This window comes from Thalassophryne amazonica, chromosome 10 (genome assembly GCF_902500255.1).
Source record: "Thalassophryne amazonica chromosome 10, fThaAma1.1, whole genome shotgun sequence".
Classification (NCBI taxonomy): Eukaryota; Metazoa; Chordata; class Actinopteri; order Batrachoidiformes; family Batrachoididae; genus Thalassophryne; species Thalassophryne amazonica.
Genome location: NC_047112.1, coordinates 71,448,357 through 71,520,445, shown reverse-complemented (window position 1 = coordinate 71,520,445; position 72,089 = coordinate 71,448,357). Strand labels below are relative to the sequence as shown.

General features: G+C 42.8%; 2 protein-coding genes and 1 pseudogene across 2 annotated transcripts; 2 read left to right on the top strand and 1 right to left on the bottom strand.

The window, feature by feature from the left end:
• Window positions 1-26,471: 26,471 nt before the first annotated feature.
• On the bottom strand, window positions 26,472-26,590 carry LOC117519589 (annotated as a pseudogene).
• A 673-nt stretch (window positions 26,591-27,263) lies between these two features.
• On the top strand, window positions 27,264-49,331 carry LOC117518964 (elongation factor 2-like). The gene is made up of 13 exons (XM_034180249.1): window positions 27,264-27,393; window positions 36,893-37,107; window positions 37,242-37,423; window positions 38,395-38,606; window positions 40,511-40,692; window positions 41,457-41,562; window positions 41,821-42,073; window positions 43,395-43,590; window positions 43,706-44,072; window positions 44,217-44,570; window positions 44,683-44,865; window positions 48,091-48,223; window positions 49,036-49,331. The coding sequence occupies exons 1-13, from the start codon at window positions 27,391-27,393 to the stop codon at window positions 49,227-49,229; spliced, it is 2,580 nt and encodes an 859-aa protein (XP_034036140.1). The 5' UTR covers window positions 27,264-27,390; the 3' UTR covers window positions 49,230-49,331.
• An 11,111-nt stretch (window positions 49,332-60,442) lies between these two features.
• Window positions 60,443-72,055, top strand: LOC117518963 (SWI/SNF-related matrix-associated actin-dependent regulator of chromatin subfamily E member 1-related-like). Its single transcript, XM_034180248.1, is given in 10 exon segments — window positions 60,443-60,487; window positions 60,810-60,895; window positions 64,994-65,194; window positions 65,629-65,655; window positions 65,657-65,750; window positions 65,913-65,968; window positions 66,086-66,155; window positions 70,005-70,220; window positions 70,395-70,527; window positions 71,048-72,055. Coding segments are annotated over 9 exon segments (891 nt in total). The 5' UTR covers window positions 60,443-60,487; window positions 60,810-60,814; the 3' UTR covers window positions 71,061-72,055.
• Window positions 72,056-72,089: the final 34 nt, after the last annotated feature.

Genomic DNA, 72,089 nt, shown 5'->3' with positions numbered 1-72,089 from the left:
GTAGTCAGGGAGCAGGCACCGTCTCTACGGGGATGGGGTAATGAGGGGATGGCAGGGGGAGAGAAGCTGCAGAGAGGTGTGTAAGACTACAACTCTGCTTCCTGGTCCCAACCCTGGATAGTCACGGTTTGGAGGATTTAAGAAAATTGGCCAGATTTCTAGAAATGAGAGCTGCTCCATCCAAAGTGGGATGGATGCCGTCTCTCCTAACAAGACCAGGTTTTCCCCAGAAGCTTTGCCAATTATCTATGAAGCCCACCTCATTTTTTGGACACCACTCAGACAGCCAGCAATTCAAGGAGAACATGCGGCTAAACATGTCACTCCCGGTCCGATTGGGGAGGGGCCCAGAGAAAACTACCGAGTCCGACATTGTTTTTGCAAAGTTACACACCGATTAAATGTTAATTTTAGTGACCTCCGATTGGCGTAACCGGGTGTCATTACTGCCGACGTGAATTACAATCTTACCAAATTTACGCTTAGCCTTAGCCAGCAGTTTCAAATTTCCTTCAATGTCGCCTGCTCTGGCCCCCGGAAGACAATTGACTATGGTTGCTGGTGTCGTTAACATCACATTTCTCAAAACAGAGTCGCCAATAACCAGAGTTTGATCCTCGGCGGGTGTGTCGCCGAGTGGGGAAAAACGGTTAGAAATGTGAACGGGTTGGCGGTGTGCACGGGGCTTCTGTTTAGGACTACGCTTCCTCCTCACAGTCACCCCGTCGGCCTGCTTTCCCGGCTGCTCAGGATCTGCCAGAGGGAAACTAACGGCGGCTAAGCTACCTTGGTCCGCACCAACTACAGGGGCCTGGCTAGCTGTAGAATTTTCCATGGTGCGGAGCCGAGTCTCCAATTCGCCCAGCCTGGCCTCCAAAGCTACGAATAAGCTACACTTATTACAAGTACCATTACTGCTAAAGGAGGCCGAGGAATAACTAAACATTTCACACCCAGAGCAGAAAAGTGCGGGAGAGACAGGAGAAGCCGCCATGCTAAACCGGCTAAGAGCTAGTAGCTGCGCTAAGCTAGCGGATTCCTAAAAACACGCAAAGTGAATAACGTGTAAATAATTTAGAGGTGATTCAGCAGAGGGAGTGCTTTAGTTAAGGCACGTGAAGATAACACTATGAAACAAATCGTTATCTAGGTAACTAGATCAATCTAACTGCGCAGATTAAACAGCTAACAGATACAGCAAAACACCGCTGTGCTCCGGAACAGGAAGTGATACAATACCGCAGTGAGAGCCAACCACCAGTAGAGGCAAGCAGGCAATCACATGTACATAAGTATTCACAACAGTTGCCATTCACAACAGGTGCCTCCTGTTTCCACAAATCATTCTTGAGATGTTTTTGCACTTAACTGGAGTCCACCTGGGGTAAATTCAGTTGATTGGACATGATTTGGAAAGACACACTCCTGTCTACATATAAGGTCCCACAGTTGACAGCAAATGTCAGATCACAACCAAACATGAAGTCAAAGGAATTGTCTGTAGACATCTGAGACAGGATTGTCTCGAGGTATAATCTGGGGAAGGGTACAGAAACATTTCTGCTGCTTTGAACGTGCCAGTGAGCACAGAAGTTCAGATCCACCAGGACTCTTCCTAGAGCTGGCCACCTGTCTAAACTGAGCAACTGGGGGAAAGGACCTTAGTCAGGGAGGTGACCAAGAACCCGATGGGTCACTCTGTCACAGCTCCAGCATTCCTCTGTGGAGAGAGGAGAACCTTCCAGAAGGACAGCCATATCTGCAGCAATCCACCAATCAGGCCTGTATGGTAGAGTGGCCAGAGAGAAGCCACTCCTTAGTAAAAGACACATGGCAACTCCAAGACTCAACTCCAGACCATTTATCTGCATAATTTGCCACGGAATAAAGCAGGAACAGGCCACACGTCATATAAGTGCAAAAAGTACTTGCCGGTCAATTAACCAAGTATCTGTAGCCTCTGACAATACATGGACTGTGTACAAATGAGGCTGTTATGCCCAAATGGGGAATCCAATATTTTCTCTGTGATTACCAGTGCAAGCACATGGCATTAATGGAGTCAGTCAGTGGGTCCACAAAATTTCCAAAGTAACTCCGGAAACACTACTACATGCTTTTTATGTAGACTGTAGGCTTAAGGGGTTGAACAAAAATATTGTATTCAGCATTTAAGAATTACAGCTAAGCCATTTGTATTTGTAGTGATTCCATTTCTTTAAAACAATACAAATGATGTTGGGAAAGTGTAATGACACGGACCCACAACACGGGGCGTAAATGAACGGACAATGGATTGAGCCAAAAGATAACAATTTTACTGTTGTGAATGTGCACAACAAAATACAGACAATCACAGAATTTGAAACAGTCAATGTACAAAGGTGACGTGTGGGCAGGCTCGAGGATAGAAGACATCTGTCCAGAAAAGCGCCGATTTCCACTGCCAACGGGTCTGAAGTACACCGGAGCCGCCAAGTCCTGAGTCTCCAGGTGGCCACCGTCTCCAACTGTCAGACCTGGTACTGCTGGCAGGAAGCAGAAACAGTTAGGCGTGGGTGTGTGCGCAGCCAGTAACACAGTCAGCAACAGTTCCTTTATGGTGGGCAAAACACCTCCACCTCCGAAACAGGAACACAGTCAAAGCAGAGCCTGAATCAACTACTTATCACAGCTTGTAGTGAGGAGTGAAGACCGTCACTCTTCCGTCACCCACAAAAACAGCCTCCAGCTGAAGTAGGGAAACAGGTACGCCTGCAAACAGTTCAGAAGCAATTACGTGTGTTCGGCACAACAACGGCTGAGAGAATTACCTTGTAGGTAGAAGATATCTCGGCAGCGGGGTGGAGATGCTGCCCAGCTTATATGGTGGTGGTGGTTGATGAGTGACAGCTGGCGTTGACGATGAGTGACAGCTGCCACTCCCAGTTGCTCCTGTGGGGCGGATGTGCCCTCTCGTGCCCGAAGCCCGCACTTCAGGCAGGAAGTCAAAACGCCCGAAGAACAGTGACCAGCGGGCTTGCCTGGGGTCCAGACGCTTGGCGGTCCGGATGTACTCCAGGTTCCGATGGTCCGTGAAAACTGTAAATGGTACCGCGGCTCCCTCCAACAGGTGTCTCCACTACTCAAGAGCCTCTTTCACCGCAAGGGTTCCCGATTGCCCACGTCGTAGTTCCACTCTGCCGGGGTCAACCTGCATGAAAAATAGGCACATGGGTGGAGAACCTTGTCAGACTCCCTGCTCTGGGACAGCACGGCTCCCATCCCTGAGTCTGAGGCATCCACTTCAACCACGAACTGGCGGCTAGGATCGAGCTGCACCAGAACTGGTGCAGTCGAAAACCGACGATTCAACTCCCTAAACGTGGCTTCGCACTGATCCGACCAGGGGAAGGGGACTTTAGAGGAGGTCAGGGCTATTAGAGGACTAACTACCTGACTGTAGCCCTTAATGAACCTCCTATAGAAATTTGCAAAGCCGAGGAACTGTTGCCTTTTCCTACGGCTTGTCGGTTGGGGCCAGTCTCTCACCACCGCAACCTTGGCCGGATCAGGGGCGACGGAGTTGGAGGAGATTATGAACCCCAGGAAAGACAAAGAGGTGCGGTGGAACTCGCGCTTCTCGCCCTTCACAAACAGTCGGGTCTCCAACAACCGCTGCAGGACCTGACGTACATGCTGGACATGGGTCTCAGGATCCGGGGAAAAGATGAGTATATCGTGTAGATATACGAAGACGAATCGGTGCAGGAAGTCCCGCAAGACGTCATTAAACAAAGCTTGGAACGTCGCGGGGGCGTTAGTGAGGCCGAACTGCATGACCAGGTACTCAAAGTGACCTAATGGGGTGTTAAATGCCGTCTTCCATTCGTCTCCCTTCCGGATCTGAACCAGGTGATACGCATTCCTCAGATCCAGTTTAGTGAAAATTTTGGCTCCATGCAGGGGCGTGAACACTGAATCTAACAGGGGCAACGGGTATCGATTGCGAACCGTAATCTCGTTCAGCCCTCTGTAATCAATGCATGGACGGAGCCCGCCGTCTTTCTTGCCCACAAAAAAAAACCAGCACCCATCGGGGAGGTGGAGTTCCGGATCAACCTGGCAGCTAACGAGTCCTGGATGTAGGTCTCCATTGATTCGCGCTCTGGACGTGAGAGATTGTACAGTCTACTGGACGGGACCAGATCAATGGCACAATCGTACGGCCGGTGGGGGGGAAGAGTGAGTGCCAGATCTTTGCTGAAGATGTCAGCAAGATCGTGGTACTCCTCAGGCACCGCCGTCAGATTGGGGGGAACTTTAACCTCCTCGTTAGCAGTCAAACCGGGGGGAACCGAGGATCCTAAACACTCTCGGTGGCAGGTTTCGCTCCACTGAGCCACAACCGCAGACGGCCAATCAATCCAGGGATTGTGTTTTATCATCCACTGGAAGCCCAAAATTATGCGGGAGGTAGAAGGAGTTACAAAGAACTCAATCTCCTCCCGATGATTCCCAGACACAACCAGAGTTACTGGCTGTGTCTAGTGTGTGATTAAGGGGAGAAGGGTGCCATCTAGTGCTCGCACCTTCAATGGTGAAGGGAGCGCCACCAGGGGGAGCCCTACTTCCCTAGCCCATCTGCTGTCCAGCAGATTCCCTTCTGACGCCGTGTCCACCAGTGCTGGGGCTTGAAGGGTTAAATCCCCACTCATGATTGTAACTGGGAGACGTGCGGATATGCGTGTGTCCCCCACGTGAATTTCTTGGCCCACCCTTAGCTCAGTCTCTAAGGGCGGGCGTTGGTGTTTAACCGCTTGGGGCAGTTTTTCTGCATATGCTCGCTCGAGCCGCAGATAAAACACTCCCCGTGGGCCAGTCTCCTCTGTCTATTGGAAGCCCTCAATTTAGCCCTGCTCGTGTCCATAGCATCATCAGCAGGGGGAGCTGTAACCACACGGAGCGTTGAGGCTGTGGAGCGTGGGGAGGGCAGAACCCTTTCGGACCCGGGAGGGAGAGGGACGGCGCGTGCCCAGCCACGTCCTTCGTCTCGCTCCCAACGGCGTTCGTCTAACCGATTGTCTAATCGTATAACCAGGTCGATGAGCCCGTCTAAATCCCGCGGCTCGTCCTTAGCCACCAGGTGCTCCTTAAGGACCGACGACAGTCCGTTTACAAAGGCGGTGTGGAGTGCAGCAGCATTCCAGCCGGACCTCGCAGCCGCGATGCGGAAGTCGACTGCATACTCGGCTGCACTCCGGCGCCCCTGTCGCATAGACAGTAGCACTGTTGAAGCGGTCTCGCCTCTATTAGGATGGTCAAAAACTTGTCTGAACTCCCTCACAAACCCAGTATATGTTGTTAGGAGCCGTGCATTCTGCTCCCAGAGCGCCGTAGCCCAGGTGCGTGCCTCACCTCGAACCAAATTAATCACATAAGCCACCCAGCTTGAGTCCGACGCGTACATAACGGGACGCTGTGCGAAGACAAGCAAACACTGCATCAAGAAGTCTGCGCACGTCTCCACACAGCCTCCGTACGGTTCCGCGGGACTTATGTATGCTTCAGGGGACGGTGGGCGGGTTCGTTGAATGACCATTGGAATGTCTATATTTGGCACCAGGGCAGCAGGAGGAGGAGCTGCAGCCGCGCCCTGAGCACCTGCTTCCACCTGTGCGGTGAGAGCCTCCATCCTACGATTAAGTATAATGTTCTGCTCGGTCATTAAATCCAACCGAGCAGTGAAGGCGGTGAGGATCTTCTGCAACTCACCAACCATGTCTCCTGCTGGCGCCTGTGCACCCTGCTCTTCCATTGGTTGTTCAGCCGATGGTTGACGCCCCTCGGAATCCATGATGTTGGCCGAGTTATCCTGTTGGGAAAGAGTAATGACACGGACCCATAACAGGGGGCATAAATGAACGGACAATGGATTGAGCCAAAAGATAACAATTTTACTGTTGTGAATGTGCACAACGAAATACAGACAATCACAGAATTTGAAACAGTCAATGTACAAAGGTGACGTGTGGGCAGGCTCGAGGATAGAAGACATCTGTCCAGAGAAGCGTCGGGTCCCACACGATTTCCACTGCCAACGGGTCTGAAGTACACCGGAGCCGCCAAGTCCTGAGTCCCCAGGTGGCCACCGTCTCCAGCTGTCAGACCTGGTACTGCTGGCAGGAAGCAGAAACAGTTAGGCGTGGGTGTGTGCACACCCAGTAACACAGTCAGCAACAGTTCCTTTATGGTGGGCAAAACACCTCCACCTCCGAAACAGGAACACAGTCAAAGCAGAGCCTGAATCAACTACTTATCACAGCTTGTAGTGAGGAGTGAAGACCGTCACTCTTCCGTCACCCACAAACCCAGCCTCCAGCTGAAGTAGGGAAACAGGTACACCTGCAAACAGTTCAGAAGCAATTACATGCGTTCGGCACAACAACGGCTGAGAGAATTACCTTGTAGGTAGAAGATATCTCGGCAGCGAGGTGGAGATGCTGCCCAGCTTATATGGTGGTGGTGGTTGATGAGTGACAGCTGGCGTTGACGATGAGTGACAGCTGCCACTCCCAGTTGCTCCTGTGGGGCGGATGCGCCCTCTCGTGCCCGAAGCCAGCACTTCAGGCAGGGCGCCCTCTGGTGGTGGGCCAGCAGTACCTCCTCTTCAGCGGCCCACACAACAAATGACCCTATTTCATAAATGGTTAAATGTGACATTTCTGTGAAACCCTTTAAATTAAACTTGAAAGTTTACACCTGTGATGTACTGGCGGCCTGGCCAGTGTTTACCGCGTCTCTCACCCAGTGACTGCTGGGATAGCTTGTGAGCCTTATCTGGAATAAGCAGGTTTACAAAATAAATGAATGAAAGTCTACAATACAAGGTAGGACTGTGCGATATGACCTAAAATTCATATTACGGTATACAACCCCAATTCCAAGGAAGTTGGGATGTTGTGTAAAATGTAAATAAAAAACAGAATACAATGATTTGAAAATCCTCTTCAACCTATATTCAGTTGAATACACCACAAAGACAAGATATTTAATGTTCAAACTGTTAGACTTTGTTGTTTTTGTATAAATATTCACTCATTTTGAAATGGATGCCTGAAACACATTGCAAAAAAGTTGGGACGGGGCAACAAAAGACTGGGAAAGTTGATGAATGCTCAAAAAACACCTAATTGGAAACAGTTGAGTGTCATGATTGGGTATAAAAGGAGCATCCCCCAAAGTTTCAAGTGTTCACAAGCAAAGATGGGGCAAGGATCACCACTTTGTGAACTACTGCATGAAAAAATAGTCTAACAGTTTAAGAACAATGTTTCTCAATGTTCAATTGCAGGGAATTTAGGGATTTTACCATCTACAGCAGGGGTGGGCAACGAGGGCCGAGACACTGCAGGTTTTCCTTGCAACCAATCACCTCAGCAGGTGGGTTACTGATGAGCTTCTCCCTTGAACATAACCACCTCGTTGTCAATGAAATCACCTGCTGAAACACCTGAACATTAATGAAATCACCTGCTGAGGTGATTGGTAGCAAGGAAAACCTGCAGTGCTTCGGCCCTTTATGGCACATGATTGCCCACCCCTGATCTACAGTCCATTGTATAATCAGAAGATTTTGAGAATCTGGAGAACTTTACAGCAAGGCCAAAAGCCAACATTGAATGGCCGTGACCTTCGATCCCTCAGGCGGCACTGCATTAAAATCCAACATCACTGTGTAAAGCAGGGGTGGGCAACCTGTTCCAGAAAGAGCCATGAGGGTGCAGGTTTTCTTTGCAGCCACTGACTCCACCAGGTGATTTCACTGATTAACTGATTCCATCTGCTCAAAGTGATATTAATCAGTAAAATCACCTGGTGGAGTCAGTGGCTGCAAAGAAAACCTGCACCCTCATGGCTCTTTCTGGAACAGGTTGCCCACCCCTGGTGTAAAGGATCTTACCGTGTGGGCTCAGTAACAATTCAGAAAACCGTTGTCAGTTAACACAGTTTGTTGCTACATCTACAAGTGCAAGTTAAAACTCTGCCATGCAAAGCGAAAGCCATACATCAACAACATCCAGAAACGCCACTACCTTCTCTGGGCCTGAGCTAATTTGAAATAGACAGACGCAAAGTAGAAAAGTGTGCTGTGATCTGATGAGTCCACATTTCAAATTGCTTTTGGAAATCATGGACGTCTTGTCCTCCAGACAAAAGAGAAAAAAGACCATCAAGACTGTTACCAGCGCAAAGTTCAAAAGCCAGCATCTGTGATGGTATGGGGGTGTGTTAGTGCCCATGGCATGGGCAACTTACACATTTGTGATGGTACCATCAATGCTGAAAGGTACATCCAGGTTTTGGAGCAACACATGCTGCCATCCAAGCAACGTCTTTTTCAGGGACATCCCTGCTTATTTCAGCAAGACAATGCCAAGCCACATTCTGCACGTGTTACAACAGCGTGGCTTCGTAGTAAAAGAGTGCGGGTACTAGACCGGCCTGCCCGCAGTCCAGACCTGTCACCCACTGAAAATCTGTGGCGCATTATGAAGCGCAAAATACGACAACTGAGGCCCCGGACTATGGAACAACTGAAGTCAAGCAAGAATGGGAAAGAATTCCACCTACAAAGCTACACCTACAATTAGTGTCCTCAGTTCCCAAACGCTCACTGAGCGTTGTTAGAAGGAAAGGTGATGTAACACAGTGGTAAACATACCACTGTCCCAGCTTTTTTGAAATGTGTTGCAGGCATCCATTTCAAAATGAGCAAATATTTGCACAAAAGCAATAAAGGATTCAAAGGATTCAAAGGAATTTTATTGTCATATGCACAGAAGAACATGTTTGTTGTGTGGGCTGCTGAAGAGGAGGTACTGCTGGCCCACAACCACCAGAGGGCACCCTGCCTGGAGTGCGGGCTCCAGGCACAAGAGGGCGCCGCCGCCTCACAGGAGCAGCCGGGGTGACAGCTGTCACTTATTACCTGTGACAGCTGTCACCAATCATCTGATCTTCAATCGTATATCAACAGGAGGACATCTCCACTTCTTTGCCGAGATATCGCTATGCTTAGGAGGTAACGAGCTCAGCCAATCAAGTTGTCTTTTCGACAGAAGAATATTGTTGCTTTGTGTTTTTTGACAGCAGACTTTTCGACGAGAGGTGGAGGTGGATTTCCCACCATACGTGTTGCTGGGTATAAACACACCTACATCTAACTGTTTTTGTTCCTCGCCAGCAGTACCAGATCCGACAAGCGGAGGCAGTGGCCACCTGGGAGTTCGGGACTTGGTGGCTCCAGTATTCCTGGGGTTCGGTGGCGGAGGAAATCGTGTGGTTCCGGTTCTGCTTTGGACAGACGTCTCTTATCTTCGAGCCTGCCCACATGACACGTTCTGTAAATTGACTTCATTGCATACTTTTGTGACCTGCCGTGTTTGTTGTGCTCATTCACAACAGTAAAGTGTTGTTATTTGACTTCCTCCATTGTCCGTTCATTTGCGCCCCCTGTTGTGGGTCCGTGTTCCTACACTTTCACAACAGGATATCTCGGCCAACGTCATGGACCCCGAGGGGCGTCAACCGGCTGTTGAACGGCCAATGGAAGAGCAGGGCGCACAGGCGTCTGCAGGAGGCATGATCGGTGAGTTGCAGCGAATCCTCACCGCTTTTACGGCTCGGTTGGATCTAATGACCGAGCAGAACGTTCTCCTTAACCGCAGGGTGGAGGCTCTCGCCGCGCAGGTGGAAGCGCGCCCTCAGGGCGCTGCTGCGGCTCCCCCTCCTGCTGATCCTGTGCGCAACAGTGACGTTCCACAGGTCGTTCAACGACCCCTCCCACCTTCCCCTGAAGCATACATAAGCCCTCCAGAGCCGTACAGGGGTTGTGTGGAGACGTGCGCGGACTTTCTTATGCAGTGTTCGCTCGTCTTCGCACAACGTCCCGTCATGTACGCGACTGATGCCAGTAAGATAGCTTATGTGATTGCTCTGCTTCGGGGTAAAGCACGCGCCTGGGCTACGGCGCTCTGGGAACAGAACTCACGGTTGTTATCAGCATACACTGGGTTTGTGGGGGAGTTCAGAACAGTGTTTGATCACCCTAACAGAGGAGAGACCGCTTCAACAGTGCTGCTGTCAATGAGACAGGGACGCGAGAGCGCAGCCGCTTATGCAGTCAACTTCCGCATCGCGGCTGTGAGGTCCGGCTGGAATAACGTTGCGCTCCGCGCCGCCTTTATAAATGGACTGTCGTTGGTTCTGAAGCAGCAGCTGGTAGCTAAGGAGGAAGCGCGGGATTTAGATGGGCTTATCGATCTCGTTATACGGTTAGACAATCGGTTGGAGGAACGCCGTCGGGAGCGAGGCGAAGGACGTGACCGGATACGCGCCGCCCCTCTCCCTTCCGGGTTCGAAAAGGGGCCGCCCTCCCCACGCTCCACAGCCGCAGCGCTTTGTGGGGCAACAGCTCCCCCTGCTGCCGTTGTTAGGGAAATGCACGGGGCCAAAATGGGGAGGCTGATCCGTGGAGAGTGTTTTCTCTGCAGCTCAACTGAGCACACACAGAGAAACTGCCCCAAATGGCCAAAACGACAACACTCGCCCTTAGAGACTGGGCTAAGGGGGGGTCAAAACATTCAAGTAAGACACACACAAATTGCCACACGACTCCCAGTCACAATCCTGAGCGGGGATTTAACCCTTCAAGCCCGAGCACTGGTGGACACGGGGTTAGAAGGGAATCTGCTAGACAGCAGATGGGCAAGGGAGGTAGGGCTCCCTCTGGTGGCGCTTCCTTCGCCATTGCAGGTGCGGGCACTAGATGGCACCCTCCTCCCTTTACTCACACACAAGACACAACCAGTAACTCTGGTGGTGTCTGGAAACCATCGGGAGGAGATTGAGTTTTTTGTAACTCCTTCTACCTCCCGCGTGATTTTGGGCATCCCATGGATGTTGAAGCACAATCCCCGGATTGATTGGCCGTCTGGGGTGGTGGTTCAGTGGAGCGAAACCTGCCATCGGGGGTGTTTAGGATCCTCGGTTCCTCCCGGTTCACAGGCTAAGGAGGAGGTCAAAGTCCCTCCCAATCTGACGGCAGTGCCGGTTGAGTACCACGATCTTGCTGACGTCTTCAGTAAGGATCTGGCACTCACCCTTCCCCCGCACCGTCCGTACGATTGTGCCATTGATTTGGTTCCAGGCGCTGAGTTCCCGTCCAACAGGCTGTACAACCTCTCACGACCTGAGCGCGAATCAATGGAGACCTACATCCGGGACTCATTAGCTGCCAGGCTGATCCGGAACTCCACCTCCCCGATGGGGGCAGGTTTCTTTTTTGTGGGCAAGAAAGATGGCGGACTCCGTCCATGCATTGATTACAGGGGGCTGAATGAGATTACGGTTCGCAACCGATACCCGTTGCCATTGTTAGATTCCGTGTTCACCCCCCTGCATGGAGCCAAAATCTTTACTAAGCTGGATATTAGAAATGCGTATCACCTGGTTCGGATCCGGAAGGGAGACGAATGGAAGACGACATTTAACACCCCGTTAGGTCACTTTGAGTACCTGGTCATGCCGTTCGGCCTCACCAACGCCCCCGCGACGTTCCAAGCCTTGGTTAACGACGTCTTGCGGGACTTCCTGCACCGATTCGTCTTCGTATATCTGGACGATATTCTCATCTTTTCTCCGGATCCTGAGACCCATGTCCTGCATGTACATCAGGTCCTGCAGCGGTTGTTAGAGAACCGACTGTTTGTGAAGGGCGAGAAGTGCGAGTTTCACCGCACGTCTTTGTCCTTCCTGGGGTTTATAATCTCCTCCAACTCCGTCGCCCCTGATCCGGCCAAGGTTGCGGCGGTGAGAAGGCCGTAGGAAGCTGCAACAGTTCCTCGGCTTCGCTAATTTCTATAGGAGGTTCATTAAGGGATACAGTCAGGTAGTTAGCCCCCTGACAGCCCTGACCTCTCCAAAAGTCCCCTTCACCTGGTCGGATCGGTGCGAAGCCGCGTTCAAGGAGTTGAAACGACGGTTCTCTACTGCGCCAGTTTTGGTGCAGCCCGACCCTAGCCGCCAGTTCATGGTTGAAGTGGACACCTCTGACTCAGGGATAGGAGCCGTGCTGTCCCAGAGCGGAGAGACCGATAAGGTCCTTCACCCGTGTGCCTATTTTTCCCGCAGGTTGACCCCGGCTGAACGGAACTATGACGTCGGCAATCGAGAACTCCTTGCGGTGAAAGAGGCTCTTGAAGAGTGGAGACATCTGTTGGAGGGAACGTCCGTGCCATTCACGGTTTTCACTGACCACCGGAACCTGGAGTATATCAGGACCGCCAAGCGGCTGAACCCCAGGCAAGCCCGCTGGTCACTGTTCTTCGGCCGTTTTGACTTCCGGATCACCTACCGCCCCGGGACCAAGAACCAGAGATCGGATGCCTTGTCCCGGGTGCATGAAGACGAAGTCAAAACTGAGTTGTCGGATCCACCGGAACCTATCATCCCGGAGTCCGCTATCGTGGCCATCCTCACCTGGGACGTGGAGAAGACCGTCCGGGAGGCCCTGGCACGGAGCCCGGACCCCGGAACCAGGCCGAAGAACGCACCCAGCGGCCTGGAGTACTCATTTGGCCTGGATCGAGTATGCCCATAACAGCCAGGTGTCTTCTGCCACCGGCCTCTCCCCTTTTGAGGTGTGTCTGGGGTACCAGCCCCCGTTGTTTCCGGTGGTCGAGGGAGAGGTCGGTGTGCCCTCGGTCCAGGCCCACCTGCGGAAGTGCCGTCGGGTGTGGCGCGCCGCCCGTTCTGCTTTGCTGAAGGCCCGGACGAGGGCAAAAGCCCATGCAGACCGCCGGCCGAGCCCGGCCCCTGCATATCGGCCAGGGCAGGAGGTGTGGTTGTCGACAAAAGACATTCCCCTCAAAGTGGACTCCCCAAAACTGCAGGACCGTTACATCGGTAACGGATACTCAAGGTCATCAGTCCAGCCGCAGTGCGGCTTCAGCTTCCGGCCTCACTGCGGATCCATCCTGTTTTCCATGTGTCCCGGATAAAACCGCATCACACCTCACCCCTCTGTGCTCCGGGTCCGGCACCGCCTCCTGCCCGGGTCATTGATGGTGGGCCGGCTTGGTCTGTGCGCCGGCTCTTGGATGTCCGTAGGATGGGCCGGGGCTTCCAGTATTTGGTGGACTGGGAGGGGTACGGACCTGAAGAACGCTCCTGGGTGAAGAGGAGCTTCATCCTAGACCCGGCCCTCCTGGCCAATTTCTACCGCCGCCACCCAGACAAGCCTGGTCGGGCGCCAGGAGGCGCCCGTTGATGGGGGGGTCCTGTTGTGTGGGCCGCTGAAGAGGAGGTACTGCTGGCCCACAACCACCAGAGGGTACCCTGCCTGGAGTGCAGGCTCCAGGCACAAGAGGGCACCGCCGCCTCACAGGAGCAGCCGGGGTGACAGCTGTCACTTATTACCTGTGACAGCTGTCACCAATCATCTGATCTTCAATCGTATATCAGCAGGACGACATCTCCACTTCTTTGCCGAGATATCGCTATGCTTAGGAGGTAACGAGCTCAGCCAATCAAGTTTTCTTTTCGACAGAAGAATATTGTTGCTTTGTGTTTTTTGACAGCAGACTTTTCGACGAGAGGTGGAGGTGGATTTCCCACCATACGTGTTGCTGGGTATAAACACACCTACATCTAACTGTTTTTGTTCCTCGCCAGCAGTACCAGATCCGACAAGCGGAGGCAGTGGCCACCTGGGAGTTCGGGACTTGGCGGCTCCAGTATTCCCGGGGTTCGGTGGCGGAGGAAATCGTGTGGTTCCGGTTCTGCTTTGGACAGACGTCTCTTATCTTCGAGCCTGCCCACATGACACGTTCTGTAAATTGACTTCATTGCATACTATTGTGACCTGCCGTGTTTGTTGTGCTCATTCACAACAGTAAAGTGTTGTTATTTGACTTCCTCCATTGTCCGTTCATTTGCGCCCCCTGTTGTGGGTCTGTGTTCCTACACTTTCACAACAATGTTCCCTGCACAATGAAATGTGTCTACTGCATTTAACCCATGCTAATTGCCAGTAGGAGCAGAAGTCGCCATTAGGCGCCCGGGGACCAGCTCCAGATGTACATCCCTGCCTTGGTCAACAGCAGGGCTGAGCAAACCAACACCGACCCATAACAAACAACACACATACAACACACAACACATACGCCGGCCCGGTACATAAACATATATTGAAAAGCAAAACACGAGGGAAAAGGAGAAAAAAAACCCTCATAGCCGTTGCGTTACACAGCAGCAATGAGGAAAAAAAATCCCCATCAGCACAGAAAAACAATAATCACACAGACAAAAACAAGGACGCAGGACGACAACCGAGATTTGAAAAGGTCCAGTTTATCAGAACACTCCGGAGGCAGCCTGTTTGGCGCCGTCAACGGCCTTGTCCGACAATCCTGGAGGGGGAGGGGCACAGCCCTGAGCAGTCCACACAGTCAACGTCAGAGCTGGAGAAGCTGAGGGGAGGGGGGAAGACCAGGGAGCGAGGCTTAAGTGTTGATCTTCTGAGGAGGTTTTATCACAGCGACCTTGAAGTGCAGCTGTGTTTGGGGAAGCCAAATGAATAACCAGATTAGCAGATGCCTGAAAGATTCCACAGTTCTGAGAACAGAGTGGCTCTCAATGCATCTGAATGTAGCATGTGGTCTTCACAGACGATCAAAGCGGGTTTCCAGGGCTGCGATTCTGCTCGAGATATTTTCCAACGTGCGGTTAACACCCGCCGACTGCGCAGCCACTGCCTTCCCAATCGAATCAATCATGTAGGGCAGCCTGGAAGGACCAATCAAAGCTGCTTCCACTTTCTTGATTTTCCGGTAAACCAGCGCAGTGCCCGCTCCACACAGCAAAAAGCCGGTCACCACCAAGCCGAATATGTACACATCTTCGACGTCCTCCACAGAAAGCATGACCTGCCATCTCCTCCACGAGTCCATCATGTAACCCATCACATGCGTCCCGGCAGGACAGGTCGGGTCCTCCGCCCCCGAATGTCTTGTAGAAAAAATAGTGTCAATTGCGTTCAGAGACCACTTTAACAGATCCATTTTTGTCGTTTTCCAGAAGAGCAAAGCTGCAGCCTCACAGACAACACGCCACAGAAGCAGGAAAGATAAGGAGGGAGGGAGAAGAGAAAAGTGCGTCCATCTCGGCCGAGTACAAGCTGGCAAAAAAAAAAAAAAAAAAGTTTATCAGTTTGAACATTAAATATCTTGTCTATGTGGTGTATTCAATTGAATATAGGTTGAAGAGGATGTGCAAATCATTGTATTCTGTTTTTATTTACATTTTACACAGCGTCCCAACTTCATTGGAATTGGGGTTGTACATTGAATCCCTTCACAGTAACGGTATTTGTCATGATATAAACGTAAGTGTAAAAATTCTAATGTAAGTGTGTCTGAATGGGTCCCTTAGCAAAAGTAAATTGATAAAAATAAATAAATATATAAACAACAACAAAAAAACAAAAACGGGTCTAATGTAATTTTGATAACATTTATTGTCCAGCTCTCAAAACTACAGCTACAATTTACCAGTGGGTACATCTAAGATGCAAGCCTAGATTTGATGTTTTGGTGAAAGAATTAAATTAATTTATTTATTGTTGGGTCAGTGGCTGAAGTTTCATCTCTTGAACACTCGATGGCACACCCGCTCTGAAAACATGAAGCGCTTTCAGGATGGCCACAGAGCACTTTTCCTCATGTACAAAACTTTACATGAAATCACCAAAAAAAATTATAAAAATACTTAAATTACTCATATTTGAAGTCACTCTGGGTAAATTGTTATTCCCTGGCTGATTCTGTCTTTCTGCACTGGTTTAAAAAATCCTTACGTTATATAATGTGGTGGTTTCTCAAATGTTTGATTCAGGTCAGACGCTTCACAGAGGAGTTTTCCTGAATCAAAAAACTCTGCGGGCATTATCGTGATTAGAGGTAGCGTCCAAATCGCTATCATCGGCCAAATTTATACCATGTACCATTTAAACTGGATATAGTACCGCGCAGTTCTACTACAAGGTGGTTTGTTTTATTGCATATGGTGGTATACAGTGTCAAAATACAAAACTGGTGTCCCGGTCCAAATAATGTCACTGACTGTTTATTTCCATCCAGAACCAGACCGATTTCCATCTGTGAATGTTCCACAGTCGTGCTGGAGCCCGTTGTGTGGTACTGTTAAATTTTATAACATACATTAATTCATTGCAGAACAAGTACGTAGCTGAGTGGATAAGGAGCTGGTCTGCTGTTATGTAGACCTTGATTTGAATCCCACTCGTGCTACCTGCCTGTATCCTTGGACAAAACTCTTAATCTACATTATCTGAGTGAGTCCACCCAGCTGTAAATGTCCACAGGCCTTGGCTGAGGAAGTAACTTGTGTCAGATTGGGATCCCTTCCAGCAGGAGTTGTAGATTCGTATCCTCTTCGCGCTACAGTATGCAGAGATAATAACCAATGGGCCTCAGGGCCGACATAGGACTTACTAATACATTCAGTGCCCTTTAGTTTCGTTAATGTCAGTACAGTACTGACCTTCCTTTTATCTTACATATCTGATTTAATTATGTTTCTGATATGCAAATACCTGGATGACTGAGGATCTTCATCAACATACACAGAATCTATACTCTGTATCTCCAGAACGCTGATCTATATTTCACTCTTCTCTATTCTTTTTAAGACTTCATTAAGTCTGATTGTGTGTCGTCTTTTGGGATGACTTATATTGTGATATAGGACATAAAGAATTAGAATGGCATATATATATATATATATATATATATACGTGTGTAACAATGATTAATGATGCTTTCATTGATTCCAGTTTGTTTTTGTGGTGAGAGCGTGAATGACAGCTGTTGCTCCACAAAAGTCACAAAAATCAGTCTTTAAAATGTATTTGTCGCCACCTGGTGGTTAATTGATTGATTGAATTTATTTAGTAAAATAATGCACAAAATACATACGTAATTGCCCATTAAAATACACGGATAGCACAAGAAAGTGAAAAACACTTGTTTCCGTTGTAGTCTGGCAAAAGTAAAAAATACAATAAGGCAACATAACAAAGGTAATACTAAATTAATAATTATGACAAATTATATCAAATAAAAATACAAAGTAATGTATAACATCAAGTAACAATAATACCAATATTTAACTTCAATAACAGTGATAATAAAAATTTTGATAGAATAAATCATGCTAATTAACAGTACTTTTCCCTAAGTCATACAATACTGTTATAAAAATAACAACAAAAGTGCTGGCTCAAATTCACTGATAAACAACTTTTGTGAGGAGTAACGGTCGTAAAAAAAAAAGTAATTTATTACAACTAATTTAATTTCAGATTAAACAAATCAACACTAATCTCATGTTTTTGCTCAAATTAAATAATAAAAATTTGATTAAATACATATGAATTGAAAAAGTGGAGCAGTAAAAATGGATGGGGAATTTTAAAAAAATGGAGTGACAAAAATTATCAAGTGATTTGATTAATTTAATCATTTTCCCTGTTTGACATTCATCACATGATAATGTCTATGACTCTATATGCTCCACACTCTCACGAGTGCCACAAGAGCGGCACTCTGAGCAGGGTGTCATCACTGAAATCTTCAGTGGGTGTCATGGTCTCATGGAAATATAGACTGGAATGGACGTGCGTGCCTCAATCTATAGTGTCGCTCAGGACAGGAAGGCTCCATTACTAAGGGTGGAGATGTGCCGATCATCAATAATAAACTGACCGCTTTTTTTGCACTACCGTCGCTATTTCTTAACGAATTTTAATAAATGTAGGCTTGTTTCAAAGCCCTTTGAAAGCTCTTTCCAATGAACCTATGCATGTGTGGGTGAAAAAAAAACGTTTATGTAAAATGCAGAAATTTGGGGAAATTATGACAAATTGTGCTGCTTTTCTCTCTATTGTCGTTATTTGTTAACAGATTTTAATAAAATAGGCTTGTTTTAAAGCCCTTTAATTGCTCTTTCTAGTGAACCCATACATGTCTGGGTAGAAAAAAAATGTTTTATGTAAAGTGTGGAAATTTGGGGAAAATATGCCATTCTGTTCATTTACTGTGATAGTAGAGAAGCTTGAATCTTCGACTGGACTGGGTTGCTTGACGTGAGGACGTTTCGCTTCAAATCACAGAAGCTTCCTCAGCTAAAATTCTTGCTCTGGTAGTCTGACTTCTGTCTTGACTCTTGTAGAGAAGAATAAACCAGAAGCCAACAAAAGCTGGAGTTTTTTAACCTAACCAGACCCCACCTACCGAGAGGCTGACTGCTATAGGCTAGTGACTAAACAATAGCTCTAATTAGCACCTATTGTACTCTAGTTAGCACTCTCCTAATGACAGGACGGAAGCCTCCCCTGATGGCTCCCTTGACGACCCTCTCCTGATGACGTGAATGACTCATTACCATGAACAAAAGACTGAAACTGCTTTGACCTGAGTACCACATTGTAAACGGGACAAAGCGTGTCTGAGACCCGCTTTGCGGTTAAGGCTGGGTTTCAACTGTTTTACAAAGAATGCTTCCTTGACACCTCTTTCAAACCATTTCTTCTCTCTGGCTAAGATTTTAACTTCCTTGTCCTCAAACGTGTGGTTAGTGTCTTTCAGGTGGAGATGAACTGCAGACTGAGGTCCACTGGCGACCTCTCTGTGGTGCTGGTATAGCCTCTTGTGTAAAAGTTGCTTCGTCTCACCTATGTAGTGTTCATCAGATGTCAGGAAAACTGTAATGAACACTACATAGGTGAGACTACATTAGGAGAGTGCTAACTAGAGCACAATAGGTGCTAATTAGAGCTATTGTTTAGTCACTAGCCTATAGCAGTCAGCCTCTCGGTAGGTGGGGTCTGGTTAGGTTAAAAAAAAAACTCCAGCTTTTGTTGGCTTCTGGTTTATTCTTCTCTACAAGGGTCAAGACAGAAGTCAGACTACCAGAGCAAGAATTTTAGCTGAAGAAGCTTCTGTGATTTGAAGCGAAACGTCCTCACGTCAAGCAACCCAGTCCAGTCGAAGATTCAAGCTTCTCTACTATGGAAACCACCTGGACAACTGAGAGCCTACACAGAAACATTTACTGTGATTTTTTTTTTTTTTTCCTGTCATAATTCTTGATGGATTTTTATAAATGAAGCCTTGTAAGTTGTATTCATGCTGAGTAAAAGCTCCAACGAACCCATACATGCCTGGATAAAAAATCCTTATGTATTAAAATATAAATCTGAAGTATGTCTTGCCATTGGACGTCCAATGGACGTCACGTGACTAGCGGACGTGCCGCACGGCGGCCATTACTAAGGGTGGAGACAGAAGCGAAATGAGGGGAAAAAGGCAGCCAGTGCTTCACCATTAACTGCACCAACTACAAAAACAAATTTTCAAATACTAAAATGAACTGTACAATAGCCTTAATGTAATTATGCAAAACAAATGTCTATTTTAAAGTCGTTATGTCGCAATTTAATATCAATATACTGAGACTATAACTCAACACCTAAGTTCTTTTCATTAAGCTGCGTTCATATGCATACAAATACGGAAACAAAAATGTTTAAGTATATTTATGTCTATATATACACTTGCAGTTGTTTAATATGATATGTACATGGTGGTCACAGGCGGCATTTAAATTTTAAGTGTGGTTGGAGGGGATGGAGGAGGTACTTTTTACCCTGACTGAGGGTCAAAAGTCATAAATTCTGAATGACTTTATATCGACTTGTAATAAAATGTTAGTAAAAATCATATAGATGTTGTCATTAAAAGAGTAGCAATATTACAGTGGAAAAAGCAGCAAGGTAAATGAGCACAATGGCAAGACATACTTCAGATTTTTAATACATAAGGATTTTTTATCCAGGCATGTATGGGTCATTAGAGCTTTTAATCAGCTTGAATACAACTTACAAGGCTTCATTTATAAAAATCCATCGATAATTATGATGACAGGAAAAAAAAAACATCACAGTAAATGAACAGAATGGAATATTTTCCCCAAATTTCCACACTTTACATAAAACATTTTTTTCTACCCAGACATGTATGGGTTCATTAGAAAGAGGAATTAAAGGGCTTTAAAACAAGAGTACGTTTATTAAAATCTGTTAACAAATAGCGACAATAGAGAGAGAGAAAAGCAGCACATTTTGTCATAATTTCCCCAAATTTCTGCATTTTACATAAAAGGTTTTTTTTTTCACCCACACATGCATAGGTTCATTGGAAAGAGCTTTCAAATGGCTTTAAAACAAGCCTACATTTATTAAAATCCGTTAAGAAATAGCGACGCTAGTGCAAAAAAAACAAACAAAACAAAGCGTTCAGTTTATTATTGATGGTCTGCACATCTCCACCCTTAGTAATGGCGCCTTCCTGTCCTGAGCGACACTAGATTGAGGCGCGCACGTCCATTCCAGTCTACATGCATGCTCTAGTTACGGCCGTCGCGTCTGTGATGACGTGATCGCAAGAAGACCCCCATAGACATTATATACACGCACTCCAATAACTTACTGCAACGTTATCCAGCGTCGTCGCCATATTGGATGGGTCTCTTCACAATCGGCTCACACTAGAGTCAACCGGAGTCAATGGAGAGTGAGCAAATTTGCCGGTATTTTGTGCTGCTTACGGTTACAATAACGACCATCGACCGCGAGTCATAGGGCCGCCATCTTGAACCGGTGATCCGACCCGCTCCACTCAGTGCTGTTTGGCAGAGCAGCGCATTTAATCCATCGTAACTCTCTCAATAACTGATTTTCACGCGGGGTTTTTTTTTCTGCAAGTCACACATGTAGCTATGATACAGGACAAATGGTTCGTCGTATTTTAATATTCATAGTGGGATTAACAGCAGGCTCGGGGAGTAATGGAATACATGTAACGGCGTTACGTAATTAGGATAAAAAAGGTAACTGTATTCCGCTAGTTACAGAAAAAAAAGACGTATTCAGATTACAGGTATAGTTAGTAAAAATGGTGATTAGTTTGCAGGATTACAATTTTAATGCATTTTATGATGCATTTTATGATATTATCTGTATATAATATTTTAAAACGTTAAAATGCTCGCAAAATACGTGATAAAATGCCCTTTTGACCTGGATATCGAGCCAGTAAATGAAATTACATTAAATTATGTCAGGAAAGTATTAAACTTACTCTGACACACACACATTCCCAAATATTAGTCCTTTATTGACCGAGTTTCATTCATGAAGTCAGTGGTGTGGATACACATCTCTATGTGTGGGTTTGACTGTGAGCGGCACAGCGCGGGTCAATATAATCTCATTATTTTAAGGTGCAAAGTAAAACAAAAATCCCCAGTCTTGTCAAACAATTTTAATCACTAACGACAAGTATTTTAACTAGACATTGGTCTAGCAGTGGAAAATATCAACTAGACATAAGTGAAGAGTTAATGGTCCGTGTCATCGGGCGACACAGGTACGGCAGGAAACATACAGCTGTTTATCATCCAAATATCATGGACAAAGTGACAAGAAGAACCAAAACCACTTACTTATGGAAGGAAATATTGTCTCCCTTGTTCCTCCGTTTGTGGCTTTGCCAACATGTGCAGCTTTCCAGCATATTCCACCTGTTTCTTGAACTTCTGTGCACGCAAATCACTAACTCGCCCAGAATTAAAATGGCGAGCACACCTCCTTACTGACAGTATTTACTTAATGGTTTTCATTATGCTGTTGTTCTTATTTTGAAAGTTCAATAAGTGGACTGATACGAGGGCTGTCAATAAAGTAAGGGTCCTTTTTATTTTTTTCAAAAACTATATGGATTTCATTCATATGTTTTTATGTCAGACATGCTTGAACCCTCGTGCGCATGCGTGAGTTTTTCCACGCCTGTCGGTGACGTCATTCGCCTGTGAGCACTCCTTGTGGGAGGAGTCGTCCAGCCCCTCGTCGGAATTCCTTTGTCTGAGAAGTTGCTGAGAGACTGGCGCTTTGTTTGATCAAAATTTTTTCTAAACCTGTGAGACACATCGAAGTGGACACGGTTCGAAAAATTAAGCTGGTTTTCAGTGAAAATTTTAACGGCTGATGAGAGATTTTGAGGTGATTCTGTCGCTTTAAGGACTTCCCACGGTGCGAGACGTCGCTCAGCGTTCTCAGCCGCCGTCGTCAGCCTGTTCAAGCTGAAAACCTCCACATTTCAGGCTCTATTGATCCAGGACGTCGTGAGAGAACAGAGAAGTTTCAGAAGAAGTCGGTTTCAGCATTTTATCCGGATATTCCACTATTAAAGGAGATTTTTTTTAATGAAAGACGTGCGGACGGGTCCGCGCATCGGGATGCAGCCGACGCGGTGCGGCGGCACAGGAAAAACACCTCCGTGTTGATAACCATTTGTAAAATCCAGGCGGCTTTTGATGGCTTTCAGTGGAGTGAGTATATGAGAAATTGTTTAACAGGCAGGACATGTTCCAACTTGTCCTTAAGGCTTTCAGCGGAGGTGTTTTTCCTGTGGCGGAGCGTCACGGCGGCTGCGTCCCGATGCGCGGACCCGTCCGCACGTCTTTCATTAAAAAAATCTCCTTTAACAGTGGAATATCCGGATAAAATGCTGAAACCGACTTCTTCTGAAACTTCTCTGTTCTCTCACGACATCCTGGATCAATAGAGCCTGAAATGTGGAGGTTTTCAGCTTGAACAGGCTGACGACGGCGGCTGAGAGCGCTGAGCGACGTCTCGCACCGTGGGAAGTCCTTAAAGCGACAATCACCTCAAAATCTCTCATCAGCCGTTAAAATTTTCACTGAAAACCAGCTTAATTTTTCGAACCGTGTCCACTTCGATGTGTCTCACAGGTTTGAAAAAATTTTGATCAAACAAAGCGCCAGTCTCTCAGCAACTTCTCAGACAAAGGAATTCCGACAAGGGGCTGGACGACTCCTCCCACAAGGAGTGCTCACAGGCGAATGACGTCACCGACAGGCGTGGAAAAACTCACGCATGCGCACGAGGGTTCAAGCATGTCTAACGTAAAAACATATGAATGAAATCCATATAGTTTTTGAAAAAAATAAAAAGGACCGTTACTTTATTGACAGCCCTCGTATGTTAAACATGGTGCAGATGCCATGTGAAAGACTAAAGTAAGATAATTTTATGTTTACTGAACAAGTAGCAGATTTTTTTTGTTTGTTTTGTATATTGTTCTGCAAGCCACTTTTAATTACAAATTCATCCGCACACGCCTGAGTTTTCATTATCCTTCATTTGTTTGGCATTTTTTGTTGAAAATTTAGCAGGTGAACACTGGGTGTGTTTAAAACAATATTGTGGTGCTCTTAATTCATAATGTGAAGTAAAACAGAGCATGCCATGTAAAAGAAACAGTTTTATTTTTGCTTAATAAACTGTACTATGTGATCAAGACTATTTCTATTTAGTTTCTTTTGTCTGTATCCGCATATTTGATATTGGAGTAATCCAGAAGTAATTGAAAGTAATCAAATTACATTACTTTAATATTATGGTACTTGGATTACGTTACTGACTACATTTTGTAACAGGTAACTAGTAACTGCATCGGAATACATTTTTAAAGTAACCCTTCCAACCCTGATTAACAGTAATAGAATATTCTGATATAGCCTCGACTGCAGACAGGTATTTTGCAAACACTGCAAACACACACATAATACACATATACGTACATACACACTAATATATGATAGAGAAGCAGATAGTGGCTGTAAAAACTATTTTAGTAATTTGAAGAGACAATATATGATTAGACTATATATATATAAATATTTATATAAACAAAATACTGGCTAATGAATACATTATATTTCTAGATAAAACATAACAATAGATATAAGTTATATATCAGAGAAAATAAAATTATATATAAGTCAGGGTACATATATATACACTCAACAAAAATATAAACGCAGCACTTTTGGTTTTGCTCCCATTTTGTATGAGATGAACTCAAAGATCTAAATCTTTTTCCACATACACAATATCACCATTTCTCTCAAATATTGTTCACAAACCAGTCTAAATCTGTGATAGTGAGCACTTCTCCTTTGCTGAGATAATCCATCCCACCTCACAGGTGTGCCATATCAAGATGCTGATTAGACACCATGATTAGTGCACAGGTGTGCCTTAGACTGCCCACAATAAAAGGCCACTCTGAAAGGTGCAGTTTTATCACACAGCACAATGCCACAGATGTCACAAGATTTGAGGGAGCGTGCAGTTGGCATGCTGACAGCAGGAATGTCAACCAGAGCTGTTGCTCGTGTATTGAATGTTCATGTCTCTACCATAAGCCGTCTCCAAAGTCGTTTCAGAGAATTTGGCAGTACATCCAACCAGCCTCACAACCGCAGACCACGTGTAACCACACCAGCCCAGGACCTCCACATCCAGCATGTTCAGCTCCAAGATCGTCTGAGACCAGCCACTCGGACAGCTGCTGAAACAGTCAGTTTGCATAACCAAAGAATTTCTGCACAAACTGTCAGAAACCGTCTCAGGGAAGCTCATCTGCATGCTCGTCATCCTCATCGGGGTCTCGACCTGACTCCAGTTCCTCGTCGTAACCGACTTGAGTGGGCAAATGCTCATATTCGCTGGCGTTTGACACGTTGGAGAGGTGTTCTCTTCACGGATGATGCGAAGGAGATGTGTTGCACTGCATGAGGCAAATGGTGGTCACACCAGATACTGACTGGTATCCCCCCCAATAAAACAAAACTGCACCTTTCAGAGTGGCCTTTTATTGTGGGCAGTCTAAGGCACACCTGTGCACAAATCATGGTGTCTAATCAGCATCTTGATATGGCACACCTGTGAGGTGGGATGGATTATCTCAGCAAAGGAGAAGTGCTCACTATCACAGATTTCGACTGGTTTGTGAACAATATTTGAGGGAAATGGTGATATTGTGTATATGGAAAAAGTTTTAGATCTTTGAGTTCATCTCATACAAAATGGGAGCAAAACCAAAAGTGTTGCGTTTATATTTTTGTTGAGTATATATATATAGTAGAAGAAAGTTATATATCAGATACATTTACAATACATATAAATCATATATAGAGTATCAATATAATTCATACACATATATATATATATATATATATATATATATATATATATATATATATATATATATATATATATATATATATATATATGCCATACCCTTTATTTATATAGCACATTTCAAAAGTGCTGTACAAAAACACACACACACACACACAGAGGACCACACACTCACGCTGTGTTAAAAGCCAAAGCATAAAACTGGATCTTTAGACGAGACTTAAAACACTCTACAGTACTACTACTATATATATATATATATATATATATATATATATATATATATATATATATATATATATATAAAATTAGAAATACATATACGAGGGCTGTCAATAAAGTAACGGTCCTTTTTATTTTTTTCAAAAACTATATGGATTTCATTCATATGTTTTTATGTCAGACATGCTTGAACCCTCGTGCGCATGCGTGAGTTTTTCCACGCCTGTCGGTGACGTCATTCGCCTGTGAGCACTCCTTGTGGGAGGAGTCGTCCAGCCCCTCGTCGGAATTCCTTTGTCTGAGAAGTTGCTGAGAGACTGGCGCTTTGTTTGATCAAAATTTTTTCTAAACCTGTGAGACACATCGAAGTGGACATGGTTCAAAAAATTAAGCTGGTTTTCAGTGAAAATTTTAACGGCTGATGAGAGATTTTGAGGTGATTCTGTCGCTTTAAGGACTTCCCACGGTGCGAGACGTCGCTCAGCGCTCTCAGCCGCCGTCGTCAGCCTGTTCAAGCTGAAAACCTCCACATTTCAGGCTCTATTGATCCAGGATGTCGACAGAATCACCTCAAAATCTCTCATCAGCCGTTAAAATTTTCACTGAAAACCAGCTTAATTTTTCGAACCATGTCCACTTCGATGTGTCTCACAGGTTTAGAAAAAATTTTGATCAAACAACGCGCCAGTCCCTCAGCAACTTCTCAGACAAAGGAATTCCGACGAGGGGCTGGACGACTCCTCCCACAAGGAGTGCTCACAGGCGAATGACGTCACCGACAGGCGTGGAAAAACTCACGCATGCGCACGAGGGTTCAAGCATGTCTGACGTAAAAACATATGAATGAAATCCATATAGTTTTTGAAAAAAATAAAAAGGACCCTTACTTTATTGACAGCCCTCGTATATCAGAAAATGATTGTTTTTGTTGTCCTTTCGGCTGCTCCCATTTTGTTTAGGGTCACCAAGGCGGATACAGCCAGATCCGCATTGGTATTTGGCACAAGTTTTACACCGGATGCCGTTCCTGATGCAACTCCAGTTTTATCTGGAGTAACACACACAGCCCCCGGTGTTCCAAAGAGGTTTCCCATCCAAGTACTAACCAGGGCCCACGCTGCTTAGCTGCTGAGATCTGATGGGATCAGGCTGACACAGAGCAGACTGGCTGCATATATCAGAAAATGATAATATATATAAACCATATAGAGTATCAATATACTTCATATCCGGTCAGAGAGAGAAAGAGTTCCAAGGCTGTACAAAGCAGAGAGAGAGAGAGAAATGTAATGTAAATGTAAATTGTCAGATTAACGCAAGAACATGACGTCTCAACCCAAACCATATTTACACATGTACAAACTTGCTCGTTAAAGTTTTCCAGCTAAAAGTCCTGACAGAGGACTGTATACAGAGCTCTCTGCAGCTCTCAGCACCTTATTATTTATATAGCGCTTTACACAGTGCTAAAAGACACTTTGCAGAACAGCGAAAATAAAGAACAAAACAACTTTATTATAGAAACATAAAAATAAACAAGAATATAAAATCAAACCTTCACTGTGCCATGAAAATTCAGTAAGGTATGTCTTCTAGAATATATTCCATTTGTAAGGTAGAGCTCTACTAGTGTATATCTAAATATCTAAAAAAAAAAAAAAAAAAAAGGAAGACTAGAATAGAAGAGAAGAATAGAGTAAAGTAGAGCCACTTAGGTGTCTGGTCTTGAGAACCTGGGATGGTTTGTACAAGTTTGTACTATGATGACCGTTCCAAGATGGCGGCCGCATTTCTTGCGCTTCGGCATCCAATGCGGCGTCTACTCTTTATAATGTCTATGCCGGAAAACCACGCAGTATAAAAGCCTGTTTGTTGACGTCACTGGCCTCTTCCCTGCCTGTTCCCTCGTGTGGTGGGCAGTGTAAAAATCCCTTCTCTAATTCCCCCACTAAGTGAATCCAAAAGCATCCGTCAAGATGGTGAGTACATGAATTTATTTCGAACGACCAATTGCTACCCGGTATCCAACGCGTTTAAACATCACCAGTAATTTTTTGTTCGGTACTGTGATTATCGACGTTATGCCTCTCGTAGATTGCGTTTTTAATGGCAGCCATTTTGTCCGCCTGTACCGTTATATTATTGTTCATAAGAGTCGTCGAGGCTCCCAGAGTCTTTGTGAGGGGTTTTACCGGGTTGCTCTTTATTCCATATTTAAGAGTTTTATACGGATACATGTTTTATTTTGCAGACCGCAGCCACTGTCGTGGCGCTTTTTGTGCCGACTGTGACGGCAGCGGATTTTCTCCAGTTACAAAAATAAATAAACCCGTCTGCTCCGTTATAAGTTGTTGGAGTGTGGTGGATTGTTGTGAATGTAGTTTCGTTGTTTCGGGCGGCTAAAGTGGTTAGCCGGTAAATGTTAGCATCTAACATAACGTCAGCATCTGTACACGTGGCCTATTCATGCCGGTGACTGTGGTATTAAAAACCGGCACGTTTCATTTAATTTGCTTAGTTTAGGTAACACTCATAATCTAGACTGATAGCTTTAATTGTGTGTTGTTTGTGTGTGTGTGTGTGTGTGTGTAAAAGTGACTGAAAAATAATTTGGGCTATGGTGAACTGTTCAATGACGTCATTGTTTCGTGAGAACCCGTGGGCAGTGGCTGTTTTGCAGTGTCGGAAGTCACCAAATGGTTTGTTTCTGAAGCTGATTCGTGTCAGTGGTTTAAAATAAATAAATTACATGTAAGTATCACAGTATGGACGCAATGTCAAATAAAACTAGATATCTGTGAGCAAAGTTACAGATGATGGTGACACTTAGTGGTAACACGCATAGCGTGGGTGTTTATTTGGTGCTTTGTCATTGCCCATATAATCAGGAGTAGACATCGATATCTTGGCCCACTTGTCAATAGGACAGGTGGAACAGCATTTTCATATATAAAGTGTAACTTGTCCCACACCAGAAATGCTGTTTAATTTATTTGTATTCTCACGGTCGGGTATACTTCACTGCCGGTGAAGATTGAGAATTCCTACTTTTGCACACATGTGATAAGGGATGGGTATCTTTATCTTAATTATGTTTTTATTTATATATTGATAACAGCAATAATAATAGTAATAACAACTAATAATGCTACAGTACAATTTTAGAGAATGAGAATAAAAGAACCTGATAAAAACAAAACAGAAAAGATAAAACCAACTAACACTGAACATAAATGTAGAAATAAATGTTTCCTGTGAACATCTAGTGACTCTTACACCTCTGCTTCATCCCTGTTAAGTTTAATAACAATTTGGGAAATTTTGGGTTTCAGCTTTTTTTATTTTTCACCACTTTCATCCCTGAATATGTCAATCGTGAGTCACTTTTGTGCGGATTAAAGTCACTAACTGGGACTTTTGTCTTGTTGCGAGAATGAAACGAGAATCGTCCTCCATTCTGTTCACACAGCTCCAAACGCTGTGCGGCTCTCTGCCAAGTCAAGTCAGAATTAATAACTTCAAAGTGAAATGTCATTTAAATCAAATGGCATCTTTCCAAATGTAATACAAACTACAATCGATCAAACCCCTCACCCCTCTGCTCAGGCGTGCAGCGGCTGGCTGAGGTCAGCTCAGAGGTACGGATTCATGCCAAAATGTCTGAAAGGAAATGCTTTTGACAAAAACTACAGATTTTCTTAATGTCCAGAGATCAAGGATCCACCAACCAATTTAAAATGTTGTTGACATAGAAAACCTGTAAAGGCTACTTTTAGTGCACAGAAAATTCACAAGAGGTATTGATAAGGAATCGGATCGATAAGCGGAATCGATAGTGGCATCTGTCGATAAAATCTTATCAATACCCTTCCCTACATGTGATTGTCCTCTCTGAAAACACGCTCTGGCTGTATGCTTGTCAATTGAAATCAGCAGTTTTGTATTGTCTGGCTTGTTTGGTCGGCCAGCTGAAGGTCTAGAACAGTCTAACATGAGATTTATTCAGAGTTGTCAATGAAGTCAATTTAATCTTGTTCTTTCTTCCAGCTGCTGGCATTAGGGGGCGCCACAGCAGATCAATCGCTTCCATCTCACCCTGTCCTCTGTATCTTCCTTTGTCTCTCCAACCACCTGCATGTCCTCCCTCAGTACATCCATAAACCTCCGCTTTGTCATCACTCTTCTCCTGCCTGGTGGCCCCATCCTCAGCATCCTTCTCCCTATATGCACTGAGTCCCTCCTTTGCACATATCCAAACCATCTCCCATCTCAGTTTCCCCTCTCTTACTTTGTCTCCAAACCATCCCACCTGAGCTGTCCCTCTGATACATTCATTCCTAATCCTGTCTATCCTCATCACTCCCAAAGAGAATCGCAACATCTTTAGATCTGCTTCCTGTCTTTTTGTTAGTGCCACCGTCCAACATAGCTGGTCTCACTGTCTTGTAGACTTTCCCCTTGACTCTTGCAGATATTCTTTGATCACAACTCATCCAATCCACACTGCCTGCCCTCTCTTCTTCACCTCTCTGTTACACTCTCCATTACTTTGGACAGTTGACCCCAAGTATTTAAACTCATCTGCTTTCACCACTTCTACTCCTTGTAACTGCACTATTCCACTGGGCTCCCGCTCATTCACACACATGTACTCAATCGTGCTCCTCCTGACTTTCATTCCCCTTCTCTCCAGAGCATATATCCACCTCTCCAGACTAGACTCAATATGCTCTCTACTCTCATTACAGATCAGTCATCTACAAACATTATAGTCCATGGAGACTCTTGTCTGATCTTATGTTAACCTGTTCAACACTACTGCGAACAAGAAAGGACCCACCTCCACCTTGAATGAGTTTGTCATTCCTACTGCACATCTCACTGCTGTCACACTGTCCTTGTACATGTCCTGTACTACAACCCCTGTCAAAAATTATGGAATCACCGGCCTCGGAGGATGTTCATTCAGTTTAATTTTGTAGAAAAAAAAGCAGATCACAGACATGACACAAAACTAAATTCATTTCAAATGGCAACTTTCTGGGTTTAAGAAACACTAAGAAATCAAGAAAAAAAATAATAAAAGATTGTGGCAGTCAGTAACGGTTACTTTTTAGACCAAGCAGAGGGAAAAAAATGTGGACTCACTCAATTCTGAGGAATAAATTATGGAATCACCCTGTAAATTTTCGTCCCCAAAACTAACACCTGCTTCAAATCAGATCTGCTCGTTAGTCTGCATCTAAAAAGGAGTGATCACACCTTGGAGAGCTGTTGCACTAAGTGGACTGACATGAATCATGGCTCCAACACAGGAGATGTCAATTGAAACAAAGGAGAGGATTATCAAACTCTTAAAAGAGGGTCAATCATCATGCAATGTTGCAAAAGATGTTGGTTGTTCACAGTCAGCTGTGTCTAAACTCTGGACCAAATACAAACATGGGAAGGTTGTTAAAGGCAAACATACTGGTAGACCAAGGAAGACATCAAAGCGTCAAGACAGAAAACTTAAAGCAATATGTCTCAAAAATCGAAAATGCACAACAAAACAAATGAGGAACGAATGGGAGGAAACTGGAGTCAACGTTTGTGACCGAACTGTAAGAAATCACCTAAAGGAAATGGGATTTACATACAGAAAAGCTAAACGAAAGCCATCAACACCTAAACAGAAAAAAACAAGGTTACAATGGGCTAAGGAAACGCAATCGTGGACTGTGGATGACTGGATGAAAGTCATATTCAGTGATGGATCTCGAATCTGCATTGGGCAAGGTGATGATGCTGGAACTTTTGTTTGGTGCCGTTCCAATGAGATTTATAAAGATGACTGCCTGAAGAGAACATGTAAATTTCCACAGTCATTGATGATATGGGGCTGCATGTCAGGTAAAGGCACTGGGGAGATGGCTGTCATTACATCATCAATAAATGCACAAGTTTACGTTGATATTTTGGACACTTTTCTTATCTCATCAATTGAAGGGATGTTTGGGGATGATGAAATCATTTTTCAAGATGATAATGCATCTTGCCATAGAGAAAAAACTGTGAAAACATTCCTTGCAAAAAGACACATAGGGTCAATGTCATGGCCTGCAGATAGTCCGGATCTTAATCCAATTGAAAATCTTTAGTGGAAGTTGAAGAAAATGGTCCATGACAAGGCTCCAACCTGCAAAGCTGATCTGGCAACAGCAATCAGAGAAAGTTGGAGCCAGATTGATGAAGAGTACTGTTCGTCACTCATTAAAGGAGACCTGCATTGAAAAAAATGCAGTCAGATTTTTTGAACAAAAAATGACTTACATTTACACATGAGATCCTTCTGAATGTAGTAACGTAAATCTGCAAGCCCAGATCTGTCATTCAACGGCGAAATCTTCATTTGAAAATGACAAACTTACAGCTAACATTTAGCCCTCCACAAATTGTCCCTCTCATCATGGACGCTGCCGAGACGTCACGGACAAGACCCTCTCCCAGCATGCATTGCACCAATTGTAATTTGTAGATTTACGTCAGTTTGCATCTGCACCTTTTTCTTGTCTTATACGGAAGGATCTACTTTTTTTAAAACTTCATATTGTCTTGCGACACGTTTGGTGAGCACACATTTCTTTTATTTGTGCTTGAAAATTATTTTTGGGGGACTTTTTCATACGCCCGTTTGAGTGGTGTCACAATGAAAATCTACTGTCTTTCGCCTCCGGTACCATTGCGGGATATGGAGGCGAGACCCACAAAGAATCCCAGTCATTAAAAATATATAAACCTCTCCGCGTCCATGGAGCTCTGGGGCTCCGATTGCCGAGACGTGCGGTGCTGTGGATTTTGCCGCAAGAAGTCTGTCCTTGCAGCAACAGGTGTACTGGCCGCTTCGCATTAAAACAGCGAGCGTAGCGGAGGCAGGGAACGGGAGAGGAAGAACGGTGCCCGCTGTCGATGTCGTTGCTGATCTGAGCACACAGATCTGCATCTCACTTTCATTGCAGCTTACTTTTGGATGTTGAAACCAGGACGTGTATAAGTAACATTACTAACAGATAAAATCAATTTCAATGCGGGATCGGACTGAAGGCGGGAGCACTCCGTCTTCTGCCAGATGTCACTGCAATGACCCGGATGTACAAACAGTTTTCGTTGAAGGCCAAATTTTATCTGCAAATTTGTCATTTTTAAATGAAGATTTCTCCGCTGAATTACAAATTTGGGCTTACAGATTTACTTTACTGCATTCACAAGGGGCTTATAAATACATATCAGCTATTTCTTTCTGAAATCTGACCACATTTATTTCAATGCAGGTCTACTTTAAGTCCATGCCTCAGACTGCAAGCTGTTATAAAAGCCAGAGGTGGTGCAACAAAATACTAGTGATGTGTTAGTGTTCTTTTGTTTTTCATGATTCCATATTTTTTCCCTCTGCTTGGTCTAAAAAAGTAACCGTTACTGACTGCCACAATTTTTTTTTTTTTCTGATTTCTTAGTGTTTCTTAAAGCCAGAAAGTTGCCATTTGAAATGACTTTAGTTTTGTCATGTCTGTGATCTGCTTTTATTCTACAAAATTAAACAACTGAATGAACATCCTCCGAGGCCGGTGATTCCATAATTTTTGCCAGGGGTTGTACTCTCACATACTTCTCTGCCACTTCAGACTTCCTCATACAATGCCACAACTCTTCTCTTGGCATCTTGTCATAAGATTTCTCTAAATCCACAAACACGCAATGTAACTCCTTCTGGCCTTCGCTATACTTATCTAGCAGTATTCTCAGAGCAAACATTGCATCTGTATTGCTCTTTCTTGGCTAGGGATGGGTATCGGGAACCGGTTCTTTTCGGGTATCGTTAAGAAATAATTTGATCCATCGACATCAGTATCCTTTTTGCTTAACGATTCCCTTTTCGGGCCTTCAGAGTGGCCATTGTTTTGGGGGTTGTTTGTCAGGAAAATGATGATTTCTATATATTGATTACAGACCCTGCAGTGGGTCTGTAAACTATTTCTGCAGTGCGGCTTTGCTTTGAACCTTGAACCAATGAAGCAGTGCTTTGATCTGCTGCTTCGTTGGTTCTATTTCACTTTATCTTAATTTTTCCCCGCTAAAACTCTAAAGCGCATATGTCTGTGAGTAATATTTACCTTTTTTATGTTAAACGGACCTGTTATGGTCTTCTGAAACAGTTGATAGGTGTATTTATAACTTAAATGGAACGGATGCTAAGGCGTTAGCATGTCTGTGATGTTTCAGTGTTAGTTAGCATTAAGCTGTTCTCATCTCAGCGCGTTTGTGTGCATTTGTTTTCCTTATAATAATGGCTCAGTGTTTGTCGTAAAAGAGTCAAATGTATTCCAAATTGTAATGTTTTTTTAATTTTATTTATATATTAATAATAGCAACAACAATAATAGTAATAACTAATAATGCTACAGTACAATGTTAGAGAAGAATCTGAAGAAACAACAAAAAAGATAAACTAACAATGAACATAAATATAGAAATACCTGTTTCCTGTGAACACCTAGTGACTCTTAGACCTCCACTTCATCCCTGTTTTAAGTTTAATGACAGTGTTTCGGTCAAACCATATTTTCGATTTGTTCATTTTTTCAGTGATTTCCTCCAGAACTATCTACCAAGCTAGAAAACTGTTGTATCCTAGTAAGAGGAGAATACTACTGGAATGAATTTGAATAAGGAAAGGTTTTTTTTTTCTTTTTTTTTTCCCCCCCTCACCAACATGGATGCTGCAGTCACTACAGTTTATTGTCTGGAATAGCCCCAGATTGCATTTGAGCTTCTAGAATTCAAAAATTTTCCGGGGGGGGTAATTTTGGGTTTCAGCTTTTTGTTTTATTACCACTATCATCCCTGAATACGTCAATCGTGAGTCACTTTTGTGTGGATTAAAGTCACTAACTGGGACTCCTGCCTTGTTGCAAGAAAGAAATGAGAATCGTTCACACAGTTCCAAACGCTGTGCGGCTTTCTGCCGAGTCAAGTTAGAATAATGGAGTCCCGTCGGAATTAATAAATTCAAAGTGAAACACCGTTTAAATCAAATGATACCTCTTTGCAAACGTTGTGATACAAACAAACTGCAATCGATCAAAACTTTTTTCCCTCCCAAAATGAGACGTCCTGCGCTGACGTGCAGCAGCCAGCTGAGCTCAGCTCAGAGGTATGGAGAAACATTTGTGCCAACATATCTGAAAAGAAATGTTTTTGACAAAAACTACAGATTTTATTTTTATTTATGTCCAGAGATCAAGGATCCAGTGACAAATTTAAAATAAGGTTGACATAGAAAACCTGTAAAGCCTACTTTGAGTACGCCAAAAAAATTCCCAAGAGGTATCGATAAGGAATCGGATTGATAGGCAGAATCGATAATGGCCTCTATCGATAAAATCTTATCAGTACCCATCCCTATTCTTGGCATGAAACTATATTGCTGCTCACAGATCCTCACCCATTTTTTAAGCCTAGCTTCTACTACTCTTTCCCATAACTTCATGCTGTGACTGATCAACTATCAAGCCTCTGTAGTTTCTGCAGCTCTGCACATCGCAGTTGATCTTAAAAATAGGAACTAGCACACTTGGTCTCCACTTCTCAGGCATCCTCTCACTTTCCAAGATTTTATTAAACAATCTGGTTTGAAACTCCACTGCCATCTCTCCTAGACATTTCCATACCTCCACTGGAATGTCATCTGGTCTGTCTTTCCACTCTTCATCCTCTTCATAGCTGCCCTCACTTCATCCTTACTAATCTCCTTTACTTCCTGATTTACTCTCACCACATCATCCTGCCTTTTGTCTCTCTCATTTTCTTCATATGCCCCTTGAAATATTCCCTCCACCTTCTCAACACACAGCGGATAATCATTCAAAGCGGAAAGTCCCCCGTCATGTTCAAAGCATGAACTTCTCTCTTTTGTGTCCCAATTAGCACTAATTGCAGGAATAGCAGATTGCCATATTGGAAAATTTACTGTCATTAAAGTAGACCTGCATTGAAATAAATGTGGTCAGATCTCAGAAAGAAATAGCTGATATGTATTTGTAAGACCCTTATGAATGCAGTAAAGTAAATCTGCAAGCCCAAATTTGTAATTCAGTGGAGAAATCTTCATTTAAAAATGACAAATTTGCAGCTAAAATTTGGCCCTCAGCGAAAACTGTTTGTACATCCGGGTCATTGCAGTGACATCCGGCAGAAGACGGAGCGCTCCCGCCTTCAGTCCGATCCCGCATTGAAATTGATTTTATCTGTTAGTAATGTTACTGTTATACACGTCCTGGTTTCAGCATCCAAAAGTAAGATGCAATGAATGAGATACAGCTCTGCATGCTCAGATCAGCGGCGACATCGACAGCGGGCAACGTTCTTCCCCGACGACTCGCTCTCTGCCTCCGCTGCGCTTACTGAGTTTGCGTGCTCGGTAAACGCTGAAGCGGGCCACTCACATCGCCCCCGTGTCTGCTGTGCAGCCGGCACCACGTCCCTGTCTACTGAATGGAGGTGCAGCCAACTTGGCAAAAGTCCAGAGACTACGCTCACTGTTCTGATGCGGAGCGGCCGGTGACACCTGTTGCTGCAAGGACAGACTTTCCGCAGCGCCGCACGTCTCGGTAATCGGAGCCGCAGAGCTCCGTGGCCGCTGAGAGAGGTTTATATCTTTTTAATGACTTGGATTCTTTGCGGGTCCCGCCTCCGTACCCGCGACGGTAACACCGGAGGCGAAAGACAGTAGATTTTCAATGCGATACCACTCAAACGGGCGTATGGGGAAAAAGTCCCCCAAATTAATTTTCAAGCACAAATAAAAGAAATGTGTACTCACCAAACGTGCCGCAAGACAGTATGAAGTTTTAAAAAAAGTAGATCCTTCCGTATAAGACAAGAAAAAGGTGCAGATGCAAACTGACGTAAATCCACAAATTACAGTTGGCGCGCGCAAAGCATGCTGGGATAGGGTCTTTTCCCTGACGTCTCGGCTGCGTCCCGGATGTGATGAGTTTTGCGGAGGGCTAAATTTTAGCTGTAAATTTGTCATTTTTAAATGAAGATTTCTCCGTTGAATGACAGATCTGGGCTTGCAGATTTACTTTACTACATTCAGAAGGATCTTATGTGTAAATATGTCATTTTTTGGTCCAAAGATCTGACTGCATTTATTTCAGTGCAGGTCTACTTTAACACTAGATGACATCACATAAGCTTCCACTTATGCAATGCTCTTATGCACCTGCCAGGTACATTCTGCCATTCCGTCGCTGTTCTGTCAAGGGGTTGGGCCGATGTATAGCTTTAAATAGTGTTTAAATAACTTCATTATTTTAGTGGTGAGCTGATCATCTCATCAATGCTTGTTTTTAGTGTAATATAAGCAAAGCTACTCATTCTGCGATTGACATCCATTCTGCAAATTACCAGTTTACTGACATGAGTTGTTTCCTCCAGGTGAACTTCACTGTAGATCAGATCCGCACCATCATGGACAAGAAAGCCAACATCCGCAACATGTCTGTGATTGCACATGTTGACCATGGCAAGTCCACCCTGACAGACTCGTTGGTGTCAAAGGCAGGTATCATTGCCTCAGCTCGTGCTGGAGAGACCCGTTTCACAGACACCCGCAAAGATGAACAGGAACGCTGTATTACCATAAAGTCTACGTAAGTAGCGTGTTCCATACTGTTTGCCTACACAGCTTCATTTTTTTTTAGTAAACTTATGCTCATTTGTCTGTATATGCATGCACACTTTTAAATGCAGGAAATTGAACCTTGTTGAATGTGCTCACTTGCAGAGCCATCTCCCTGTTCTACGAGTTGAGTGAAAATGACTTGGCCTTCATTAAGCAGTCCAAGGATGGATCTGGCTTTTTGATCAATCTGATAGACTCTCCAGGCCATGTGGACTTTTCTTCTGAAGTAACTGCTGCTCTCCGTGTGACTGATGGGGCTCTGGTTGTAGTAGACTGTGTGTCTGGTAAGGAGGGTAGACTATGCAAAAAAAAAAATTTGTTTAGGGCTGAAACGATTAATCGAGTAATTTGATCACAAAAAATGTTCGACGCAAATTCTTTGCCTTGAAGCTTCGTTTAAAGCTGTAGTACATATGCCAGGCCTGTAGGTGGCACTGTAACGCTCCCACAAAAAACCGAGAAGATGACCGTAGAGCATGCGCATAACTAATGTAAGCGCTAATCAATGTAGCAGGCGATGCTACAAGTTTACAAAGCCACATGCTGAGTAAAATAAAGCCTTTTAAGGGTCTGTGCTGATCATCTGAAACAGACTTGTTGTGCTTTTAAAGCGAAGCAGTGTGTTTATATGTTTTTGTTTTTTGTTTTTTTTTTAACGTGGTTTCCTCCACTGGCTGCTCTCCACCTCTGCAGATGAAGCAAAAGGAAGCGCACCTTAAATTAATCATGTTTAACTATTCAAAAAAATGCTTTTTTTCAGATTTGATTAGAGTTTTTATCAACAGGCTGTAGAGTTAATTTATTAGTGCAGCTGTTGTGGAAATGTTGCACTCCACAGCCATTTTTTTTTTCAAAGGAAATTGACATTGGTTTGAGCTGCTCTGTATGGCATGTATAAATATACACTAAACACTGAATAAATCTGTGTGTGTGTGTGTGTGTGTGTGTGTGTGTGTGTGTGTGAATTAGATCTGTTATAATGCTACACAAGACAAAATGCATGGTAATATTTAACTGAAGCCCAAAGCTACCTTCTTAAACATCATTTATTAAAGGAGTAGTCCAAAATGCAAGGATATCAAAGTTATTTAACATAAGGGATCAAAGCACGAAACATTTAATTTGGTATCCTAGAGAAACTATCATTAATTAGTTCAGTATTATTGCCGTCTTCCCTAAAGCCAGCAAAAGAAAAGAAATACAATTTCCCCCTCCCGATTTCCTCATGGTGGGTACATTTTTGTGTCCTTACCAGGCGTTTGTGTGCAGACTGAGACAGTACTCCGACAGGCCATTGGTGAACGCATCAAACCGGTCCTGATGATGAATAAGATGGACCGTGCCTTGTTGGAGCTGCAGCTTGAACCTGAAGACCTTTACCAGACTTTCCAGCGCATCGTTGAGACTGTCAATGTTATCATCTCTACCTATGGTGAAGATGAAGGTGGACCCATGGGCAACATCATGGTGAATGACGATCAGGCCATCATAACACCTGTTGTTTTTGAAGTGAACAAATGTTATTGATTTGTTTAATCACTTGTCTCATACTTGATGTTTCTGGCATTATTGTCAAAAACAGGCATTTGAGACTTGCGCATTTTTAATTTTCTGTTTTGTGTGAGGTATACATCGGTCTGTTTTCAAGGTGCAGGTACAGGTGCTAGTCATATAATTAGAATATCATGAAAAAGTTGTTTTATTTCAGTAATTCTGTTAAAAAAGTGAAACTTGTATATTATATTCATTCATTGCGCACAGACTGATATATTTCAAATGTTTATTTCTTTTAATTTTGATGATTATAACTGACGACTAATGAAAATCCTAAATTCAATAGCTCAGAAAATTAGAATATTAAGACCAATGCAAAAAAAGGATTTTTGGAAATGTTGGCCTAATTTTCTGACATACTGAATTTGGGATTTTCATTAGTTGTCAGTTATAATTATCAAAATTAAAAGAAATAAACATTTGAAATATATAATTCTGTGTGTAATGAATGAATATAATATACAAGTTTCATTTGTTGAATGGAATTACTGAAATAAACTTTTTTTCATGTATATTGGGTGTGTGTGTGTGTTGAAAAGGTTAACTTGCTGTGTGCATCAACCAAGAGCCTGTGTGTCTGCGTGTGTTTTTGTATGTGTGAATTTATTTCCTCTGAAAACTTGTTACATTTACTTTTTAAAGAATAAACAAAGGTGTACAGCATTTTTAAAGCCCTTCCTGTCCAGTTAATCGAAGCAGTTAAGTCATGGGTTAAAGTTCTCCGTCACCACGACGGATTTCTGTCATTTGGAAAAATTTAACCGCACATATGCGCGTGCACGTGGTGGTTATGCATGTTTTGGGGCCAAAATATGACACTCACTGTCAAAGCAACATCCCATTCTGTACTAATCAAAGCAGCAGCAATGTCAGCATGGATGGCGCTGCACCGCGGAGGAAGGGATTGTGTGAATTTTCACTCTGCTCTGTTTACTTTTTGCCATGAGCCACGGTCCTTCTCCTCCGTCTTCCTGGGAACATTGGTAGACCTTCCCCGAGTAGAGCAGGGTGTGGCTTTGCTTTGAACCAATGAAAAAGTGCTTCAATTCTTCAGTTTAAAAGAAGAAAAGAAATCACTTGAGGAAAATGTTACATTTTATAGGGGGCTAATAATTTTGTCCTTGTGTATATGGCAGCAGTTGGAATGGCTGCTGCGCTCAAGGTGTGATTACATTGAAGACTAGTTTTGAGTAGGGATGCAGGATTTATATTTGGGAAAATAGCGGTATTGGTAGATAAAAGCTCCGAATTAATTATTGGTATTTGCAGATGAGAAAATGTGCACAGATAAAATTTTTATGTAGTGTTCAGACTGCAGAATGTGAGAGCGTGGGTACAGTGTTGGTTTCTCGTCATAGTTGTCAAACATGGCCAGCCAACTGCATCGTGACTTACTGGAGAAGTAGAAAGGCATTATGTAAACCGTGGCTGATGGCCTAAGAAAGGGGAATGACTTAAAGCAGCCATTCATGATGGATTTGGTCATTCATCTTAGCCTTCCCACCTCCATTTTATACACACAGTCATGAAGAGTATCTTTGTAATTGTGGGGTGACATTTCTCTGGGCAAAATCTTGCAAAAGGGTATCTCTCAGGCCTTGTTCAGACTGCTAGTAAAAATCTGATTTACTTGCATGTCCAATTTCAATCTGATCTCATATTGCAAGTCAAAAGTTAGATGAAATCTGTTTTCCCACCATAGGTTTTGGGCCTCATTCATTATGGGAATTTCTCACACACACACACATCAGTTTTGGCATGCATGCTCATTTCTTGAGATTGATCAGATTTATAGTTCAACCTCTCTGATCTCCTAGATTGATCCAGTTGTTGGTACTGTTGGCTTTGGCTCTGGACTCCATGGCTGGGCTTTCACACTCAAGCAATTTGCCGAGATGTACACAGCAAAATTTGCTGCCAAGGGTGGCAACACTCAGATGACCCCAGCTGAACGCTGTAAAAAAGTGGAAGACATGATGAAGAAGCTGTGGGGTGATAGGTGAGTGACAGTCAGGGTACACAAGTATGTGTAACTGGCACCAAAAGTTATTCATCCATATCGAACTGCTGACTGGGGTACATAAATGCCCAAAGTTTCAGATCTGTCAGATGTTTGCATATATATTTATTTCAAGATTGAAAATAAGTAAAACTTTTTTTGGCTACAGAGTTAAACCCCAATATTAGACATTTGAGCAAATTAGGTACACATCATTTTGTGACATCAGATAGTGATTACCTCTTTCAAACAAAAAATTATTATTCACATAATACTAGTGCTGGAGTTTAAAATGTACTCTATTAACAGAGGAAATTTTTGACAGGCAAGACATTTTATTTTTGGACGCCTGTTTCAAATCATTTCCCCACTGGGCAGTGATCCTGGGAGTTAGATCGCTATAGAGTAGGCTTAAGTAATAGTTCTGGCCGCCCATCAAAATTAGACATCATGGAAATGACAGATATTTTGGTAAAAACTGTTAAAATTAGAGTTCTGCTGGTTAGCAAATGGGGACAACAAACCAAATGACTGTTGCTGCTGACAGACCAGTAGTTATCCATGTATGGCAAACTAAACTTGCTGGTCATTTCCACCATGTCATTAAACCACTTTTTATCTTTAAAATCCACTTATGTCCCTGATTGTAAAACAGCCCAGTAGCTGTTGGTGCTGCTCGTGATATTGAGTGCTGGAGTCTCTAGCCCTGCTCCTGGAGAGAGCCTGCCTTGCTTGTTTTGACTCCCCTGCATTATGTGTTATAGGTATCACGATACAGCAAGTGGAAAGTTCAGCAAGTCTGCTATTGCAGCATCTGGCAAGAAACTTGATCGTACCTTTGTTGCTCTTGTTCTTGATCCCATTTTCAAGGTAGGAAAACATTGCTGTCTGAGAACAAAGTTCATTGCAATAATTGTGTTCATAAGGTGGTAATGTTGGGTTTTATTTTGACAACCCAAGTAAAAGCCATTTTCCTTGCCTTCAGCTGATGACTTGTTTTATTCTTCACTTTGACCTGAGTCAATCTGATGATGGCTTACAGTCTGAAGAGGGCATAAACAGTGGCTTCAGATCTTTTTGATCCTGACTATTATACTTAACAGCATTCAAGCCCCATTTTTGTCTTAGGTGTTTGATGCCATAATGAACTTCAAGAAGGAGGAGACAGCCAAATTGATAGAGAAGCTGGATATCAAACTTGATGCTGATGACAAGGAAAAGGAGGGCAAGCCTCTCCTTAAAGCTGTGATGCGTCGCTGGTTGCCTGCTGGGGAAGCCCTGCTACAAATGATTACCATCCATCTCCCTTCTCCTGTGACTGCCCAGAAGTACCGCTGTGAGCTGCTCTATGAAGGACCTGGGGATGATGAGGCTGCCATGGGTAAGAATGGGCTATACTACAGTTTTGCTTTGGGATCTCAGTGTTGTATTCTGTGGCCTATTTGAGTAAAGCAAAGTAAAATCTGCCTACATAACTGCAACTTTTATGCAATTTACTGATGTCAGTCACCTCTATCAGTAATACAGTGACACTGACAGCTTCACCACATTTTATATCTTGTATTTTTAATCTCAAGATGTTCACAATGACTACCACTGTTCAGTTTATCACATGTGTATGAACCATGCCCCAGTACTTGGCTGTTACTGTGCTTCACACTGCAAATTGGTGGCGACCCCTAACAGGAACAGCCGAAAGACAAAGAAGAACTGAATGTTTCAACATTGGAATGTTGAAACCAGACAAAGAATTGAGTGAATCATGTGCAAAAAGATGGTACAACACCTGTAATTGGGCGGTACAGTCTTGTTGGAGGTTGAGCGCTACAGGGGTAAAATATGACCCATATGACAATGTCTCCACTTCCGGGGACAGAAATGGCACTTCCTGAGTTTTTTTTTTTGTTCTTGGGGGGGGGGGGGGGGGGGGGGGGGGGGGTCAAATTGCACACAAACAGTAAAAATGCAAAGAAAAGGTGACGATGTGGTCGAAAGTGGACATGTGTGTATGATCCGGTGTTGTAGACCGAATGGTCCCTCCTAAAAAAAAAACAAATCTGTCCACCCTGGCTTCATTGTGCATGCATCATCAGCCGCAGTACACCAATTATCACCTTGTTTCTGCTTCAAACTGCACTCCTCTCATCATCTGTCTGACAGATATCTAAAGCTTTGTACAACAATCATTTCCACATAAATTCAGCATTATTTCATCATAAAAGACGAGGGAAGCGATCAGAGCACCGCAGCTACACGAGCTGCTAGCTGATGCGGTCACTGCGCATCATTCATTTCAAAGTGCCACGGAGTGTCACCTCGTTTCTGCTTAAAACTGACTTTAGAATGATTTAAGAGGTTTTACCTTGTCATCTGATGGTTAATAATCCCATTAATCCATTTGATCGCTTTGGGTGAAGAGACTGTCTCAGACGAGCAGCTGAACTCTTAAATGACGTGCAAAGTGGAGGACCAATTTTTCGGGCGGACCATTCAGTCTGCGACACTGGAGCTCAAACATGTTGAGGCGGTTGTGCAGGCGAGAGAACGTAGCTACTCTGGTTAGCTGTGTAGGCTAACAACACCATGACCTCTCACATTTGCTTTGTCTTCCCTTCTCCACTGGGAACCAAAAAAAATTGAGTCTGAGAATATTTTAATGCCAAATGAAGCATACAAAGTATTTCCTGTCTTCTGTTACCTAGGTATCAAGAACTGTGACCCCAAGGGACCCTTGATGATGTACATCTCCAAGATGGTCCCCACATCAGACAAGGGACGCTTTTATGCTTTCGGCCGTGTGTTCTCTGGGTGTGTGTCTACTGGCCAGAAAGTGCGTATCATGGGACCAAATTTTGTTCCTGGAAAGAAGGATGACCTCTACTTGAAACCCATTCAGAGGTTGGTTTAGAAAACTGGCTGTTGAAAAGCTCGTTAAAAGTTGACATCTAATGTAAGGAACAATTATGTCACATCTTAGTGATTTTGCTTCTTCCTCTCTCACATGCTCTGCTAGGACCATATTGATGATGGGTCGTTATGTTGAGCCCATTGAAGATGTGCCCTGTGGTAACATTGTGGGCCTGGTTGGAGTGGACCAGTACCTTGTCAAAACGGGAACAATCACAACCTTTGATCAAGCACACAACATGAGAGTCATGAAATTTAGCGTCAGCCCTGTGGTGAGAGTGGCTGTGGAGGCCAAAAACCCTGCTGACCTACCTAAGCTGGTAGAGGGTTTGAAGAGGTTGTCTAAGTCTGATCCCATGGTGCAGTGTGTCATTGAAGAGTCTGGAGAGCACATTATTGCTGGAGCTGGTGAGCTGCATCTGGAGATTTGTTTGAAGGATCTGGAGGAGGACCATGCTTGCATTCCGCTCAAGGTGATTAAAAGAATTTGTGGCATTTTGTTGCAATCAGTTCACACTGACTTGAATTTAAGCCTGAAATTAAAATACCTGCTAGACTAAATTTTGGAGTTCAAGGTGAACATGGCCACCATGAAACATCTCTGGTTTTCTTCTCAGAAATCTGACCCAGTGGTGTCCTACAGAGAGACAGTCAGTGCAGAGTCCAGTATAATGTGTTTGTCAAAGTCTCCAAACAAGCACAACCGCCTGTTCATGAAGGCTCGTCCTTTTGAAGATGGGCTTGCAGAAGACATTGAAAAAGGGGAAGTCACTGCTCGCCAAGAGCTCAAAGCCCGTGCACGCTATCTTGCTGACAAGTATGAGTGGGATGTCTCTGAGGCTCGAAAGATCTGGTGCTTTGGTCCTGATGGAACTGGTGCAAATCTGCTAGTGGATGTTACCAAGGGAGTGCAGTACCTTAATGAAATCAAAGACAGTGTTGTGGCTGGCTTCCAGTGGGCAACGAAGGAGGTAAGGGTGCTGAATAAACATTAATTTCACTTTGCAATGCACTTTAGGTTTTTGTAAAACCTGAGGTGGTTTGAATAGCTCCATGAGCAGTTGAAGTGTCACTTGTTTTCAGGGTGTCCTTTGTGAGGAAAACATGCGTGCAGTTCGCTTTGACATCCATGATGTGACCCTGCATACTGATGCCATTCATCGTGGCGGGGGCCAGATAATTCCCACAGCTCGCAGGGCATTGTATGCCTGTGAGCTCACAGCTGATCCTAGAATTATGGAGCCAGTCTACCTGGTGGAAATCCAGGTAAGCACTTTTTTTATTTTATTTAACAGTGCTGTTAACTAACAAAACTACAGCACTGCGCTTGTAGAGTGCGAACCTCCACCGACACTAGTTTCCAATTTCACAAAATTTTACCTTGGAAAAAAATTAGTCCTGTTAGAAGTGGCTTTTCATAACCCAAATTAGATGAGATCAAATGTCAGCGGTATGTATTTAGTTCATGCATTTGAATCAAAGTCTACTTGTGGTGTTGTCAGGGTTAGGTTTTGTGTGTGTGGGGGGAGGGGGGGGGTGTTCTGAATTTTGTCAGATAATATTCACAGAACACTGGTTATCTCTGCTGTGGCACTTGGTTTCCAACTGATAACTAGAAGACAGACAAATGGACATGAAACTAGAACCTCCATCCAGTTTTGGTGGTGTTGGTAAATCTATAACAGAAAAATAAGTGATTGAGGCACTTTTGATTGAACTTGAATGCAAAATATACACCAAATAGGCTTTTCAATATTAAATTCATATGTCTACAAAATCCACAATCTGGATCAGATTCGGATCAAACTTTGTCAGGAGATATTGTCAGTCTGCACCTCACTTTCAAATATGAGTGTGATTAGGACATGATTAAGATGTAAAATATACATTAAATGGGGTTTTCAGTGTTAACTTTGTCAGTTGATAAAGGATACTATCCTACGTAACACTCAAATATGGAAGAAATGTGATCTTTTTTGACAGCTATGAATTTTTGAAAATTCGTTCAATGTTAAAGGGATTTTTGAAAATTTTCCCTGATTTTTTTTCGGGGTGTGAATCTTCAGTAAAAATTTCATAACATGTCATTGACATTGTTTAACCTTCGCGCAGCTTCGTTCCTGCAGCGGGCGCTTCGTCAGGATTTTTAAACTGTTGAAAAATTTGCTGTCGTTTGTGTAGTTTTTGTAACATTATTGTTAATTTGACTTCGTTGGAGCAGCTGAATGTTTTCACACTGCAGAAGCCGGTTTGTGAGCGCTGAGGCTGCTGCTGCATTCATGTACTGTCGGAAATTACAGGGCAAACTCAGCCTGCTTGCTTGGATTTTTTTTTTTTTATGTGTGGGGGCAGCTTCAATGGGCTCAGGCACATTACATAGGCCAGAATTAATCTTTTGTGTGGATATAATTATTTTGCCACAAGCAACTGTTGAATTTGAAACAACGAAAAAGTTGTGTAATTTCCGACGGTACTTGAATGCAGCATCAGAGGCAGCAGGAGCTTCTGCGTGCGCTTACTATTTTGTATTGAATATAACAATATGAGTGTAGGAATGACAATCCAGTCCTTCTGTGCATGTGGCAACAGGCAGATGAATCAAAAATGATTAAATAAAGAGCTGTTCTGGAAGGCAGAATTCACGTTGTGGATCAGTGATCAGCTGATGGAAATAACCGCACAAGTCAATGCGCGCATTCACACGCACTGATTAATTTACTGCTCTGATATATTCAATCATCTTTACACTTATATTTATTCTCCCTTTCGACAGTTTTCTGTTATAAATCAATATATATGGCTTAGAACATAATACAGCAGTGACCACAGAACAGTTTTTTTTTTCTTTTCTTTTCTTAATTGGAGCATGCATCGTGTCGACAGACTGTGGATTCTGATGATGATGGAGATGATCCCTCTTTTGTTCTGGACAAGCAACCAGAGCAGGTGGTCCATCAACATCTCCACAGATTCTGTTTGCAGTTTCTCCAGGACTCAGGCGCTATGAGCTCCGTTCCAGCGCTGAGTGCTGGAGCAGACACGCTCTGCTCCAGCAGTGGCTCCAGGCACGTTTCGTTGAGATCGTGAGCTTTGGTTTTAAGTTCCTCTTTCGTCCCTTTTGCGCTCTTGCTTCGCAGACTGTTCCGTGATAAAAGCTTTCGTCCACCTTTTCTCAATGAATTGTAACGTTTTTTACTTTTTCCCTTCGTTGAGGAATCGCCGTGTGACTGGGCCATTACTTTCACATGAATTTGCTCAGTCTGTCATCATAGAAGAGCTGAAAATTTCAGGAATAGGACTGCCCCACAGCTGCAACAAGTAGTATCATTTAGCAAAACAAATTTTTACCTTAAAAATAGGGATGCACGATCCACAATTTTTCACTTCCGATCCGATACCTGAATTTGGATATCTGCCGATACAATACTTTTCCAATCCGATACAGAGCTCTGTTTGCTTTAATATTATTATTATTGTTGCTTTTTAGATCGGGATTTTCTTAAAAAGGCGACCTGAAAGTTCAGCTACAATTTGCCAGAAGGTGCATCTAAGATGAAAGCTGAGATTTGATGTATTGGTGAAAGAATTAAGTACTTTTATTTTATTTATTTATTTACTCTTTTATAGCCTTAAAAAGAAAAGACAGGACTCTCTGCCTACCTCTTTTTTTTTCCTCTCAAAAACAGTTTTTGTGCTGCGCAAACTTCAAACTTTTGGGAAACACGAAGCCTTTCAACTAAAATAAATATATCACCAGCAACGCTTATGCGCAGGATTTTAATGGAGACACTTTTCCCTTTCAGCAGACAGAATCTCTTTTCAGCTCCTCCTCGGGTCCACGCTGAACTGGCATGTTACAGCCTCGGGACAGTGAAGCGGCTAACTTTTTAGCACACATTTTCAGCAACAGCTCAGTTAATTTTTCGGATAAACCGTGCTTAACGAACGGACACTCTGAACCCGACAGCTGGGCAGAAATTTGCCGCTAACTGCAGCTTAACACTGCGGAAGAGAGCTCTCTGAAACAGCCTGGCTTCAGTAAACCTCCCCTCCTCTCACTCGGTAGTAAACGAGCAGAGAGCAAACAGCAGTTGAGAGGATTCACAGTGGCTCTTGTCCAGTATCGGAAAATGTCGCGGGTTGGATCTGTATTTTCCGATATGTGAATTATGTCTGTCGGAACCCGATACCGATCCAGGATCGGATCGGTCCCATCTCTACTTAAACAAGCCAATTGAGTGATTTTATTTGTCACATACAATCAAAAAACTGAACAGTGGTGGTAATAAAATGAGAAATTTGCAACCAACAAGCTCCAAACCCAGTGTACATGGTAAAAGTAGTCATAGTAATTCGGCCAAGCTTATATGGTTAGCTGAATTACTATCACACTGTTATGACATTTTGAGTCTTGAAGTCTAGATTTGACATGTTGTAACACATTTCACAGTGAACTGTTTAACTCATTAATATGATTACTCTCCATTTTAGTGTCCAGAATGCGCCATCGGTGGAATCTATGGGGTGTTGACCAGGAGGCGTGGTCATGTGTTTGAAGAGTACAGAGTCATGGGAACACCGATGTATATCGTGAAGGCCTACTTGCCTGTCAATGAGTCATTTGGTAAGTCAATCATTGCCCCTATTCCCACCCCCCAAGGGGAAAAAAAAACACAAAGGGTTTCTGGTTGCTCATAGTCTAATGTGGACACTGAAAGGTTTATTTATTTTATTTTGACTGACCTTTGCTTATGTAGTAGTTAATATAACACATTATAGGAGAAGTCAATGCAGCATCACTTCTGGGGCTGTAGATGTAAAAATAGGGACACGGACAAACTGCAAGAAGTTTCTCAGAATTAAAAAAGGGTTTTGCAAGGACAAAGCAGTAGTTGAGATTGATTGCAGGAGGTCATGGGGAAAACATCGGGAACAGTGGAGTATATTTGTAGCGATCACTTCATCAAATATGGTCCTCTTCCGTGAATTATGTCTGTTCAATTCAGTAGGCTTCAAAATATCGTTGGTGAATAACTGGTATCTTGACTTAAAATCCTCAATTTCCCTCATACATAAACAACAAAATGTTTAAATATAATTCTGTTAAAAATGTAGGCATTAATGAATGATCAAAGGGATTACGTGCGCCATCAGTTCCAGTCATATTCAGATACACAACTGCACATATGATGAAGATTTGAATACATGGGCTCTTTCTGAACTTATTAAAATGTGTTTTTTTTGTACCTTGCAATCTTCTGCTTGAAACGCTTCACACAGACTGCTTGACTTCTGACAATCTGAGGTTTCTTACAGTCTCTGTAACAGCAGTACTACACAATATTGAATCCTGGTTTTGATAAATAGCCTCCTTAGGTAATGCAGTTGTGACAATTGGCATCTACATATAACAATGTTTATCTTGTGCTTTTCCAGGTTTCACAGCTGACCTGCGCTCCAACACTGGTGGTCAGGCCTTCCCGCAGTGTGTATTTGACCACTGGCAGATCCTCCCAGGAGACCCATTAGATGCTGCAACCAAGCCTGGTATAGTCGTCACTGAAACACGCAAGCGCAAAGGGCTCAAAGAAGGTGTCCCTGCTTTGGATAACTACCTGGACAAGTTGTAAAAGGACACTGCTTGGATCGTGCCTCATTTCACTTACCAACACATCTGGCTTACATTGTGAGGCATAACTGTACAGAACAGTGAACATGTTTACCTAAAGGATAAATAAGGAAACAAATGCCAAAAGGATTGAAATGTACTAAAATACAAAAATTGTAAACTACAAATAAACAAAAAAAGTAAAGGCTTTTTCTTTTTTTTTTCCCCTCCCCCCAACAAAGCAGTGTTACATGTGTGTGATCAATTTATATCTTGTCTTTCAAATTAAATTATCTTTAGGCTGTGTTAAAGCAGCATATCAGGTCCATGTTATCATAATGCTACACGTGGGCTGCAAAAGTGCAAGCATTTGTGCAATAAGGTACTGCACACTGCATTTGAGATCCACTACACATCCTACACACAGTGTAATTGAAAGATCCAGAAGGATGCACTGAGTGGAATAAATTAGTAAATTACTATATTTAAAATGAACTGCATTTATATAGCACTTTTCCATCTGCATCAGAAGCTCAAAGCTCTTTACAATGATGCCTCACAGATACCAGGGTGCTGCCATGCAAGGTACTCTATATACACCGGGAGCAACTAGGGGATTAAGGACCTTGCCCAAAGGGCCTTAGTAATTTTTCCTCTCTGGCTGAGTTTTGAACTGAGGATCCTCTGGTCTGAAGCCCAATGTTTAGCCACTAGATGATCACTTACCTTTATCTTTACTTTTATCTGTTACATATAATGTATTATCACAGAGCTGACTATAGTGTGACCTACACAATGCTGGCTGCCATTTTATTTTTATTTACCGACTGCTTATAATACTGATACAGAATACAGTGCATCCAGAAAATATTAACAGCACTTTGCATCTTATTCCAAAATGGATGAAATTTTTTATTTTCTCAAAATTGTACACTTAATACCCCATAATGACAATGGAAAAAAAAAACGTATTAAGTTTAAAAAGAAAAATGTCATATGTACATAAGCGTTCACAGCCTTTGCCATGAAGCTCAAAATTGAGCTCAGGTGCAGCCTGTTGCCACTAACCATGCTTGAATGCTTCTACATCTTCATTGTCAACTGACAGATGTCAGTTATGGGGCCATTTTGTGGTGTGAATACTTAAGATGGGGGGGGGGTCAATTTGCACTCATTCCCAGCTTCTTTTTTTTTTTTATAGCTGCCATACCCTGCCCATGTGAGCAGAAGGGGGGCCTGGTTTCTCCCAATCACTTAGATGAATGTTCCTCAGGTTCTGTAGACACAAAGCCTGTTACCTCGTCGAGCAGGCACTTTGAGTTCAGATTCACAGCAGCTAAGCTGGCCGGCGAGTCCACAAGATAGTGTACTCCGATAGTGTACATGTTCAGATTTTTGTAGAAATTTGTTCAGTCCCTGATCGATGGCTGGAAACTGGTGGTGATCTACCAATCTGCCGCCATTATCTCTTTTGTTTTGGTTATATTGCAAAATGTGAACCCATAGTTTGACAACACGGTTTTGGTTTTCCCACGTATACTGGATTCTAGCTGAGAGTGATCATATAAGATAATCCCTTATTAGTCCCACAGTGGGGAAAGTTATGGCACTACATGTGACTGCGCATCACGTCTTTCACCCACTCCCTTAATGTGACCTGATGTTACTGTGAGCGACCTGGAAATGGCTGAGAGCTACTTAAAATTGCAATGAAACGAGTGCAGCTTGTATCTCTTCACAGTACCATGGCTAACACACACAACGGATGGTAAATGTGGACGTGCCGCATTTTACTACATTGAGCAGATGTGCAAAAGCTTGCGGGGGGGTGGTGGTCATGTAAATTATAACTTGGTGTAACTCGGGGCAAGTTTCTGTGAAGGTAGTTCTGTGCTGTCATGGTTTAGAATTACTAACCAGTAGCCTGCGGTATTGCTCTGCTGAGGGAGTTCAGTCACATGGTTGCACTCTGTTTTCACATTAGTGCAGCAGATATTTAGAGGAATCATTCAAATGGTGATACAAGCACCAAATTTGGCAGAAGTACACCTTTAGATATTACTCTTGAAAAAAACGATGGGCCACTTGAATTTTCAATAGGTGGCCACGTAGGGGTCAATTGAAGAATTACATAGGGGTCAAAATAAAAATGCTCCAGTCATATTGAAAATATTTGATTGTAAAGATTCCAAAAAGGTATAGTTTGGACTATGTATGACTGAATTCTATAGAGTCATGGGGTACAAACAAGAATGGTGACAAAGTTCAGTTTGTACAGGGGTCAAAAGTTAAGAGTTCCAGTTTTGTTCAAAGGTTATGCAGTTAATAGGGTTTCAAAAAGGAATAGTTTGCACCATGTATCATGCTTAGTTATCATGTTATGGGGTAACATGTCACATGTCATAGAATTCAATGGACGTCAACATTATTTGACCTTTACTTTAGAGACCAAGCATTCAACAAAGTCAAAACTATTCTATTTATTAATCCAAGTAGCTCAATCAATAATTTGCACCATTTTTTACTAAAATTGGAGCAACTTTAACTTTTGACCTCTGTATAAACTGAAATTGACTTTTGTCACCATTTTTAAGGTTTTTACCCCATAACTCCAGAACATTCAGTCATAGTACAAACTTATACCTTTTTGGAATCTTTATGATCAGACAATGTGGTATAGTTTACAATATGATTGGAGCATTTTTATATTTTAACCCCTTTGTAATTCTTCAATTGACCCCTACGTGGCCACCTATTGAAAATTCAAGTGGCCCATTGGTTTTCTCAAAAGAGCAATGTCTAAGGAGAATTTGTGCTGGATTTGGTGCTTGTATCACCATGTGAAGTATTGTTTATTTGCTGCACTACTTCCCCACGTGCCGATGCAGCCGTTGCCTGTGAGAAGATCCACACAGTCACAGCAAAGCTCAGGCTGCAATCCAAAGGATCCTGAGGCATTCATGATTATTTCTGGAGATTTAATCATGCCTTCATAATTATACCTTGGACTCCTGCCGCATCCCACCAGGAATAACAGCACATAACTATGCTAATGTCAGGAACACATAGTCACCCCCCCACTTGCAAAGGTGGATCACGACTTGGTCTTTCTACAGTCACAGCATAACATAATGCCATCACAGGCCACAAGACAAAAGGTGGAACAGCAGGGTGGACTGTGGAGGAGGTGAACAAAATGAATGCCTTCTTCAACTGGTGCAACCAGCCTATGATCTCCCACCCACCTGTACCGCAGCCCCCTTCTTCCTTTCCCTCTTCTGTCAATGAGCCTCCCCTCCTCACATCCTCCTCCATACATACCGGGTTAGAAAGGAACTGGAAGCTTTGGTGCAGGAAAGCAGTAGGCCCGGACAAGGTGTGTCCACGGATGTTAAAGTCCTGTGCATTTGAACTGGAGGAGTTGTACAACATATCTTCAACCTTTTAGCTTGCAGTTGGGAAGAGTGCCTACCTTATGGAAGACGTTCGGAAAAAGCTCCAGCCCAACAAGCTGAATGCCTACCGACTGCTGGGACTCAGATCACATCTTATGAAGACACTGGAACGAGTTCCTCAACATCCTCAGGCCCCAGGTACATGCTCAGGAACCCCTACAGTTTGCCTTTTGGGCGGATGTTGGCGTGGAGGATGCTATCCTGTACTTCCTGGATCAAACTCACTCACACCTGGATAAGGTAAGTGGTAGAATTAGAATCCTTTTTTTTTTTTTTAACCATTTTAAGCTCTTTATGCTTCAGGACAAACTGACGAAGATGTGAGTGGACCCCTGCTTGGTGTCCTGGATCTACAGCCATCTCACCGACAGACCTCAGTATGTCATCCTGCAGTCTGACGTACACTGTGGTTAGGAGCACCACAGGGGACTGCGCTGGACCCCCTCCTCTACACCTCAGACTTCTGCTATAACTCTGAGCTGTGCCACAAACAGAAGTTTGCGGATGATGCAGCTATCACGGGGTGTATCACAGATGACAGAGAGGACGAGTACAGGAGCCTAGTGAAGGACTTTGTTGTCTGGTGCCACAGAAACCTCCTGCAAATAGAATAGAATCTTTGTCACTGTACATACGTACATGTCAACCTATACGGATTGTCCGTAAATTATACGGATTTTTCCAAGTTTCAGTGTCATACGGACGTACAAATAGTCTTACGGATATTCAGGGTTTGGTCTGCAGCGGGTCTGGAATCAACCGTTTCTGCAGCGCGACTTCACTTTGATGCGTGAAACAAATGAAGCAATGCTTCGATCCACTAGCTCTTTGGTTCGCTGCTCTTCAGAAACGGCAAGTCCGCTTCTTAACGCCTCTCAAAGCCATTAAAATATCGTGAGTCACTTTTGTGTGGATTAAAGTCGCTAACTGGGACTTTTGTTGTCGTCAATAAGCGAGAGTCGTCCTCCGTTCCGTTGTCTGCCGAGACAGAGTCCGGTCGGAATCAATAACTTCTAAACGAATCGCCGCGTTAAATAAAATGACACCCCTTTAAAACGCTGTATTACAGACCACGACACTACAGTCGACTAAAACGTTTTTTTCTTCCCAAAATGAGACGTCCTGCATGCTGAATTAAACTGATGCTGACGTGAAACACAGTGAGCGCAGATGTATGGAAAGACATTAATGCCAATAATGTCTGAAAGGAAATGCTTTTGACAAAAAAATACAGATTCTGTTTATTCCTATTTATGTCCACAGATCAAGGATCCACCATGAAGAGTTTATGTCCAAAGTTTAAGGATCCAGTGACCAGTTTCATATTTACTTTATTCAGTTTATTTTTCAGGATTTTATTAATGTATTTCCATTAGTGACAGACAGTTCTTGTTTCTGTAAAAAAAAAAACTAGATTTGACACATTCAGTTAGATAAAATTCAGCTTGACGCATGAATACTAGATCGCTATTGTTTGAAATTCAACTGTGGAGGAAATACTAATGATCCTGACTTTGTCAGTGCGGCAACTCATTTGTGGACAAAAACCCAGCTATGTGACACCGCTATGCGGTTGTGTGTACTATAATAAAACTGATTTTGGTGCGATTTGGAGGTTATAAGGATTTTGTGTTTTTATGGATTTTCTCACTTGGTGATACAGGTGGACCCTCAGAGGGGTTGACGTATGTACATGACATACAACGAAATTTGTCCTCTGCATTTGACCATCCTGTTGACAGACACAGTCCAACCACTAGGGGTAGTAGGCAGCCACAGTCCGGTGCCTGGAGACCAACTCCAAACGTAGAGAATGCTGCCTTGGTCAGGGGCAGAGAAAGGAGCAGACCCTAAATAAGCAAGTTTTGATTGTGGGAGGAAGCTCCCACAGACACGGAGAGAACATGCAAACTCAACACAGAAAGGCTGGGAATTAATCCTGTGACCTTCTTGCTATGAGGCACCAGTGCTAACCACTGACCCACCATGCTGCCCAACACCTCAAAGACTAATTAGCTGGTCATGGATTTTGGGAAGTCAAGATCATCTCTATGGCCAGTTCTGGTTGAGGGTGTTGAGGTAGAGGTGGTAGATAGCTAGAAATACCTTGGGCTGTGGCTGGACAACAAGCTAAACTGGACCTGAAACACAGACCACCTGTACAAGAGGGGCAAGAGCCTTCCTGAGGAGGTTGCGTTCTTTTAACATCTGCAGGAAACTCCTGAGGATGTTCTACCAGTCTGTGGTCACCAGAGTCCTCTTTTACACTGGTGTTGGGGTGGCAGCACATCCAAAAAGGACTCGTCCCGGCTGGACAAACTGATCAGGCGCAGCGTGATGGCTCTGTAGTCGGCATGAAGCTGGACTCTGGTGACTGTTGCAGAAGAGAACACTGAAAAAAAACCTACTGGCCAGTCACCCTCGGCATACTGTCATCAGTGCACAGAGACGCCTGTTCAGTGATGAACAGGCGTTTTTATGCTAATGATTGTCAAATCTACATGCCTGTTGCTAAAAACAGCCTTTGCCCCCCGACACCCTTACTTGACTGTCTGTGTGACGTCAGGGCTTTGTTGTCACAGAATTTTTTGAAACTTAATGAGGGCAAGACAGAGGTTATGTTGTTTGGAAGTGCCCTCGTTGACTTGGGACCTCTTAAGGATTTTGTACATCCCAAGGTCACCAGCCTTGGTGTCACGATAGACAGCGATTTTAAATTTGATAAACAAATCAATGGTGTTTTGAAATCGTGCTTTTATCATCTTCGTCTTTTATCAAAGGTAAAACCGTTTTTATCTTTCAACCTTTTTGAACAAGTTGTGCACTCTTTTATTTCAAGTCGTCTGGACTACTGTAACACACTTTATTTCGGCATTAGCCAACGGGCTCTTTCCCGTTTGCAGTTAGTCCAGAATGCTGCAGCGTGACTTTTAACAGGAGCCTGAAAGCGTGAACACATAACCCAGATTCTTGCATCTTTGCACTGGCTTCCTATTAATTTTAGAATTGATTTTAAAATTTTACTGTTTGTCTTTAAAGCTTTGAATGGAATGGCCCCTCAATATATCACTGACCTCCTACAAATTTACTCTCCGGCACGTGCTCTGAGGTCTGAGGGCCATTTCCAGCTCGTGGTACCCAAGACGAGACTTAAAACCAGGGGGACAGGGCTTTCTCTGTGGCTGGCCCCAGACTTTGGAACGCTCTGCCCCTCCATGTCCGAACAGCCCCACAGTGGAGTGTTTAAGACTCGTCTGAAGACCCACTTTTATTCTCTGGTTTTTAACACTGCGTGAGTTGTGTGGTCCTCTGTTTTATTGGTGTTTTATTTTGGTAGATTTTATTGGTTTTATCTTTTGTATGCTGTATGTATTTATTTATTTATCTTGCACATTTTAGTTATTTTTATTGTTAATTTTTTTTTTTTTTTTTTTTTCTTGACTTGGGGTTTTATCTATCGTAATTCTACTGTATGTGCAGCACTTTGGAACGTTTTTGTTGTTAAATGTGCTATATAAATAAAGTGGATTGGATATATATATATATATATATATATATATATATATATATATATATATATATTCCGACCCAAGTGGTTCAGGTGTCATATTGGCTCAGTAACAATTTAGTTCAGTCTTAGCTGTTTCATTCTCTCTGATACCTGGTAGTGCAGCACTGGCATGCAGTGTTCAGATTGTTCAGATAGATAGATACTTTATTAATCCCCTCGGGGACGTTCAGGTGTCTCATAGCTCACAGGTACGGATCACAAATAACAGATAAAAGACTGCAACAACAACCAAGCATTAAAAGTTAAAAAGTGAGCAAATTATGGTGGTGATAATGAAATATTAAAAAAAATATGATGAAAGGTTAAAAATGTAATTAATAAATAAATCTAACAATAAACAAGAGCAATCCAAAATTTCTGACATCTGTCAATCCAAATCCGGATCACCTCCAAAATTCAGTGGAGACTTCCGTGGCTTAATATCGTCTGTGGAAAAAGATTTCATCAAAATCTGTGCAGTAATTTTGACATAATCCTGATAACAGGCAGACAAATAAATTACGCCAATGGACGTAATAATTAAAAAATTATTCAAATGGATTATTTCATCATCTAAAACCTCATCTGCACACCTATGAATGACATTTATTCTAACATTGCATATCAGTTCAAATAAGTTTACAGTTTTTCTCAGATCCTTTTTGGTACATTTCTCAGATCAGAATTGAAATTCTCAAAACTACCTGTTTAATCTTCACAACATTGTGTCCACTTGTGCACATAAAAAAAGTTTCTCGTTTCTTTGAACAAGTTGCAAATGCTTTGGTACATCCATGCAAAGGCAAGTTGCATGTGCATGGCAAGTACAGTGGGGCCAAAAAGTATTTAGTCAGTCCCTGATTGTCCAAGTTCTCCTACTTAGAAAGATGACAGAGGTCTGTAATTTTCATCATAGGTACACTTCAACTATGAGAGACAAAATGAGAAAAAAAATCCAGAAAATCACATTGTAGGATTTTTAAAGAATTTATTTGTAAATTATAGTGGAAAATAAGTATTTGGTCACCCACAAACAAGCAAGATTTCTGGCTCTCAGACCTGTAACTTCTTCTTTAAGAAACTCTTCTGTCCTCTACCTGTTACCTGTATTAATGGCACCTGTTGGAACTCGTTATCTGCATAAAAGACACCTGTCCACAGCCTCAAACAGCCAGACTCCAAACTCATCCACAGCCAAAACCAAAGAGCTGTCGAAGGACACCAGGAAGAAAATTGTAGACCTGAACCAGGCTGGGAAGAGTGAATCTACAATCAGCAAGCAGGTTGGTGTGAATAAATCAACGGTGGGAGCAACTGTAAGAAAATGGAAGACATACAAGACCATTGATGATCTCCCTCGATCTGGGGCTCCACGCAAGATGTCATCCTGTGGGGTCAAAATGATCATGAGAACGGTGAACAAAAATCCCAGAACTACACAGAGGGACCTGATGAATGACCTGCAGAGAGCTGGTACCAAAGTAACAAAGGCTACACACTACGCAGAGACGGACTCAAATCCTGCAGTGCCAGGCGTGTCCCCCTGCTTAAGCCAGTACATGTCCAGGCTTGTCTGAAGTTTGCCAGAGAGCATATGGGGGATCCAGAAGAGAATCGGGAGAATATCATGTGGTCAGATGAAACCAAAATAGACTTGACAAACATGACTAGCTGATTAAAAACTCAACTAGTCATGTTTGGAGGAAGAAGAATGCTGAGTTGCATCCCAAGAACACCATACCTACTGTGGAGCATGGGGGTGGAAACATGATCCTTGGGGGCTGTTTTTCTGCAAAGGGGACAGGACAACTGATCTGTGTTAAGGAAAGAATGAACGGTGCCATGTATCGTGAGATTTTAAGCCAAAACTTCCTTCCATCAGTGAGAGCATTGAAGATGCAACATGGCTGGGTCTTCCAGCATGACAATGATTGCAAACACACTGCTCGGGCAACAAAGGAGTGGGTTGAAAAGCATTTCAAGGTCCTGGAGTGGCCTAGCCAGTCTCCAGACCTCAACCCCATAGAAAATTTGTTGAGGGAGTTGAAAGTCTGTTGCCCAGTGACAGCCCCAAAATGTCACTGCTCTAGAGGAGTTCTGCATGGAGGAATGGGCCAAAATACCAGCTACAGTGTGTGCAAACCTGGTGAAAACTTACAGGAAATGTTTGACCTCTGTCATTGCCAACAAAGATTATGTTACAAAGTATTGAGATTAATTTTTGTTATTGACCAAATACTTATTTTCCACCATAATTTACAAATAAATTCTTTAAAAATCCTACAATGTGATTTCCTGGATTTTTTTTTTTTTTTTTTTTTTCCCCCATTTTGTCTCTCACAGTTGAAGTGTACCCATGTTGAAAATTACAGACCTCTCATCTTTCTAAGTAGGAGAACTTGCACAATCAGGGACTGACAAAATACTTTTTGGCCCCACTGTATAGCTGGATCACAACACAATGTTACAGTGTCTGGCATTGGAAGGACAAGGAATTGGATGGAGTCAACAGCCAGAGAGAAGAAGAGTGAGGAGTTGGGAGGCAAAACAAAGGAAGAGGCCGAGGACGTGTGTGCGTTCCTGATGAGATGAGCCATACTTGTAGGCCATGTTCTCAATCATGGGCGTACAAAGGCTGAGTCTGGTCGAAGGGTGCAGCCAAACCTTGGCAAAACAACTGTGTCCTCACTGAATAATGTGGAGATGATGGGGCTGCTGCCATTGGAATGAAGCAGCAGGACACAATATATATTAAACAACATACGGTAACAAAACAACTTTTACATTACCATATCTGGATTTTCCTCTTAGTGCACAAAATTATACTTGAGAACAAATTAAATCATTTTTTCAGTGTTCAGAAACTACAATAAAAACAAATAAAATTTCTCCCTTCAGTGCTTTTCTGAACACAGCAGTGCACACAGAGGAGAAACTGAAACTAAACTGGTATCGATCGCTATCAGTACTAACGCTGGTATTGATCTGCCCATCACGAACACTAGCCACTTTCCCCAGTGAGTCTGGAGACAAAAAATAAATATAAAAGTAACTGATTTAAAATAGCAAAGTCAGTGTATTAACCTGCAAACTGTCAGGGGAAGACCAGCTAGCCAAAGCCTACAGGTCACAGTGGTTAGTTCTGAGCTTACCACCTGTGATGAACCTCAAACCACTGGGATAAAAACTGTCCATTGATTTTAAACATTGTTACGAAGCTTGCATATAAATTATGTACCTATATTTAGTCAATGGTAAATGTCTTATACAGACCAATTTCTTCTTTCCTGGTCTGTCCTGTGGATCAGGGTTATGGTTGGGTACCTTTCTACAAGTTGGCCTGAATGAGTTCTGCTGAGGGCCATCGTGACTTTTTTGTGTGTATGTCCAGAAACATTGTCTTTTGTGTTCAAGGTGAGTTTAAGTTCACTAAAGTGAGACAGCATGGTCAACTCTCAACTGGATCGACTATGTGGCCTTTTCAGATGTAGAACCAAAGAAATAAGCAACTAAATCATCAGCATAAAAACATAATTTACATTTGATAACATCTCACCAACTTCAGTGATAAAAATTATAAACAGACGGGTGCCAAAGACTGACCCTAGAGGGATTGAAACTACCTCATTTTGGTCGCCCGTCAATTTCTGTAAAGATTAATTAATGTGTAATTAGGTTTTAGCAAATTGATCACTGGTAGCTTGGGTTTTCATGCTAGTACGCCAATAGACCTACAACCTTGCTTTTTTTTTTTTTTTTTTTTTTTTTTTTTTTTTTTTAGATTTGGAACGTGATTTGTCTCTTTGACGAAAGTAAAGGGGTCGTATTTTTAAACGTCTAAACGTTAAATGATCTAGCGGTTAAGGTGTTGGGCTTGAGTTCAGAAGATCATGAGTTCAAATCCCAGCCTGACTGGAAAATCACTAAGGGCCCTTGGGCAAGGCCTTTAATCTCCTATTGCTCCCAGTGTGTAGTGAGCGCCTTGTATGGCAGCACCCTGACATCGGGGTGAATGTGAGGCATAATTGTAAAGCGCTTTGATGCTCTGATGCAGATGGAAAAGCGCTATTTATATTTATAGTCCATTTAAATGTGGCAGCGACGTACCTGAATTGAATTTATCATGACGTCACGTTCTGGGCTTCGTACATATGATTAGAAAAAGCCACATATATATATATATATACGTCTAGCAAAAACAACCACGTGAGTGCTCTCGTCAAGTCCCGTGTCAAGCAGGTTGCGCTTCCTGTTAGCTTACAGCATAGGCGGTTGGTGAGTAATAACACGTAGATATAACTATATATGCTTCAAATAAAACAGTCGTTGTTTTGAGAAGTTAAAATGTGAAAGGGGTTAACATTGTGTTTCCTTCATTATTATTATTATTATTTGGTGTGAGAAGCAAGCGCTTTCCTTTTGTTGTCGTTAGCCTCAGTAGCTAGCAGCGAGTTTAGAGACACGACGTCACTGTTACAAAATTAAAGAAGAATCTCCTATTTTCTGTTTCCCGTGTATTTTCCTCAGGGATCTGATTGTGCACAATGCCGAGCGGCTAATTCTCGTTTTATTTCCTCCCCTACATTGATTTGAACAGAACTCATGGGAGGAATCAAACAAGAGCAGAATGAGTCCCTGCAGCGGGCTAAAAGTTCACAGTCACTGGATCACTTACAGGACGAGGTGAGAAACTCTGTCACACACGGGACTTTATGTGTTAGCGGTTTTATTTTCGAATTGATATCAAATAAATTCAATGCCAGATAACGGTATTTGAAAAAAGTTCTGTTTTGGATTAAAAAAAAAAATTGGTGCTTGTGCAGACTAGTGGTTCACCTCTTTTGTTCCAGTGCAGCTCTTTGGGAGACTTTTATGAAATATTCAATACTTACGCCTTGGAAACAAGTTACCATACTAAGTCCCTTTGGCTGCTCCTTGGGTCCCCACAGCAGATCCAAGGTGATCTGCATGTTGATTTTGCACAGGTTTTACACCAGATGACCTTCCTGACGCAACTCCACACTTTATGGAGAAATGTAGCAGGGGTGGGATTTGAACCAGGAACCTTCCGCACTGAAATCAAGCGCACGAGACACTATATTTTTCTTTCTCTGACACGCATGCCCAAAATTTACTACAACCCCTGGCAAAAATTATGGAATCACCGGCCTCGGAGGTTGTTCATTCAGTTGTTTAATTTTGTAGAAAAAAAGCAGATCACAGACATGACACAAAACTAAAGTCATTTCAAATGGCAACTTTATGGCTTTAAGAAACACTATAAGAAATCAAGAATAAAAGATTGTGGCAGTCAGTAACGGTTACTTTTTTAGACCAAGCAGAGGAAAAAAATATGGAATCACTCAATTCTGAGGAAAAAATTATGGAATCACCCTGTAAATTTTCATCCCCAAAACTAACACCTGCATCATATCAGATCTGCTCGTTAGTCTGCATCTAAAAAGGAGTGATCACACCTTGGAGAGCTGTTGCACCAAGTGGACTGACATGAATCATGGCTCCAACACGAGAGATGTCAATTGAAACAAAGGAGAGGATTATCAACTCTTAAAAGAGGTTAAATCATCACGCAATGTTGCAAAAGATGTTGGTTGTTCACAGTCAGCTGTGTCTAAACTCTGGACCAAATACAAACAACATGGGAAGGTTGTTAAGGCAAACATACTGGTAGACCAAGGAAGCCATCAAAGCGTCAAGACAGAAAACTTAAAGCAATATGTCTCAAAAATCGCAAAAATGCACAACAAAACAAATGAGGAACGAATGGGAGGAAACTGGAGTCAACGTCTGTGACCGAACTGTAAGAAACCGCCTAAGGAAATGGGATTTACATACAGAAAAGCTAAACAAAAGCCATCATTAACACCTAAACAGAAAAAAACAAGGTTACAATGGGCTAAGGAAAAGCAATCGTGGACTGTGGATGACTGGATGAAAGTCATATTCAGTGATGAATCTCGAATCTGCATTGGGCAAGGTGATGATGCTGGAACTTTTGTTTGGTGCCATTCCAGTGAGATTTATAAAGATGACTGCCTGAAGAGAACATGTAAATTTCCACAGTCATTGATGATAAATGCACAAGTTTACGTTGATATTTTGGACAATTGAAAGGATGTTTGGGGATGATTAAATCATTTTTCAAGATGATAATGCATCTTGCCATAGAGCAAAAACTGATAACATTCCTTGCAAAAAGACACATAGGGTCAATGTCATGGCATAGGGTCAGTGTCAACGTGTTATGTGCAGATGTGAGTTGAGGAGCGCGACCAGCGTCTGACTGAACCCAGCGCTAAAATAACCAGAAAGCGGTTCCAAAAACAAAACAAATTTATTTCCCTTCTGTGCAATAATTGTGTACGACATAAATGTGCGGTTGTCTGGCGAGGTGAAGGACGGCACGCTCTCCAGCGCCCAAATGGATCGAAGCCCGACGCTTCCGGACCCAGACTCACCGCCGAACACCCCCCAGGTGGACACGACAAACTGACTCTGTGAAGGATGGAAAAGGTGAGGTAAGTCAACAGCTACAACAAATATCCTTCAAAGGCACACACTATCAGCAACACATTCAGGTCTGAATTTAGGCTTTATGTAAATGAGCAGCTTCTCACAACAGGTGGAGGATCATCATTCCGTACATCACGGCAGTGAGAAGCGAGCTGCACAGTTCTCATCAATGTTCAAATATACTGCGTAACAAAATACCAAATTACTGTTAACACTTATTCAGACAATCATCACCTCTGATGTGTGCTGACAGCATGTGTCCCTCACCCGTCCTCCTTCACAAGCACGATGTGTCAAACCCAGGCGCGGTCCTCAGCGTCTCACAAATGAACGTCACAAGGTCGAGTTCCCGGCAATTCTGCTCGAATCACTCATGGCTTAAATGCAGAACGCCATCTCATTATCTGCTTCAGCTGAAAGTCTTTATAAGTTTGCACGTGAGCATCATCCACAGGTGCTGCAAGTCATTAGGCCTGCACGTGAACATCCTCCACAAGTGCAGCCAATAATGCTGATGAGGGTGAAGCACTCTTCTGCCAGCACCTTCTCCACAGACAAAAAAACAGTTTGCATACCACCTGGAGAGCAAAGAAAAGAAAACAACACCAAAATGCCCAGCCAAACCCCCCAACACACAACACAACGAGCAGATCTGATTTGATGCAGGTGTTAGTTGGGGGGATGAAAATTTACAGGGTGATTCCATAATTTATTCCTCAGAATTGAGTGATTCCATATTTTTTTTCCTCTGCTTGGTCTAAAAAAGTAACCGTTACTGACTGTCACAATCTTTTTTTCTTGATTTCTTAAAGCCAGAAAGTTGCCATTTGAAATGACTTTAGTTTTGTGTCATGTCTGTGATCTGCTTTTTTTCTACAAAATTAAACAACTGAATGAACATCATCCGAGGCCAGTGATTCCATAATTTTTGCCAGGGGTTGTATTTTGAACCCTACCTCTACCCCTTTCCTTAACAATAGCCCCATACCTGTTTTGTGTTCCTGTTCTCACAAAATTAATTCGCACTTGTGCATGCGCACAAGAATCAACCTGAGCAGGAGGAAAAGAAAATACTAGGAAAGAATTGTATGCAAAACTGATGTTGCTGACTGAATGATTCTCCCTAAAAATTGGTCAGCCCTGCCTTCACTGTGCATGTGTCATTTTGGACCATCAGCAGCGTCATTTCTGAGCATCGGCAGTGATTCACTAATTATCACCTCGTTTCTGCTTCAAACTGCATTCCAGTCATCATCTGTCTCAGTGACAGATATCTGAAGCGTTTCTGCAACAATCATTTCCACATAAACTCAGCATTAATTCATAATAAAAGATGGAAGACTCAGTCAACATGCGCAGTGAAGGCAGGCAAACCAGTTTTTAGAGGAGACCACTCGGTCGGTGACACCGGAAAAAAGCTGCCGTACGTGTTAAATTGGTGAAATAAGAATTAAGAAAAGGTGATCAGCAGCTGTTCTCATAATTTACTTGGCCTCCCAATGGGAATAGATTCTCGATCATGTCAGTGTATACTTCAGCTGAGAAGTGTGTGTGTGTGTGTGTGTGTGTGTGTGTGTGTGTGGGTGGGGGGGATTATCAAGCTGTTACATCATAAGGTAAAAAATTTAAAAAAAGTGTCTATGGGTACAGAAGATGTAGCCTAAAGCATGAATCCTACAGTACAGAAAGACATAGAACCATGGAGTGGTACAAGAAATGTTTGCATGGGATCACAGCCACAGCTCCTTTGTATCTCCTAAGATGTCATGGGTGTCTTGGTGGCTTTCCTTATGAGTCTCAGTCTTATGCAGTCATTCAGTTTCTAAGAGTTGCGACACCAGACAGGTTCACCATGCAGTGCCATACTGTTTCTGTTAGTTAATGATTGAGGTAAATGAAGTCCTAGACGCATTCAGTGACTTGGAGATGTTCATGGTCCATGCTCTCACATACCAAAACAAAACTGAAAAAGTGATGATGATTTACTGCAAAATTCACAAAATTCATCCAGTGGTGCCAATAATTTCTAACATAGATTTTCTGTTTGTGTTCTGTTAATTCTACAATATGAAAGGGTTGTTTTTTTGGGGGGGGTGTTTTTTTGCTGTTCAAGTATCTTGGACATTTCAAAAAAATGGGTTTCATTTGCATTTTATTTTCTAATCACATTTAAATTTTGTACCAAAAGTTCAGGTGTGCCAATCATTCTTACGAGGACTATAATTGTGTTTCTGCATCTGTGTACAGCCAAAGAAGAGAGGTTGGCCAAAGGGAAAGAAAAGAAAGAAGGTGCTCCCAAATGGTCCCAAGGCTCCAGTAACTGGATATGTCCGGTTCCTGAATGAGCGACGGGAACACATGCGGGCCCGATACCCTGACTTGACGTTTCCAGAAATCACCAAGAGGCTTGGAGCAGAGTGGACACGATTAGCTCCAAGTGACAAACAGGTAGCTCAGTGTTTTACATGTTCTACATATCATTAAACATCCATCTGTTTCTTATACACTCTTGTCCCTTTTTGATCTACTGACTTGATAATGAAATAATGATGGAAGAACACACATTTTTGGACGTAAAAATGTAGCCTGCTTGAGTTATTTGAATGTAATTGCCATCAAATATAATAAGAAAATAAAAGAAACCGCCACTTTGTACTAAGTGCTCATTGTTCTCATTCAACATCAAAAAGTTGGAATAGAGGGCCTAAAAAGGGTACACTTTGGTATTGACCTAAGGGTAAATGCCACAATTTGAGATGTTAGGGAGGAGAACCACCAGTAAGAGCAGACTTTTAATGTGCTTCTGAGTCACCAAGATCCTGTCTTTGAAGAAAACTGTCTCTTAAATTGAAACCATTTTGATTTGTTTAATGTTTTGACAGCGCTACCTGGACGAGGCAGAACGGGAAAAAGATGCAGTATGCCCAGGAACTGAAAGAGTACCAACAGACTGAGGCCTATCAGATCACCACTTCCAAGATACAAGACAAAAGATTTAAAAAAGGTGAAAATTCATTTGCCTAAATTTGTTTTGCTGCATGCACATATCTTTTTTTACCTCTTTGTACCTTTAGTAGCCACATCATCACTGATGCACAGAAGATCTATTGTGTCCGTTACTCAGCGTGATGTGAGTCATAAAATGCTCACGTTTTTTCATTTTTAGAGGATACATCGGCTGCCTTCATCAATCCTGCGACAACAGGAACAACTTTGCCCAAGGTACATAACTGTTCCACATTATTTCATTTTACATGTATTTCCACTTCCTTTGTGAATAAACAAAGTTACTGGTTTTTGCTTTTTTCTTTTTGGTCTATTTCTGTTTCAATCCTCCAGGTTCCTGACTTGTCAAGTAGATTTGACATCCCGATATTCACTGAGGAGTTCCTAGATCAAACAAAGGTAAGTGATTCGCACAAGATTAGGTTACCATGATAAACTATTTATTTAGGAGCTTTCTATTATTTTGCTGCATTTTTCTCCATTATTTATTGACTTTTTATTGTTTGTGTGTGAGAAAGTGTTTTGCTGTGATGCGTTTAGTTTGTTGGTGTAGCTTGCCGTGCGCTTTCTACCTCTTGTTTCTAAGCTCTTACCGCTGACTATCACTGCTAGTGCAGCAGTGTGAAATGGAGACCTGAGCGCGTACATCAGGCTAGACAGGAGCCTGTTGCTCTTGTCTGACAGCACCATTCATTCACTAATGCTATGCAGACAAGCGTTGCTGTCGAGCCCTGGGTCTCTTCAGTGGATACTTTGGTACTGCTGGAATTGTGTCAAACAAGTGGTTACTTAGGGAGACTTGGATAAAGAATCTGCCTTGCATGGTGAGGCCGAGTCAGCGATGACATTTTTGGCCACATGGAACATTTCTCTGTACAGTCGGGTAAAAACATTCTTTAGTCAGTCCCCTGATTGTGCAAGTTCTCCTGCTTAGAAAGATGACAGAGGTCTGTAATTTTCATCATTGGTACACTTCAACTATGAGAGATAAAATGAGGAAAAAAAAATCCAGAAAATCACATTGTAGGATTTTTTTTAAAGAATTTATTTGTAAATTATAATGGAAAATAAGTATTTGGTCACCCACAAACAAGCAAGATTTCTGGCTCTCACAGACCTGTAACTTCTTTAAGAAGCTCTTCTTTCCTCCACCTGTTACCTGTATTAATGGCACCTGTTGGAACTTATCTGTATAAAAGACACCTATCCACAGCCTCAAACAGTCAGACTCCAAACTCAACCATGGCCAAGACCAAAGAGCTGTCAATGGACACCAGGAAGAAAATTGTAGATGTGCACCAGGCTGGGAAGAGTGAATCTACATAGTCAAGCAAGTTGGGTGTGAATAAATCAACTGTAGGAGCAATTGTAAGAAAATGGAAGACATACAAGACCATTGATAATCTCCCTCGATCTGGGGCTCCACGCAAGATGTCATCCCGTGGGGTCAAAATGATCATGAGAACGGTGAACAAAATCCCAGAACTACACAGAGGACCTGATGAAGGACCTGCAGAGAGCTGGGACCAAAGTAACAAAGGCTACCACACTACGCAGAGAGGTACTCAAATCCTGCAGTGCCAGGCGTGTCCCCCTGCTTAAGCCAGTACATGTCCAGGCCCATCTGAAGTTTGCCAGAGAGCATATGGATGATCCAGAAGAGGATTGGGAGAATATCATGTGGTCAGATGAAACCAAAATAGACTTAACAAACATGACTAGTTGGTAAAAAACTCAACTAGTCATGTTTGGAGGAAGACAAATGCTGAGGTTGCATCCCAGAACACCATACCTACTGTGGAGCATGGAGGTGGAAACCTCATGCTTTGGTGCTGTTTTTCTGCAAAGGGGACAGGACAACTGATCCGTGTTAAGGGAATAATGAATGGGGCCATGTATCATGAGATTTTAAGCCAAGACCTCCTTCCATCAGTGAGAGCATTGAAGATGCAACATGGCTGGGTCTTCCAGCCATGACAATAATCCCAAACACACCACTCAGGCAATGAAGGAGTGGCTCCGTTAAAAAGCATTTCAAGGTCCTGGAGTGGCCTAGCCAGTCTCCAGACCTCAACCCCATAGAAAATTTGTGGAGGGAGTTGAAAGTCTGTGTTGCCCAGTGACGGCCCAAAACATCACTGCTCTAGAGGAGATCTGCATGGAGGAATGGGCCAAAATACCAGCTCCAGTGTGTGCAAACCTGGTGAAGACTTACAGGAAACTTTTGACCTCTGTCATTGCCAACAAAGATTATGTTACAAGTATTGAGATGAATTTTTGTATTGACCAAATACTTATTTTCCACCATAATTTACAAATAAATTATTTTAAAATCCTACAATGTGATTTCCTGGATATTTTTTTTTCATTTTGTCCTCTCACAGTTGAAGTGTACCCATGTTGAAAATTACAGACCTCTCTCATCTTTCTAAGTAGGAGAACTTGCACAATCAGGGACTGACTAAATACTTTATACCCCACTGTATGTGTTGCAGCACACATGCGCCTCAGTGTTGAGGACCTCAGTGGATGGAGAAGGCCCATTGGATGCCCACATTTCACTTAGCTGTGGCAGATGGATAGTAAAGGCACCTTGAACCTTGCATGAATTTGGTTCCCGCACTGTTACGCAGTTTGCTGTGCAAATGCATCCCGCTTCATTTTTTAGCCAATGACGCATTTTGCTGTCAGAACGTGGGTGATCTCTCATCACTCCCAGAATCACCCAGAATCACAGAGAAATTATCTACAGCTGCAGGCTGTCTTTTGCTCATCGTGTGGTGGAGAAACGCATTTGGAATCTTGTCTCAAGTAATTATTTATAATATATGATGTAATCAGTGGTGGGCACAGCTAACCAAAAAGTTATCTTCGATAACCAATCAGATAACTGACTATATATATATATATATATATATATATATATATATATATATAGTATTAGAAGTCAGTTTCTCGGTATTAGATACCACCGTCATTTACGAGCTAAATGCTGCCGCTTTTTTCACATGCTTTGAATCCTGCAGCTTAAAGAACCAAAATACGTCCATTAATGCATTGATTGGGAGAGTAAAATGCACATAGTAAATATAAATTCTTACCTGTTAGTTTCAGTGGGGTTCATCTGAAGAAATAATCCATATAAAGCATCCTGCTTATCTAAATGGTGAAGAAAAGTCCATGTACACAGGTGCACCGTGAGAGCTCCTCTCTCCCACCAAGTCTTGGCGGATAAATTATCCCATGCCACAAAGAAAATAAAATGAAAATAATGTTGAAATTAGTACATTTTTGTTTTAGTGTCGAGCAGGTGATAACACTGTGATGCTCACAGTGAAGCTGAACTACACTACCCACAGTGCTCCCTGCGTCAACCCGGCCAATCATGTTTTGCGCTTAATGATAAACATCATCAGCAAGCGACAGCCAGTCTGCCAAAACCACTGATCTACACTTGACAGGGATTAAAATGTTTGATTTTAGGGTTTCCAAACGTTTTTGACCATTAAACTTTGCTCACTTTACCAGAAAAAAATGATAAATGGTCCGATGATGGTTTTAAAAGTTATCTGAAAAGCTAATCCACTAGCAAAAACATTAGCTAGATAAATATCGGTTTATTGGATTAGCTGAACAGTGCCCACCACTGGTTGTAATGGATTAGGTGCATTTTCATTTCTTCTTATGAGCTAGATAATGTATCTGTAAAATTATGTTTATTATATATGTAACATACGGTCATAATCTAATTTCAGGTTCAGATGTTCTGTGCGCAGTGACACACAGTGTTTTCGAATAGGTTGTGCAACATTCACAACTCGTTCACGCAAATGGTACGAAATTAATCCATGCCAGAAATTTTGAACACTTCAAAATTTTTGTGGTACACTGTCACAGACGTGCACAGTTTAAGATGAGCTTACTCAATGGCATTCAAGATTGCGTGTCAGTGCAGGGATCAAATCGTGCAAGTGTCAAGGTGCCTTTACTTTCTATATATGGTTGTCTGTCTGGGTGGTTTGCCTTTATCTGCAAGGTGATTCCGTGGTGTGGTGGGTGTAGGACCAGTGCATGCTCATGGTTTGACTTGACTATTGTGTGTTGTTACTGACTGTTGCCACAGTTCTCTCTCTAACTTCAGCTCACACACAGTGTGAGTTACTCCAGTCCTGTTCAAGTTGTCCTTGTTTATTATGTAATACACAAGTATATTCTGTCACCAAACCAATGTTTTCTATTTGTCCGTTTTCAGCTCGAGAGGCTGAGCTCCGACGTCTCCGTAAGGCCAACATTGAGTTTGAAGAGCAGAACACGATGCTGCAGAGGCACATAAAGGACATGCACAATGCTAAAGAGCGCCTAGAGGCAGAACTAGGGCAGGACGAGCTGCGTACCCAGGCTCTTCACAAACACTTACTGGCCATTAAGCACACATTGGTCAACAGTCTGTCATCTGTCCCTCTGCCAGGTTAGCAGTCAGCATTATAGAACAATAAGAAAACTTGAATGAAACGTGTAAATTGCATCTGTGTTATTTTGGCATGCTTACTTGTAGTATTTTAATATAACTATCTCTAATGTTGGCTTTGTTAAATGACCAGTCTACCTGGTTTTTATTTATTTCAAATGTTTGTCTTGACAGATACGGGTGAGACTGCATCTCTTGGAAACCTGGACTTGTACCTGAGTCGTCTGAATGGTTTCCTGGAGGACAACCCTCTTAAGCACCGTGCTCTGCTCACACAGCTACGAGATGTCCTGTCTCATATTGACAGGTAACTGGTTAACCCCCCCCCCCAACTCTTTGTCTCTACAAACCATGGAAATGACACAGAATATAAAACGTGAATTAAACTTCTAGTTTGCCACTGATGCCACCTGTAGTGAAACTACGTGTTCGTCTGTCCTTGGACCAGATCTGTTCGTCATTGTTGAATCTTTGTTTACTCCACACTGTGCTGTTTTATGGGTTCTCAACATTGGAAGGAAACGGACACCATATACTGTATGTTAACAGTATATGGTACAGTAAAACATATTCATTATAATGGCCCGACTGCAGAGGGCTAAGAAGCGGGTATTATAGTCTCTGCCTGTATTCCCACATGAAAACCAAAAACTTTTCTTCTTTTTTTTATACTGAAATTAGACTATTTTCAGCATTTTGTCTTCAGTGGTATAGCTTGATTTCATATGGACCAAATCTGACAACCATGACATTTGTCTGCATATTTGTATGTATGTATGTATGCATTCTGTTAATGGTGTCATTTTATTACTTTTATTCCATTTTAGTGAGAAGTTATAAGAAGTCCTAATTCAGCGATGCCTTTATTCCTGTGTCAAGTGGGAAATATCAGACATTCAGCAGAGTGTGCTGACACCTGGACAGTGAAATACCATACTGTAGACGCATCAGAGTCCACAGTGTCGTTAACGTGCATTCTTCTATATGAATGTGTATTTGTACTCTTGTTTGTATTTGTAAATGTGACTTAGTTTTAGATGGTTCATTAGATAAAGGGGTCGTATTATTCAAAGGCAGTTTTTACTCAGCTTCTCATGTAGTTTGACTTTGATGTTAAATATCCCCAAAGTCACAAATTCTTTCATCTGTGCACGTGAAGGCTTATAATGGAAACAAATCATGGACCTGCGTCAGCGTTTTAAAAATTGTTTTATTTCTGACTGTCACAGACAAATGTATCTCGACTCCTGCTTGTTGTATGAGATAACTCTGACCTCGGTTTGTATGTGCACACAGCTGGTGTGAAGCAGAGGGAGGGGTGCGCTCTTTGAAGGGAGAATGAGCGTGTAACATTTGCTTTTCTTTTGTTGTAGATTTTTCATTTTGGATGTAGTTTTGGTTTCTTTGGGGTATGTTTTGTTTATAAACTGTAATATTCTTCATTAGCAACATTATTAATTTTAGCTTACTGTAAATGTGGATAATATGACCTCTTTTAGCATTGCAGTAAATTTCTGTAAGTGTAATTTGCGTTTTACATCGTGAATTGCTTTATGCGGATTTGGCTTGTTTCTGTTACGTAGTACGTATTGGCCCATATCAAGCCTGAACATGAGTTTACAATAAATCTCATTTGGCGTTTAGTGTGTGGGGATGGTGTTAGTATAGTGTAAAATCCTCAAAAACTGGAAGCAGGCTAGGAGATAAATGCTGTACATATAAAATTGCGTTGGAAATTGGAAGAGCAATGTTGCATGTTTTTGGTGTAGTCTGTATTTGTGCTGTCTATTCATATTAGATTTTTTTTTTCAATGTTCATAAAACTATTCTGTTAAGAAAACTATTTTGCTGTTTAATAGTTATGGAGAT

What these genes read in the sequence shown, in the direction of transcription:
- LOC117518964 (XM_034180249.1), top strand. An exon ending in TGTATTACCATAAAGTCTAC is followed by an intron (nt 37,108 to 37,241) that starts GTAAGTAGCGTG and finishes GCTCACTTGCAG; the next exon opens with AGCCATCTCCCTGTTCTACG. An exon ending in GCCTGTCAATGAGTCATTTG is followed by an intron (nt 48,224 to 49,035) that starts GTAAGTCAATCA and finishes GTGCTTTTCCAG; the next exon opens with GTTTCACAGCTGACCTGCGC.